Source organism: Vigna umbellata, chromosome 1 (assembly GCF_029865625.1).
Source record: "Vigna umbellata cultivar VRB3 chromosome 1, Vumbellata_1.0, whole genome shotgun sequence".
Lineage (NCBI taxonomy): Eukaryota > Viridiplantae > Streptophyta > Magnoliopsida > Fabales > Fabaceae > Vigna > Vigna umbellata.
The window spans coordinates 67,143,854-67,215,942 of record NC_142165.1 but is presented as its reverse complement, the minus strand read 5'-3'; the positions used below and the strand labels follow the sequence as shown (position 1 = coordinate 67,215,942).

Sequence of the window (72,089 nt, the reverse complement as noted above, 5' to 3'; positions counted from 1 at the left end):
AATGAGAATGCTTCCAAGCTAAGATGCTCTCTTCCAACCCCAAACTTAGATGAAACACTAGTGAGAAAGTGAGTGAAAGAGATATTTTCTTAAGAGGGAAGAGGGAAAAGATGTGGAAAACCTTGGAAAAGGTATGTGGGAGTGTTTGTGCAGAGAAGAGCCAGCAAACAGAAGCTTATGCGCAGCTTAGGGTATAAAATACCCTAATGGGCTCGGGTCCCGCTAAGGGGAAACTAAAGCCCATTCTGCGAGAGTACCGCTCAGCGGTAAGTTGCCGCTCAGCGGCACTTTCGTGATGTGCTCTTCTCCTTCTTTTCTTAACCTACGTGCCTCCTAAACATGCCCCTCACTGGTTCCCTGCAATTCAATCCTCAGATTACTTATGCACAACCCTATTACTACTACAATGAAACAAACAAAAACAATCAATCAACTGGGTTGCCTCCCAGGTAGCGCTTGTTTAACGTCACGAGCCTGACCCAAAATCCACCAACACCCATCAGTAGGTGTTAAAAACTTACCAACACCCATCAGTAGGTGCAAAATTTTCTTACCAACACCCATCAGTAGGTGTTACAACTTAGTATTCTTCAGTAGATACTTAACCACCTAGCATCCTTCAGTAGATGCTATATCCAACAAAATATTTACAAAATAATGTCCACAAATTAAAAGTTACAAAACCAAAATAAAATCAAAAGTTTTTAAATCACTGGGTTGCCTCCCAGCAAGCGCTCTTTTAACGTCATTAGCTTGACCTAGTAAAGTTCAAATTCCTTCTTCATAGTTGATGTTCTTGTCCCACCAACTCCTCAGTTGTTTCCTGTGCACTGTTTTGATTCTTCCAAAATGTAGAGATTCTATCTCTATCATCTCCTTCTCTTTATAGCCTTTCACAACCCACAACTTATTTTTTATTCTCACTGGTGTACCAAGTTGGGGTCTTCCTTTCTTCCAGTCCTCAAGAACTTTTCCTCCTCTTCCAATCTTTTCTCCTTTATGCACCTGAAACAACAAACAATGGTTACCTGTAACCTTGGGCTCTTCATCTTGATGGCTAGTCATGTGTGCATCTTGAAATGCAGCTTTATAACTAGCTTCTTCCTCCTGTGTTTGCGTCTCATCTTTAAAGACATCTACAACAACTCTCTCCTCTCGGTCCTGGAGCACCACTATACCTTCGTTTACATCAATGATAGCTTTGGCCGTTTTCATAAACGTCTTCCAAGAATGATAGGTATCTTTTTTGTCTCCATCTTCATCACCACAAAGTCTGCCAAGAACTGGAGTTTGCCAACACAAACTATAATGTCCTCTGCAATCCCACATGGTTCCTTTGAAGATCCATCGGCCATTACTAAATTAACCTTTACAGGTTTCATGTTAACATCGCCGATTTGCTCCAGTAAAGAGTAAGGTATCAAGTTAACACTTGAACCTAAATCAAGAAGAGCTTTTTTAATCCTTTTCTTCCCTATGGTACAAGGGATAGAAAAGCCTCCTGGATCTGTTGCTTTTGGAGGGAATGACTCCTTTTTAACAGTTTTACACTTCTTTGCCTCATCATCTCTACGTCTTTTCTTTGTAGAGACGTCTTCATCAGATTTAGTGTAAACCGTAATTTGTTGTAGAATCTGCTCCCAAGGTGCATCATTATCCACCATCTTGAATAGTTCTGTGAAATCCAGTTGTTTCCCTTGATGTATTGGAAAAGGAAAAGTATTTTTGCTCTCTATTTCTCTTTTCTCTTCTGTTTCTCCTTTGTCTAACTCAACTATCTCATTTTTAGCACTCTCTATCACCTTGCATTCTTCTCTGGGTTAACCTCAATATTAGCCCCAAAATTTCTATTTGGCCTTTCTTCCACCTGCTTGGTGATCTGCCCCATCTGAATCTCCAAATTCTTGATAGCAGCTTCAGTGCTCTTTTGGGTAGACTCAGTTTTTTGTATGAAATTATTAAGAGTGTCTTCCATCCTCATGGACCTTTCATTAAGCATAGAAATCTGCTGCCATAAGGTGGGTTGCTGATGCTGCTTATTAAATTGACCAGCTTGCCCAGTTTGCCCTTGACCAATGCTTGGGTGTGGTTTCCACCCCTGATTGTAGTTCCCTTGACGGTATTGATTGGTCATGTAATTCACATCCTCCACGGCATCTACTGGAAAGGCACATTGACCATTGATATGGTCGCCTCCACATAATTCACACAACTGAGATTGTACCTGTGCAGCAGTTTTCAACTCTTTAGGCAATTGTGCAAGTGTATTAGTAAGAGTCTCCAGCTGTTGAGTTAGAATTTTAATTTGTGCTAGCAAGGCATCCTGTGTCTGTAATTGTAGAACTCCTTTCTGTTGCATAGGAGCTCCTCTTTCACTGTTGAGCTCATTATCACTAGTAGCCATATTTTCAATAATTTCTGTTGCTTCCTCTGGAGTTTTCCATTTAATGTTTCCTCCTGCTGAGGCATCAAGCATCATCTTGGTTTGTGAACTGATGACAAATTTATGAACACCAAAATATGATGTCACAAACTTGTTGAACAATCGGCAAGTATGACCGAATCGTTTCAAGTAATAAACTCGGTAAGACAAGGTATCGTTCTCCCAAAGGACTCACGGCCTAGTTTAGTTGTATGGTTCGTTGATTAGATAAGACTTAAGAACGAAATATTTGAAGTTTAATATGCAAAACAGAAAATAAACATGTATGCATGAGATTTTGATCAATGGCAAAAGCAAAAGACAACACTTTCAATGAAATATATATATGAATATGTTGTTGGGGGTCAGTTTCATCTTATCCACTCTCATATATTTTAGGAATTCAACATTCAAATCATCATTGTTAATGCCACTCTCTAAATTACCTTGTCAAGAAGGCCTATCCCTAATTACGAGTTCATACGATTCCTAGCATTCCTAATAATTAGTTCTCTTAGCACAGGAGCTTAACGACAACCAATATAATATTGGGAGTAATTCCCCGGATCTAGACTTCCCCGTACGTTCCCGTATCGACAAAATCAATAATCATGCATTGAATGAGTTAAACAAAGCAAGCATTAGGCAAAGAGGAAAAACTCTAACTAATGACGAAGGAAAGCATAAATCTTAGATTAAGATGCAAGCATAAATTCCATATATGAGAGCTTCAAAAGATTACATTGATTCCCCAACAAACATACAAGGTTTAGTTCACCATATTCATGGTGAACCTAGATGAACAATAATGAAAGAATGAAAGATAAAACCCTAGAAAGGTGAAGAGGTAGCCTGAGCATCCAAGATCCTCCTTCAAAGGGGTGGAAGAGAGAGTGTTTGCTTTGTTTCTGCCAAAGATACCAACCCTAAGACATCTAGGTCTTTAAATAGGACATAAAAATAATAGAAAACGGGTCCAGGCCCAAACAGATCATAAAATCGCATAAAACTGGCCCAAAACTCGTCTGGTTGACTTTTTTCGTATTTTGGTTGACTGGTTGACTTTTTGGTTGACTGGTTGACTTTTCTGGTTGACTGGTTGACTTTTCTGGTTTCTGGTTGACTTTTCTGATTCCATCTCTCTCCTTCTTCACTTCTTTCACTAAATTCACCTTAAAAACTGCACAAAAACACTGAAATCAAGCATAAACCTGTCCAGCTCTGTTATTTATGAAAATATGGATAAAAGCATGATTTCAAGCTAGTTTCTAAGTGTAAAGGTTGCTTTTTGTGTCAATTTTAAGCATGAAAATAACAGTTTTTCAACTGTTATCATGAACCAAGACCTCCAAGGAAGGTAAGGACTACTTCCACTTCATCGAATCCATGTGTGGGTGTTTTTCGTAGCAAGCTTTTGTATCTATCCCATGCATGACCCAGTGATTCTTCCATGCCCTGCCTGAATGAAGAAATTTCTTGCTTGCCTTTGTTCACCTTTGATTGTGGGAAGTATTTATTTAGAAACTTGGTTACCACTGCTTCCCACTCTGTGAAACTTCCCTCTGGAAAAGAATTTAACCAAAGCTTAGCATTGCCTCCTAATGAGAAAGGAAACAAACTAAGTTTGATCGCTTCATCTGGCACCCCATTGATTTTCACTGTGTTGCAGATCTCATTAAATGTAGTGAGGTGCTCATATGGGCTTTCATGAGATAACCCATTGAATTGATTGCTCTTCACCAGTTGGATCAATGCTGGTTTGACCTCCATGTTAGTTGCATTGACTCTAGGTCTAGCTATACTGTTAAAGTGCTGAGGTCCAGCTGTATTGGTGTAATCAGCAAGAGTTCTTCTGATGTTATTGTTCTCCATATTTTCTGTGCTATGGTCAGAACCTTGTGGTGATGGTTGCAACAGAGTTTCCGGAGGAGGGAAAAGTTCTCTAGATGTTCGGATTCTTCTCCTCCGTCTACTCTCGTCTAAACCTTCAAGAAGAGGTTCTGCAGTTATCTTGCTCCTGGTTCGAATTGTCCCCTGCATACACAAGAATACAAAACCCTAGAATATTTGGTTAGCACAAAAAGATATAAGAAAAGATATAAGATTCAGAGAATAAAATAAAATAAAATAAAATAAAAACAAAAAAAAATAAAAACAGAAAAATAAAAACAGAAATTCAAAATTAAAGTCAAAGATAATCAATAATCACACAAATTAACCAGTTAAACCACGAGTCCTTGGCAACGGCGCCAAAAACTTGATGACAAATTTATGAACACCGAAAAACAGCGCCACAAACTTGTTTAACAATCGGCAAGTGTGACCGAATCGTTTCAAGTAATAAACTCGGTAAGACCAAGTATCGTTCTCCCAAAGGACTCACGGCCTAGTTTAGTTGTGTGATTTGTTGATTATTTAAGACTTAAGAACGAAATAAGTGGAGTTTAATATGCAAAACAGAAAATAAACATGTATGGATGAATTTGATCAATGGCTAAAACAAAATACAATCACTTCAATGGAATATATGGATGAGTATGTTGTTGGGGTTATCAATTTCATCTTATCCACTCTCATATACTTTACGAATTCAACATTCTTTTCATCATTGTTAATGCCACTCTCTAAATTACCTTGCAAGAAGGCCTATCCCTAATTACGAGTTCATACGATTCCTAGCATTCCTAATAATTAGTTCTTTTAGTGCAGGAGCTTAACGACAACCAATATACTATTGGGAGAAATTCCCCGGGTCTAGACTTCCCCGTACGTTCCCGTATCGAAAAAATCAATAATCATGCATTGAATGAGTTAAACAAAGCAAGCATTGAGCAAAGAGTAAAAACCCTAACTAATGATGAAAGAAAGCATAGGTCTTAAATATAAGATGTAAACACAAATTCCATATATGAGAGTTTCACAAGACTACATTGATTCCCCAACAACAATACAAGGTTTAGTTCACCATATTCATGGTGAAACTAGATGAATAATAATGAAAGAATGAAAGATAAAACCCTAGAAAGGTGAAGAGGTAGCCTGAGCATCCAAGATCCTCCTTCAAAGGGGTGGAAGAGAGAGTGTTTGCTTCGTTTCTGCCAAAGATACAAACCCTAGGACGTCCTAAAGCTTATATACTATTCTAAAATTACAGAAAATTTAGGCCCAAGCCCATAAGTGTGCCGCTCAGCGGTAAGTGCGTGAGTTGGTTTCTTCCCCTCAGCGGCCATTTTGCCCCTCAGCGGATCCCCCGTGAGCTCCTGAGTGCCGCTCAGCGGTAAACTGCCGCTGAGCGGCAGTTGTGGCTTCTTCTTTTGCACTTTTTGATTTCTTTTCTGATTTCATCTCTCTCCTTCTTCACTTCTTTCACCAAATTCACCTTAAAACCTGCACAAAAACATTGAAATCAAGTATAAACCTGTCCAGCTCTCTTATTTCTGAAAATATGAATAAAAGCATGATTTCAAGCTAGTTTCTAAGTGTTAAAGGTTGCTTTTAGTATCAATTTCAAGCATGAAAATAACAGTTTTTCAACTGTTATCAGCTAGCCCCATCAATGATGCTCTCTCCCAACCCCAAACTTAGATGGAAAACTAGTGAGAAAATGAGTGGAAGGGAGATTTTCTAAAGAGGAATGAAAGGAAAAATGTAGAGAACCTTTGGAAAAGTGTTTAGGAGTGTGTGTGCAGAGAAGAATCTGAAAATAAAGGCCAAAGCGTGACTTAGGGTATAAAAATACCCTAATGGGCTCGGGTTCCGCTAAGGGGCAACCTAAGCCCATTTTACGATACCACCGCTCAGCGGCACTTTCGTGTTATGCTTTTCTTCTTCCTAGCTTACCCTAGGTGCCTTCTACTCATGCCCCTCACTTGCTCCCTGCAATTAATTTCTTAGATCACTCAAACATTCAATCCCTATCATGCAACTAAAGCAGAATCAAAACAAACAATACAGATAAAATCAATCAACTGGGTTGCCTCCCAGGTAGCGCTTGTTTAACGTCACGAGCCTGACCCAAAATCCTCCTGCACCCTTCAGAAGATGCAAATCTTTCTTACCAACACCCATCAGTAGGTGTATACAAACATAGTATCCTTCAGTAGATACTCTTCAGCCTAACATCCTTCAGTAGATGTAAACCTTGTAACAAACTTATAACAAAAACAAAAATACCCAAAAGTTCAAAATTACATCACCAAACCAAAAATTTAAAGTTCTTAAATCACTGGGTTGCCTCCCAGCAAGCGCTCTTTTAACGTCACTAGCTTGACCCAATAAAGCTCATGTTCCATCTTCTTTTTCTTCTTTCTACTGAACTTCTTCAAAAACTTGATCAAACCAGGAACCTGTTGCAATGTCTCAATCATAGGAACTTTAATCTCCAATTTCTTGAAGATTTCCATTAAGCACTTAAATTTCTTTTCCTTCCTATGATACTTCTTTGAATGACGAAAGGGTTTTTCATATGATTCTCTCTCTCTCTCGTCCTCTTTCTCTTTTCTCTCACTTTCTTTTTTTCTTTTCTTTTTTTACTCACTTTCTCAATCTTCACACAAATTTTCTCTTCTTCTTTCTCTTCTCTCTCTTTTCTCTCTTCTTTTTCCAACTCAACTTTTTCAACATTTACATTCACTAGCACTTTACACTCTTCCCTGGGGTTTACCTCAGTATTAGCCCCAAAATTTTTGTCAGGCCTTTCTTCCAACTGCTTGGTAATTTGACCCATTTGAATCTCCAAATTCTTAATAGCAGCTTCAGTGCTCTTTTGAGTAGATTCAGTTTTCTGTATGAACTGATGAAGAGTTTCTTCCATCCTTATTGATCTTTCATTAAGTATAGACATTTGTTGCCATAAGGTTGGTTGTTGTTGTTGCTTGTTAAATTGCCCAGTTTGTCCAGCTTGCCCACTTTGTCCTTGACCAATACTTGGGTGTGGTTTCCACCCTTGATTGAAGTTCCCCTGATAGTATGGAAATTGATTGGCCATGAAGTTAACATCCTCTAAAGCTTCTGCTGGAAAGGCACATTGACCATTGATATGGTCACCCCCATATAATTCACACAACTGTGGTTGAACCTGTGCTACAATCTTTAACTCTTTTGGCAGTTGTGCAAGTATCTTTGTGAGATTCTCCAATTATTGAGTTAGTATCTTGCTCTGAGCTAGCAAGGCATCATTGGATTGCAATTGTAGAACTTCTTTTTGTTGAATAGGAGGTCCTCTTTCACTGTTCAGCTCATTATCATTAGTAGCCATGTTTTCAATTATTTCCGTGGCTTCCTCTGGAGTCTTCCATTTTATATTGCATCCAGCTGAGGCGTCAAGCATCATCTTGGTTTGTGAACCAAGACCTCCAAGGAAGATTAGGACTACTTCTACCTCGTCAAATCCATGCGTGGGAGTCTTTCTTAATAGGCTTTTGTACCTGTCCCATGCGTGACCTAGTGATTCCTCCATGCCTTGCCTGAAAGATGAGATATCTTGCTTTCCTTTGTTTACCTTGGATTGTGGGAAGTATTTGTTCAAGAACTTTGTCACCACAGCTTCCCACTCTATAAAGCTCCCTTCTGGAAAAGAGTTCAACCAAAGCTTAGCGTTGCCTCCTAATGAGAATGGAAACAGGATAAGTTTGATTGCTTCATCAAGCACCCCATTTATCTTCACTGTATTGCAAATTTCATTAAAGGTTGTGAGGTGCTCATATGGGCTTTCATGAGACAACCCATTAAATTGGTTACTCTTAACCAGTTGGATTAATGCTAGTTTCACCTCCATATTAGCTGCATTGACCCTCAGTCTTGTTATGCTGTTAAAATGTTGAGGGCTAACCACATTGGTATAATCTGCAAGAGTCTGTCTAACATTATTATTCTCCATCTCCTCAATGCTATGGTGAGAACCTTATGGTGAAGGTTGTAAAAGATCTTCCGGAGGAGGGAAAAGTTCTCTAGATGTACGGATTCTTCTCCTCCGTCTTTCTCGTCTAAGCCATCAAGAAGAGGTTTCGAGGTTTTCTTGCTTCTAGTTCGAATTGCTTCCTGCATACTAAAGAAAACAAGTCCCTAGAAAAATTTGTTAGCACAAAAAGATAGAGAAGATATAAAATAAGAGATAAGAAGATAAAAGATAGAAAGATAGAAGATAAAAATAAAAACAGAAAAAATAAAAACAGAAAAATAAAAACAGAAAACAGAAAAAATAAAAACAGAAAATAAAATAAAATAAAATAAAACAAAATAAAATAAAATAAAATAAAATAAAATAAAATAAAAACTGAAAAATAAAAACAGAAAATAAAAACAGAAATTCAAAATTCGAAATTTAAAATTCAAAATTCAAAAACAAGTCAAAGGTAATCAATAATCACACAAATAAACTAGTTAAACCACGAGTCCCCAGCAACGGCGCCAAAAACATGATGACAAATTTATGAACACCGAAAAACGGCGCCAAAAACTTGTTTAACAATCGGCAAGTGTGACCGAATCGTTTCAAGTAATAAAACTCGGTAAGACCAAGTATCGTTCTCCCAAAGGACTCACGGCCTAGTTAGTTATATGATTTGTTGATTATTTAAGACTTGTGAACAAGCAATTATAGGTTTTAAATGCAAAAGACGATAATTAAACATGTATGCATGAATTTGATCAATGGAAAAGAGGAATACAAACACTTTAATGAAATAGATGGATGAGTATGTTGTTGGGGTTATCAATTTCATCTTATCCACTCTCATATAATTTAGGAATTCATCATTCTTTTCATCAATTGCTAATGCCACTCTCTAAATCACCTTGCAAGAAGGCCTATCCTTAATTACGAGTTCATACAATTCCTAGCATTCCTAGTAATTAGTTCTGAAGTGCAGGAGCTTAAAGGCAACCAATATGCTATTGGGAGAAATTCCCCGGATCTAGATTTCCCCGTACGTTCCCATATCGACAAAATCAATAATCATGGCAATGAATGAGTTAAACAAAACAAGCATTAAGTAAAGAGGAAAAACCCTAACTAATGATGAAAGAAAGCATGTATCTTAAAGTAAGATGTTAAAACACAAATTCCATATATGAGAGTTTCACAAGACTACATTGATTCCCCAACAACAATACAAGGTTTAGTTCACCATATTCATGGTGAAACTAGATGAACAATAATGAAAGAATGAAAGATAGAACCCTAGAAAGAGGAAGAGGTAGCCTGAGCATCCAAGATCTTCCTTCAAGGGGCGGAGAAGTGAGTGTTTGCTTCGTCTCAGCCAAAGATACAAACCCTAGGACGTCCTAAAGCTTATATACTATTCTAAAAATACAGAAAATTAGGCCCAAGCCCATAAAAGCGAAAGAAAACCGGTCCAAGCCCACTTAGAATGGCGCTCAGCGGTATTTTACCGCTGAGCGGTAATAGCGCATCATCCATTTTGCCCCCAGCTGCTGTTTTTGCCCCTCAGCGGTGATTTTGGCACCTAAAAAGTGCCGCTCAGCGGAACTTTTTCTGTATTCTGGTTGACTTTTCAGCGTTCTGGTTGACTGGTTGACTTTTCTGGTTGACTGGTTGACGTTTTTGGTTTTTGGTTGACTTTTCAGCACTCCAATCATTCGGTACTTCAATTCTTCTTTCAAATCATTCAATTAGCCTACAAAATCAAGGGAATCTTGCACAAAACCATTAAATTCACTTTTAACTCTCTTATTCACAAAACTAAACCAAAAATATGAGTTCAAGCTAGTTTCTAAGTCTTAAAGGTTGCTTTTGGTATCAATTTTAAGCATAAAAATAACGGTTTTTCAACCGTTATCAGTAACCCTTTTGTTAGCCAAATGCATGAATTTAGCCCACTAAAAGAGAGCACTATGTGTTCTATCCTTTGAACCCTTAGCCTTGAACATGATTTGAAAACCCTTTTTGAAAAGTTGTACCTTGAGTTAAGATGAAAATATTCTGTGGTATTGATAAATGTTCAAGTTTAGGGTTGTTGGAAAATACAAAGGGAAAATAAAAAGCATTGAGCTAAAAGTTAAGCATGTGAAAAGAAAAAGAAAAGCTCAATGCAAAAGAAAGTTGGGAATAATCAAGAATGGTTGTGTTTAGATGATTCTCCTAACTCAAGGGTTTTGTGATCCAGAAAAACCAATTGTTATTGTTAGCCCAGCCACATTATAAGCCATTGAAAAGTCCTTGTGATGATGTGTGCTTGTAAGTGTTTTTGATTATGGAAATGAAAGGCAAAGTTGATTCATGTGACATTGTAATAGTAGAATGAATGAGTGAATATCTCCTATACACTTGTGTGTTTGAGTGAAACACTTTATCTAGTGAGGATAGATTCCATGAACACATAAGAACATCTTTGCTTAGTTGATTCATCATTCATGATAATAGCATTTGTTGGATATGATGTGATTGCGTGAACACTAAAAGCATGTGCACATCTTGATTGAAGTCTTGGTGATGAGCTAAATTGAGTATTTACTTATCTTGAAAGAAGGAGTTTTGAATGTGGTGAACCATTAAATGGATTGGTAGAAGATTGAGTTACATCTTACTTGCTTGAGGACAAGCAAAGTTCTAAGTTTGGGGTTGTGATAACAGTTGAAAAACTGTTATTTTTATACTTAAAATTGACTTCAATTCCAACCTTTATGACTTAGAAATTAGCTTGAACAAATGATTTTGTTGAATTGTTGGAAATAAGAGAGTTGGACATGTTTTATGCTTGATTTCCTTGTTTTTGCAGGTTTAAAGATGAAATTGATGAAAGAAGTGAAGTAGGAAAGAGATGGAGACAGAAAAGAACACAAAAAGTGCAAAAGAAAAGAATCAGCAAGTATCGCTCAGCGCCAACTACCACTGAGCGGCACTTTTCAGTGTTACCAATGAGGAGCATTGGTATCTTGAAAGCTACTATAAAGTTTTGATGATGATAAAAGATGAAGAATTGAAGACTCTAAATGCATCTTTGTTAAACGCATTTTGTAGAAACAAATGTATAGGATAAAATGTAATGATGTAAAAACTCTTAGAAGTTTTCGTATGTAGTGAGTCATTGCACAAATAATCGATTATCAAGAGGAATAATCGATTATCACGAGCCAGTTTAGAAGAGAGTTGCTTGCGCAAATAATCGATTATTACACAGAATAATCGATTATCACTGTTTTATTTAATTATGTCCAAGTCTCTGGAATAATCGATTATTGCTCAGGATAATCGATTATCACCATTTTGAAAACCCCATAACGGACACAAATAATCGATTATCACTTATGATAATCGATTATCAGTGGTAGTTGGAAGATGTCTTTTCAGTTTTTGACCCTACATGAAACTAGGCTTATAAATAGAGGTCTTCACAGCTCTTAGAAAGAAACTTTTCAATTGAGAGTATTAGAGCTTTGTGCCTAAGGGAAGCTCTCTGTGAGTGAAAAGGATATATGCCATTTTGAGAATACAGTTTGTCTGAGGAAGTTCTCAAAGTGATAGAGTGCTCTTGCCTGGTCTTGTGAATAGGAGAAGCTCGCGTTTTGTGTGTCAAAGGTCGGAGCGGTTCTCTTCAAGTTGGCTGAGCAGGTTCTTCCGTTCGTTTGTCGAAGGAAGGTGTTTTCTATTCTTTGCTTATTTTGATTATCTGATTGTAATCTGCAAACTATATTTTTAGTGAAAAAGGTTAATCATTATTTATAGTGATTAACGTCTGGACGTAGAATCTTTTGATTCGAACCAGGATAAAAATTCTGTCTTGATTTTCTTGATCCCTAAACTCTTAGCACATATTTTAACTTGTGTTGTGATCGTTACACGCTTTCCGCTATCTATATTTTATTCCGCTGCGCGACTCTATAACGGTACCGATTGTTCCGACAATTGGTATTAGAGCTTGCTTTGATAGTTTTTCAAATTTTTCGAAAATGGGCGGTCATAACCAAGTTTATGTTGAGGGTGCTTCTATTGATAGACCTCCTTTGTTTACGGGGGAAAATTATGCGTTTTGGAAAATAAGAATGCAAATATTTTTAGAGTCAATTGACAGAGGCATCTGGGAAGCCGTACAAAATGGTCCATATATTCCTAAAAATACTGTTGATGGTGTGGAAGTAGAAAAATCATATTTTGACTGGACTGTTGAGGAAAATAGAATAGCCCAATTTGATATTAAGGCTCGGAATATAATTTTATCTGCACTAACCCTTGATGATTTTTTCAAAGTTTCTGTTTATGAAACTGCTCAGGAAATGTGGGAATTTTTAAGAGTTACTCATGATAAAGTCACAGATGTTGTTAAGTTGACATGGTCTGATTCAAGCTCCTCGAGCTCAAACAATTCAAATAAGCAAGAAAATCTATGCTTAATGGCCAGCAATGAATCATCTAAAAGCCAACTCTTGAAGAAAAAGAAGGACAATCAAGGCTCCTCATCAAGCTTTAAATGTTATGGATGTGGTGAAAGAGGCCATATAAAAGCCGTTTGTCCAATTATCAAGAAATTTCACAAAAAGAAGAAGGTCCACATTGCTTGGGTTGATAATGACTCAAGTAGTTCAAGTGATTCTGTTGAAGAAACAAACTTATGTTTGACAGCTAATGTTGATGACACTGCAAGCCAAGTAAGTTGTTCTAATTCTGAATCTAGTGAATTTGATTTGCAAAAAGCTTTTCTTGAATTGCTTGATGAATCTGAAAAATTGAATGTTGCTCATAAAAATTTGAAAAAGGAATTTAAAGAATTGCGAATTAAATATGAGAAGGCATTAGATGAGGAAGTAAGTTTGAGAAATAAAATTTGCAACTTGGAAATGAAAGAGTCTTCAAATGTTGAACATCCTGTTGAATGTGTTTCATGTAAGAGTTATATGCTTGATATTGATATTCTTGAAAATCTTCTTGAAGTTGCAACTGGAAATAATAATATTGAAATGCCTATAACTCTTAGAAAGGTTTACGAAAACAAAAGTGTTTTTAAAAGTAAGAACAAAATTAAAAGAACCCGTAGGGTATGGGTTGAAAAAGGAACTGTGTCTTATAGAAACCCAAATGTTGTCACATGCTTTTATTGTATGAAAAAGGGGCACACTTCTAACAAATGTAGAATTAAACATTTTGATGTTCCAAATGGAAAATATGTTTGGATTCCTGTTATAAAGTAAATTGTCTCTAACCTCAAATGACCCAAATGAGATTATGGGGACCAAAACTCTATTGTTTTGTTTTGCAGGTTAATTTTTCAAAAGGAAAAGAAGACTCTATGGTATCTGGTATTTTTTAAGAGCTTTGAAATAATTTATGAATGTTAGATGTGTCTTAGGTTGAAAATTTGGCCCAAATTTGTGTTTTTCGGAAATTAACGTAAATAATTGATTACCAAGGGTAATAATCGATTATCTCGTCCTCAAAATTTGGATTTTGACAATTTGGCTCGCAAATAATCGATTATTTAAAGTAATAATCGATTATCTTAAGTCACAGCGTAAAAAAAAAAAAAAAAAAAAAAAAAAAAAAAAAAAAAAAAAAAAAAAAAAACTTTTTTTTAAATTTTTTTTTATGGAATCTGTCTTTGATTTTTAAAGGGAATATTATTACTTTTAGGGGAGTAATTTTTAATGAATTAAAAGGATCCAAATTCTTTTTAAGTTAACAAATTTAGGGGGAGCATAAAGATTAGATGTTTTTCTGATTATGATAAGAAATTGAGAAATCTATTTTTGATTGACATATTATGGGATAACTGGTACCTATATAAGGGGAAGATATATGAGTTTGTTAGATATCTTGTTTTTATCTCTATTATGGATTAATTAATATTGTTTGTACTTCTTAGTTAGAGTTGAATTTCTGTTGTTCTTATATTCCAAGAGGTATTCTGTTCTTTCATGTTATGAAATTTCAATTTTATTTCTGTTTTGAAATGCATCAATCCTTTTGTTAAGGGGGAGAAAAATTTGAGGGGGAGTTTTTCCACTTTTTTACTTTTTGCTTATGATCAAAAAGGGGGAGAAAACTTCTAATTTAAGTATGCAGTTATTACTAACATGTTTGTAAGTATGAAATTTGTGCAGGAAATTAGAAATGCTTTTAACAAGAAGATATTTTTTATCATCATCAAAAAGGGGGAGATTGTTACCAATGAGGAGCATTGGTATCTTGAAAGCTACTATAAAGTTTTGATGATGATAAAAGATGAAAAATTGAAGACTTTAAATGCATCTTTGTTAAACGCATTTTGTAGAAACAAATGTATAGGATAAAATGTAATGATGTAAAAACTCTTAGAAGTTTTCGTATGTAGTGAGTCATTGCACAAATAATCGATTATCAAGAGGAATAATCGATTATCACGAGCCAGTTTAGAAGAGAGTTGCTTGTGCAAATAATCGATTATTACACAGAATAATCGATTATCACTGTTTTATTTAATTCTGTCCAAGTCTCTGGAATAATCGATTATTGCTCAGGATAATCGATTATCACCATTTTGAAAACCCCATAACGGACACAAATAATCGATTATCACTTATGATAATCGATTATCAGTGGCAGTTGGAAGATGTCTTTTCAGTTTTTGACCCTGCATGAAACTAGGCTTATAAATAGAGGTCTTCACAGCTCTTAGAAAGAAACTTTTCAATTGAGAGTATTAGAGCTTTGTGCCTAAGGGAAGCTCTCTGTGAGTGAAAAGGATCTATGCCATTTTGAGAATACAGTTTGTCTGAGGAAGTTCTCAAAGTGATAGAGTGCTCTTGCCTGGTCTTGTGAATAGGAGAAGCTCGCGTTTTGTGTGTCAAAGGTCGGAGCGGTTCTCTTCAAGTTGGCTGAGCAGGTTCTTCCGTTCGTTTGTCGAAGGAAGGTGTTTTCTATTCTTTGCTTATTTTGATTATCTGATTGTAATCTGCAAACTATATTTTTAGTGAAAAAGGTTAATCATTATTTATAGTGATTAACGTCTGGACGTAGAATCTTTTGATTCGAACCAGGATAAAAATTTTGTCTTGATTTTCTTGATCCCTAAACTCTTAGCACATATTTTAACTTGTGTTGTGATCGTTACACGCTTTCCGCTATCTATATTTTATTCCGCTGCGCGACTCTATAACGGTACCGATTGTTCCTACATTCAGTACCCGTTGGCACCACTGAGGGGAAAACTGGCGCTGAGGGGAAGAGGTGAAACGCGCTACCACCGTTGAGCGGTATTTACCATTGAGCGACACTTTTCTAGGCTTGGGCCTACTTTTCTGTATTTTTTAGAATAATATATAAGCTTTAGGACATCCTACGGTTTGTATCTTTGGCTGGAACGAAGCAGAAACACACTCTTTCACCACTTGGAGGAGGATTTTGGATGCTAAGGCTCCTTTCTCAACTTTCTAGGGTTCTATCTTTCACTCTTTCATTGTATTTCATCTAGTTTCACCATGAATATGGTGAACTAAACTTATTTTGTTGTTGGGGAATAATTGTACATCTTTAGAAACTCTGTTGTATGGAATTTGTTCTTCAAAATCATCTTTATGATACATGCTTTCTTTCATTAATAGTTAGGAATTTTCCTCTTTGCTCAAAGCATGCATTGTTTAACTCATTCGATGTCATGATTATTGGTTTTGTCGATATGGACACATACGGAGAAATCTAGATCTGGGGAATCTCTCCCAAAAGTATATTACCAACCTAGACATAGGAGTATGATAGTTGGTTGCCTTTAAGCTTCTGTGCTTCATAATTAATTATTAGGGATGCTAGGAATTGTATGAACTTATAATTAAGGATAGGCTTTCTTCGTCGAGACATCAGGTTTTAAGTAATTTAGAAAGTGGCATTAATATTAATGAAAACAATGTTGAATTCCTAAATACAAGAGTGTGGATAGGATGAAATTGATAAACCCCAACAACATATTCATTCATATAATTCAAATCACGTGTTTTGTTTCTTCTTGCCCATTGATCAATACATGCATACATATTTACTTTTGAGTATTTGCATTTAAATCTTAATCAATCGGTTTTGCAAGTCTTAGCTAATCAATAAACCACACAACTGTCTAGTCCTTGAGTCTCTTGGGAAAACGATACTTGGTCTTACCATGTTTTATTACTTGATACGACTCGGTTACACTTGCCAAGGGTTAACAAGTTCTTGCCTCCATTTTTGGGGATCTAAGATTTGTTCATCAAGGTCGCTATAAAAGCTTTATTTTAAAAACCTTGATCATTATAGTGCATTAGCTTTCTATGGTTGGAAGGACACTTGATGTAGGCTTGGCCGAACCAGTATAGAAGCTCAACGTTTCATCTTTCTATCCCTACATTATTTTATTCAGTCGACTTCTTATTGTACTCAATCGATTTAATTTCTGCTGCATAAACAAATATTTTTCCTTCTGTTTCAAGAAAGCTTTTAAGGGCATCCACTTTGCGAAAAAGATTTACAGAAAACATTGTTTTTACATTTCACCAATTCACCCCCCCCGTCTTGGTGTGAGAAATTAAGCCATTCTATTTTCATCAAGTTGATTGAAAATATGGTTGTTAACACTTCGGCAAGTGTACCGAATCGTATCAAGTAATAATAAATGGTAAGACCAAGTATCGTTTCCCAAGAGACTCAAGACCTAAATAGTTATGTGATTTCTTGATTAAATAAGACTTGTAAATGAAATCATTGTGTTTATATTGCGGAAAATAAACATGAATGCAAGTGTTGATCAATTGGATTGAAAGATGCAAAGGTGATTGATGTAAAATATGGAATGGTTATGTTGTTGGGGTTTCCAACTTATCCTATCCAGTCTCATGTATTTATGAATTCATCTTTCTTAATTAATGTTAATGCCCTTTCTAATTTACCTTAAACCCGATGTCTGGGTGAAGAAAGCCTAATCTAATCACTAGTTCACAATGTCTTGTCTCCCTAGCAATTAATCATGCATTACATTCGCACAAAAGATTAAAGGCAATCGATCCTCCTATTCCTATGTGTAGGTAATATTGCTTCCGGGAGAATTTCTCCAGTTCTAGATTTTCTCATATGTGTCCATAGTGACAAAATCAATAATCATGCAATTGGATGAGTTAAACAAAGCATGCATAGAGTATAGAGGAAAAACCCTAACAATTAATGAAGTAAAGCATATATAATCAAGAATCAATTCAATACAAGAGAGTTTCAAAGGATTACATTGTTTCCCCAACAACAATGGAGATTTAGTTCACCATAGACATGGTGAAACTAGATGAAAATAATGAAAAGAATGAAAGATAGAACCCTAAAAGTTGAAAATCGGAGCTTCCGCATCTAAAAGGAGTGTAATTTCGCCTCTTTCTGTCCAAAGATACCAACCCTAGGTCGACTAAACCCTTATATAGTTTATTAAAAATATAGAAAAACGGCCCAAGCCCAATTAAACAACGCTCAGTGGTAAGTGCGACACTCAGAATGACGCTCAGCGATGACGCGCAAGCGTGAAACAGTGGTTTTTCACCTCTAAACTGGCGCTCATCGCAACTTTTTCTGCACTCTGGTTGACTTTTCTGCATTTTGGTTGTCTTTTCTGCATTCTGATTGACTTTTCTGCACTCTGGTTGACTTTTCTGCATTCTGGTTGACTTTTCTGCATTCCAACCATTCGATACTTTATCTCTTCTTTCAAATTATTCCAATAGCCTACAAAATCAAGGGAATCTAGCAAAAAACCATTAAATTCACTTTCAACTCTCTTATTCACAAAACTAAAGAAAAAACATGAGTTAAAGCAACTTTCTAAGTCAAAAATGGTTTATTTATTATCAAAATTAAGTATAAATATAACGGTTTTTCAACCGTTATCAATGGCTACAAATGATAATGAGATGCATAGTCAAAGAATTCAACTTTAACAAAAAGGAGTTCTACAACTACAATCTCAAGATGCTCTGCCGGCACAAAATTAGATTATGACTCAACAACTTGAGACTCTAATGAAGAAAATCTCTCAATTGCCAAAGGAATTGCAGAATGTTTCTCAAGCTCAACATCAACTTTGTGAGTTATGTGGTGGAGATCATATCAATGGACAATGCGCCATGCAAGATATTACCCAAGAAGAAGTCCCTTTTATGGGTAATCAGGGCCGCCAAGGTAACTACAACCAAAGGTGGAAACCTCACCCAAGCATGGGTTAAGGGCAAGCTGGACAATTCAATAGACCACCACAGCAGTAATGGCAACCACAGCCCTGCTTATATGACAGGACTACAAAGCTAGAAGATACACGCCAACAGTTCATGCAAGTGCCAATCTCCAATCACAAAAGCACTAAAGTGGCCATTAGAAGTTTGGAGATACAGGTTGGTCGACTAGCTAAGAAGTTGGAGGAGATCCAGACAAGAGTTTTGGGGCTAATCCTGAAGTTAACCCTAAGGAGGAGTGCAATGCCATTAAGAATAAAGGTGGCACAATGTTAGATAAGAGAAAAGTTGAGAGACAAGAAAAAGCTCAGTTGAGTTAAAAAGAAGAGATGAATAAAGAGAGAAAAGAAGGTGAGAAAGATGAGAGGAAAAAGAAAGGAGAAGAGGATGAGAGGAAAAAGAAAAAAATAATTTAGAAGTACCTTCCTTATCCAAAAAGCTTTTCAAAGACTAAAAAAGAGAAACAATTTGGGCGTTTCATGGAGATCTTCACGCAATTGGAGATTACTATGCCCTTGACCGAAGCACTAGAGCAAATTCCTTCTTATGCGAAGCACATGAAGCAACTCCTCAATAAGAAGAATAAATATCTAGATGAGGAAACAATTGAAGTGTAGGGCAATTATAGTGCTATTATGCAGAAGACTCTCCCTCCAAAATTTAAAGATCCGGGAAGTTTCACCATTGCTTGTACCATTGGAAACCATGATATAGGGAAGGTGTTACCAATGAGGAAACATTGGTAAAATTGAAGATAAATGATTTTGATGATGTTGCAAGAAGATAAACTTGAAGAAGTTGTTATAATTGTTGTAAAAGCACTTTGTAGAATATAAACGTATTAGGAAAGTCTTTGAATATGTAAAACTTAGAAAATCTCGTACCTTTAGTTAAGTTACACATTTAATCGATTATGAGAAGCTATAATCGATTATCCTGAGCACTCTTGAAAAAGCATTTCGCTCTGGAATAATCGATTATTCCTGCAAATAATCGATTATCAATTGGTCCTCTTGAGAACTGTCAATAGTTCTGACAATTGGTATCAGAGCTTGCTTTGATATTCTTTCAAACTTGTGAGAAAATGGGCGGTCAGCAAACTCAAATGTACGCCAAAGGTGCTTCCATCAACAGACCACCACTTTTTACTGGTGATAACTATGCATTCTGGAAAATCAGAATGGAAATTTTTATGGGGTCTGTCGACAGAGGCATCTGGGAAGCCGTACAAAATAGACGAGCTCAGTTTGACATTAAGGCTCGTAATATAATTTTATCTACACTAACTCTTGATGAATTCTGCAAAGTTTCTGTTTATAAAAGTGCACAGGAAATGTGGAAATTTTTAAGACTCACTTATAATGAAGTCATATATGTGGATAAGTTGACACTGTCTTATTCAAGCTCTACATCAAACTCCTCAAGCTTAAGCAATTCTAATAAGCAAGAAAATCTATGCTTGATGGCCAAAGATACATCATCTGAAAGCGAAATCTTGAAGGAAGAGAAGGACTATCAAGGCTCCTATTCAAGCTTCAAATGTTATGGGTGTGGTGAAAGAGGCCATGTGAAAGCTGATTCTTCAAGCAACAAAAGAAGTAAAGAAAGAAAAGAAAAGAAAATTCACAAGAAGAAGAAGGTTCACATTGCTTGGGAGGAAAATGCATCAACCACCTCTAGTTCAAGTGATTCTGATGAAGAAGCAAACCTATGTTTGACGGTTATTACTGATGACACTGCAAGCCAAGTAAGTTCCTCTAGCTTTGAAACTAATGAGTTTGATTTGCAAAAATCTTTTCTTGAATTGCTAAATGAATATGAAAATGCATTAGATGAAGAAGTCATATTAAGAAATAAAGTTAACAATCTTGAAACTAAGTTGATTGAATCCAATGCAAATGAAAAATCTGTTGAGTGTTTATCTTGTAAAAGTCACATGTTTAACATTGACATACTTGAAAATTTACTTTCTAAAGCAACCAAGTCTGTCTCACATGTTCAAAATGGTTTTAGAAAGAGCAATGTTAGAAATAAAGACATGCATCATCATAAAAAGTCTAAAGTTAAAAGAACTCGTAGAGTTTGGGTTGAAAAAGAAACAACTGTAAAAACCAAACTGCATGGTGTTTGTTGCTTCTATTGTATGAAAAAGGGACATACTTCAAACAAATGTAGAATCAAACATTTTGATGTTCCAAATGGAAAATGTGCTTGGATTCCTATTATAAAGTAATTTGTCTCTAACCCCAAGGACCCAAATGAGATTTTGGGGAACAAACCTCTCTTGGATGGTTTTGCAGGTCAAGTTCTCAAAAGGAGAGAAGAGCTCCATATTATTATGCCTTCGAAAATAATGATCTAAGACCGGGAAGTGAATCCATCAAATGGCATTCAAAGCCTTGGTTCGAACTCCATGTGATTGAGCTAAGTGTTGTTTGAACTGTGTTGTTGCACTTTGTTCTGCTTATCTTTCTGATTTTCCATTATTTGATTACTGTTATATTCATTTAAATGAGTTGGTTGATAGATTTTCATTGGCATGTTTAGATGATTAAGTTATTTGATGATTGAATTGGCTTTTGTATTTCAAAGATGTTTTCTATGGAGATCTATTTATATGCATGCCATATGAGCTATGATTTGCTTCGCATAAAGCTTGATTGCCATTGTGAAAATCACTGTAGAATAGTCTTTAAAAGTAGTTGCCGAAACTACATTTCCTTGTTTAAGGCAATTTTCCAGTTTTAAATTCTGGTTTACCAATATTTCATGGATAAAATCCATTGAACCAAGATAAACAATTTTATTGAATTAAATCTGATTACTGCATATTGTTGTTTTAATTTTTATATATGTTTTCTTATATGTAAAGCTGAATTCATTGGGTTGAACAGATTGGGGTATGAGAGTGCATGAATCATAGTTGTTGTTTTGGAAGTTGTAAATTATGCTGTCAAAGTTAGTTTTTGAATTGATTGTGCTAGCTGAAATGCTTTCATGTCAAACCTGTAGCAGCTGTGATCATTTCCATTTAAGCTATTGTTGCACTCATTTTAGTTTATAAATTGATTGCTGAATCATTGATATCTTAATTGTTCGAAAAGTGATTGTTGTTTTCGTGGGTTAATTGAGTATGCTGAAAACTGAATTTGAATTTCATATTTAAGGGGATATCTTTACTTTATGAACTTATAAGAGAGTTAGGAGTGTTAGATATGTCTTAGACTCAAGATTTCTGAAATTTTCACAATTCTCGTAAGCTTAGCGTTTTTAATCGATTATCACACGAGAATAATCGATTACTTTTGGATTTGACAAAAGCCTCTAATCGCAGATAATCGATTATCCCATAGAACAATCGATTATTCTCACTTAAACCCAAATCTGGACACTTATGAGCAAATAATCGATTATCTTCCTCAATAATCGATTATCATACAATTTCTAGAAAGTGACTCTTTGAGCAGATAATCGATTATCACTTACAATAATCAATTATCACGCGACCAATTTCTAAAATAGAGTCGTTGTAGTGAATCCTAACGGCTATAAACGGATAAAAATGGCTAGTTTCTTGATTTTTCTTATAAATAGCCCACTATAATCGATTAATCGTCACTCCTTTGCACCCAGAACTTCGCTCAATTCTAATCTGAACCAGTTTTCTTCATTTCTCTCCATTCTTTCCAAGTTTACCTTTGTGCACTTCTTTCATGGCCGAATAAGAAACCGTAGGAGAACCGCGGGTGCATCTTCTTCTTCCAGACCTCGTCCTGCAACCATTGATGGGTGGATTTCGGATCAAGACAAACATGTGAATTATGTTCATTTCTGGCAAGAACGACAAATCATGGTGGTAAAGTTCATACGCCTTAATTTTTATCGATTTTATGGTTTTCAATTTCCAGATTTGTTTCGAGCACAAGGACTCACTCATCTCGTGGAGCAAAAGGGATGCATCTACCCTGATCTCATCCGTGTCTTCTACTTCAATCTGCGTTATCGTGACGGCATCATAACAACAAAAGTAAAAGGTGTCCCCATAATTCTGGATGATGACGTATGGACGAATGTCGCACAACTAACACTATGGGATGATGCTGTCAAAGTCCACCTTGGCATCCCGGACTTCAATCGTCTCCTCGCCTTTCAATCTTTTTTGCGTCATCCTGAACACCAAATCAACCGTCAACAGCTGCTTGTTGGTGGATTCAAGGTTGAAGAAAGGATAATCCACTACTTAATTGTGTGGATTCTATGTCCTCATGCCACTAACCATGCTCAATGTTCGGAGCAAGATCTTCTACTCTTATATGGGCTTTTAAATCACATCCACATTGATTGGTCAGCACTCATCTCCTACACCATGGTAAAGGCCAAGAAATATAATTCTTATCATTTTCCATATGCACTTCTCATCTCTCGAATTTTAGAATACAAAGGTGTAACTGTGGAAGGTGAACTCACTCACGCCATTCAAGCAATTGACACTGAAACTGGTGAGACAACATTTCACCAAATAGGTTTTGTAGCTCGTGATCGCGTGATCATTCACAAGGATGATGATCACCACGAAGATGATAATGACGATATGGACGCCCATATGGCTGACAAGTCCAAGCTGCTGCCTCTGCCAATGCTGGACCTTCTTAAATGCCTTCCTCTTCATCACTAACTATGGAGGAGCATTTTGCAAACCTGTCTAAACAATTGGAGGATATGCGTCTCTTTCAACAGACTCACTTCGAACAGATATATGAGTGGCAACAAAATCATGAAGAATTTGTGTCGACCAGTTCAATGACCTTGATACTCGTCTTGGAAACATTGAACATCACTTTAATCTCCAACCTCCAGAAAGACCACCCAATCCTGAATTTTAGATTTAGGATTTTATGTTAGTTTCCTTTAATGTTTGTTTGTTTTGAATTCCTAGGATCCTTTATCATGATCATGTCTTGCTTTATGTGCACTTGTAATAATTGTTACTTTCTTGAATAACATGATCTCTTGTTTTAGTGCATACATTGTTTAATTGAGGGGGAGATCATATTCAGGGGGAGCCTTTTCGTTGATTTTTTTGCTTATGATAAAAAAGGGGAGAAGTAGTACAGTTACTGCTAATTCTCTTGTTGTCTATTAGCTTGTATTTTTTGCAGACTAACCAAAGTTGCTTTTAAACAAGTATTTTTTATCATCATAAAAAAAGGGGAGATTGTTACCAATGAGGAAACATTGGTAAAATTGAAGATAAATGATTTTGATGATGTTGCAAGAAGATAAACTTGAAGAAGCTGTTATAATTGTTGTAAAAGCACTTTGTAGAATACAAATGTATTAGGAAAGTCTTTGAATATGTAAAACTTAGAAAATCTCGTACCTTTAGTTAAGTTACGCCTTTAATCAATTATGAGAAGCTATAATCGATTATCCTGAGCACTCTTGAAAAAGCATTTCGCTCTGGAATAATCGATTATTCCTGCAAATAATCGATTATCAACTAGCCCTCTTGAGAACTGCCAAAGTCTTTGGAATAATCGATTCTTCCTCAGGATAATCGATTATCACTTTTTGAAAAACCCTGTAACGGACTCAAATAATCGATTGTCACTAACAATAATCGATTATCTGTGGCAGTTATAATCTATCTCTCCGAACTCAGACCAGTTGGCTATATAAGGTTGTTCCAAAACTCTTAAAAAGGATGCTGAGTTTTTTGAGAATACAGTTTGTCTGAGGAAGTTCCAAAAAGCTAGCTCATTGCATTGCCTAGTCTCATGAATAGGAGAAGCTCACGCTTTGTGGGTCAAAGGTCGGAGCGGTTCTCTTCGAGTTGGTAACGCTGCTGTTCTTCTAGTTCGAAGACTGTTTCTACACTGTTCCGGTTCGTTGGTTGAAGGAAAGTGCAGATTGATTGCTTCCGGTTCGTTGGTCGAAGGAAGCATCCTTCCGGTTCGTTCGTCGAAGGAAGGTTTTATCTTACTGTTCATTTACTATATTGTAAATCTGTGAAACTATTTTTAATGAAAACGTTAATCACTTTTCATAGTGATTAACAACTAGACGTAGATTCTTTTGAATTGAACCAGGATAAAAATTTTGTGTTGAATTTTCTTGCTCTCTATATTCTTTACATTTTGCGCATATCAATTGTTTGATAACTTTTCTCTAAGAAAATTGATTTTCTAAAACTGACCATCTTAAAACAAGTTTGACCGAACACGCTTTCCGCTTTCGTAATTTATTCCGTTGCGCGACTCTATAATGATACCAATAGTTCCGACAGAAGGCTCTTATTGATTTAGGGGCACGCATCAATCTGATGCCCTTATCTATGCTTAAAAAGATTGGTGGTCTTGAAGTCAAGCCAACAAGAATGATACTTTAGTTGGCAGATAGGTCCGTCAAATACCCTTATGGTGTGGTAAAAGACGTGGTGGTGAAGATTGATAAACTCCAATTCCCGGTGGACTTTGTAGTGATGGAGATGGAGGAAAATGTAGAGGTACTACTGTTAAGGCCTCGGCAAGTATATCGAATCGTATCAAGTAATAAATATGGTAAGACCAAGTATCGTTTCCCAAGAGACTCACGGCCTAAACAGTTATGTGATTTCTTGATTAAATATGACTTGAGAACAAAATATGTTGGTTTAAAATGCAAAAAATAAACATGAATGCAAGTGTTGATCAAATGACAATAAGAATGCACATGTGATTGCTTTGTAAAATATGGAATGATTATGTTGTTGGGGGTTCGACTTATCCTATCCACTCCTATGTATTTATGAATTCATCTTCTTCATTAATGTTAATGTCACTTTCTAATTTACTTTAGACCCGATGTCTCGGCGAAGAAAGCCTATCCTTAATTACTAGTTTACAATGTCTTGTCTCCCTAGCAAAAAATTCTGCATTATAAACACACAAAAGCTTAAAGGAAACCAACCCCCTCATATCCCTATGTCTAAACAATACTGCTTTTGGGAGAGATTCCCCAGATCTACATTTCCCAGTATGTGTCCATATCGACAAAATCAATTATCAGATGTTTCAATAATCTTGGTTGTTTGCTTATATAAAAAAATTACGCAACAACATAAGATGTTGAAATCATTGATGGACTAAATATATTTAATTTTTAACATAGATTTAATTTAATCCTAGGTCGTCTTCCAACAAACACAAAATTGATTGCTAACAAATTAGGTTTTATAAAAATTATACAAAAGGGCAAGTCAAATAAAATTAATACATGAAGATAAAAATAAACAAAATAAGTAAAAGATTCATTAACAAAATAGTAAATGAAAGCAAGAAATAAAATTAAAAAAAAGATAAAAAGAGATAAAACTAATAATAAAGAATAGGTTGATTTCACTACTTCTTCAAAATAGTAATCATCATTGGTTATCTAAGGATTATCTTTCAATTAATTATTGTCTTAGATGATTAAATTAATCAATCTAAATTCTCATTTAATTTTTGGTGTTTGCATTATTAATCAAAATACATTATCAATTAAAAGCAAGAACTTTGACAATTAAATAATCCAATATCTTCAAGATAAAATGTAGATTAATTATAATAAATTTAATCAAAATACATTCTCAATTAAAAATTACTCTGTCGAATGTCAATTCTTTTGTCTTTTAGATAAAGTAAAAAACTAATTAAGTAAAATACATTCTTAATTAATTTTTTTAAGTTTTCATCTTTAATCCAAGTACATTATCAACTATTGACAAAACACATTCAATCACATGAAAGTTTATAAATTTAGTCAAAGTAAATTCTTAATTAAAATTAAAAAGTCTTTAGACTCATATGATTCATATGTTATGTAGATTTAACATTATCTTAACTTGCTACATCCTAAAAATCATTACTTTTACTTGAGTAAGAAACAAAAGACAAAAAAAAAATATAAATCACGACAATAATCAAAAGAACAAACTAATTATTGCATTCTAACCTTAAAATCAATTAAGAAATTACAACAAAATCATAATTAAATTTAATTAATTTTAATTTTCAAGAATTTAATTTTCAATAATTTTCATAATTATGTTTATTTTTCAATTTAAACTACTGTTATTTTTATAATTGTTATTATTTATAATTTTCACAAACAAAATGAAATATCAATTATTTTAGTTTTAATAATTTTTTAATTTGTAAAGTAATTAGAAAGGGTAAGATTTGATAAAATAAGATAATTATATAATTTGATATAGTTTTTTAACACTTTTTAGTACTTTGATTTATGTTTTAAAATTTTTATATTTGTTATTTAACTAGTTAATATAATAATAATTAATTAAATTTTATTTTTACTTTGATATTGTACAATTATTTATTCCACCAACGCATATTCATATTCTTCACTGTTTGTAACCTTTGGCTGATTGATTGTCTCGGGAGTGAGCAAAGGAGGGAGCCAGAGTCACAAACTCAAAAGCATATTTCTTTTAAACTTTTCTCTCTCTTTCGCTCATTTCCATCCCCTTATATTATCAGTTTCCTCACCTCCATTTTTTCACCAGACAGTGTGACGAAGCTGATCTCTTTGTTTATTCAGCTAAAAACTATTAATATCTTAAATTTTTTCCTTTTATTGCGATTACCGCGGAAACTGAGGTAACCACAGTTCCTTCCTGCAAAAATTACCTTTCAATTGATCCACAACACTTATTTGCTGTTCCTCTTGCTGTCCCATTTTTTCATTCAATTCACGTTTTGGGTTTTCGATCTTTTACTGAATATTGACTTTGGTCGGTTCTGCTTCGATACTTGCTCGAACTGCTTTTCATCGAAATTGGGGTTTATTTGCATGGTTAATTTGTTTTTAATTTTGGAGGTTTTGGGTTTATTTCTTGCTATGATGGATTTTAATAATTTGATTGTTTGAATCTATGTTTGGGTATGTTTATTTTTCATCAGTTTATGTGCCCACATGTTTTATTGGAGGGGGGCGGTGGGTTAATTTGTCGAAAATGGAGAGAATTTTTTAATGCAATTTGAAGTTGACCTAATCCTCCGGTGGGGTTGTTATATTCTTTGTGTTACAATATATGGTCTTTAGGTTGTGAGCCTGGAATATGCTTCTGATCATGATAACTTGCCTGCAAGTTGTGTTCATTTTTTTGGGATTTTCCCTCTCTCTCTCTCTCTCTCTCTCTCTCTCTATATATATATATATATATATATATATATATATATATATATATATGTTTTGGTAGGTTTCATTTTTGTGATGGACTGTAACTCAGTTTGTGATATTGGTGAGTGTAGGGTTTTGCTGGCAGAACTTCAGGTTTGGCAATGAAGAAGGTTCCCAAGAACAGCTGCAAGTCCGCATCGCACAGGCTCTTTAAGGACAAGGCGAAGAACCGTGTGGATGACCTGCAGGTGATGTTCCTCGATCTGCAGTTTGCTAGGAAGGAGAGTCGCACGGTTGATGCTGCAGTGCTTGAGGAGCAAGTTCATCAAATGCTTCGCGAGTGGAAGGCCGAGCTCAATGAGCCCTCGCCTGCATCTTCGTTGCAGCAAGTAAGATAATTTTCATGGCTGTAACGTGGTAGTTGTAACTAGTGAACTTTGTTTTAGATTTAAAATTGAGATATCTATCATGGTTGTTTGTTTCTAACCTGTACTTTTCCAATTGTGATGGACATGTGCGAACTTGAATGGCAGTTTTTGTGGTAAAGCTGTGATTGTGAACTGTTGTGTTTATGGGTTAATATAGGGTGGCAGTCTTGGGTCATTCTCCACCGATATCTGTCGGCTATTGCAGCTTTGTGATGAGGAAGATGATGCCTCTAGTCCGTTAGCTGCTCCTAAGCCTGAACCAAATGATCAGACACTACAGGCTAGGGGTAAGGTTGGCTTCCAAGAGGTGAGTGACTTTTATTTTTTGAGGATTTTTTTTTTTGGCATTTTGCAGGTTTGTTTGGCAGTGACATTAGTTGTTTATGTATTGATTGGATTTTTCTATTTTTGTTACTCTAACTTCATATATAAATCGCATATGCTTCAGAAATGGTTGACAATGTTTAGTGGAATTTGAAAATATTATCCATGCGACTTTTGCCTATAGATCTTTCCTACTGAACGTGAAGTGGGTTGCTTTAGGCCTGACTTTTAGAGTTTACCAAACGAAGTCTATCTTTCTAACTTATATTTGGATTGGATGATTATATATGTTTGTTTTCCTTTTTTAACTTCGTAACTTGTTTCTCCTTTCATTGATAATTGAATCCATGTGTTATTTATATCGAAGTCATGTAACTGTTACATTCAAACAGAAAGGAAGAATGCCAAACATGACAATGTATCTTTCCTTTTGGGATTGAACGGGAGAGCTTAAAGAAGATAAGGGAATTAAATTAAGAAGGAGATGAGGATTAAAGTAGACAATAGTGTCTGATCGGGAGTAACAGGTTCTACTATGTTGTCATATAGTCTGTTGGTGTTTGCACAACTTTTTCTTGGCTACCCTTAACATTGGAATTGTATGAGTTGCAAATTGATTCATTGATTTGCTTCTAATCTTCACTCAATTGATATGAATTATATGGAGTATCTTGTGGGAATCACATGTTAAATTGATGTAATAATGACAAAATTGCTTGAATCTCAATTCTTCCCTCATTTTGGTCATACAAATATTGGTTAGTGGGTCAACAGTCTCTTTGTGGGGATAAACCAAGGTGATGCTTGAATGTGGGCAAAATCTTGTCAGTGGAGGGTTCTGGGGCCTTAGATCTCAAATGTGTCTTCACTTGTTGTCCAGATGGACCAACTTAACACAGCAAATCTACAATCAGGGCTTGGGGGTCCGGAGGGATATTACAGTGACAGAGACCCTCTGGTGGTAGGATTTGATCTGTCAACGGTGGCAAGAATGATGGGGCTGGGGAGGTAGGTGAAGCACACCTTGGATTTTTGAATGGTAGAAGAGAAGATAACAAAAGAGAGGCTGAAAGAAAATAGGGAACTTTCTTGCTAGGTTGTCTTTTAGAGGTTAGTGAAATGAGCATGGAGAATTCTAATAATTAATGGGTAGAAAATGAGGGTACTTAATTTATTATTATACTATATAAAAATATATATTTATATTTTTTTAATGGCTGATCATCAATATTGTAATTGATGATTTATTTTGATTTACTATTCAGAAAATAGATCTAATTTGTGAACTGATCATCACTCTCGGAATTTGTACTCAAGGTTTAAACCAACCCCTCAAAACTTACTTGTTAGGTGAAGACCGTTCTAGCTTTATAATATTTAAACCATATATGTTAGGTTTCTATGTCTGAAACCTAACCAAACACACTCTCACACAACAAAATACAAAGATGAATGAAAGAATTCTCTTATTTCAGAACGAATAGGCACTGTATAATGAATGGGTTGGGAGCATAACCTCCCTAGTTGGGAGCATAACGAGGCTAATGACCTGACTTTACAATGAATTCACTCCATGCCCTCTACAGAGTTACAAGAGCTCTATTTAAAGCAGCTCTGACACGCTCCCTTATTCAACAAAAACCTCTACGCCTTAACCGCTCGGCCTGTTATCGCTACCGCTTGGCCTCTCTTGTTGATACCGTTCGGTTGTCTCCCGTTACCGTTCGGCTTCTATCCTAAACCTATCATCCTATATCCTAACAATATATGTTGACAATGTAGGAATAAAACATCATCAATGACACTGCAATTAGGACAAACCTATGCCACAACTAATTCCTGGTTGGAGTGACCACAATTAAGTGGTTTTTCAAACAATCATGAATTCTTAATGCACCTTGCACCTGATAATCCCAACCTTTCATATATTTCTGGTGGAAACTAAGTTGTTAATTTCATTTAATTTATATCTACTATGCACATAATTAAACCGACAAAGATTGACTGTACCCTTAGTGCAGTATTTTAATTCAAATATGTTCTTTGTTTTACCTGTGAACCAACACTAGGGCTTTGAACTATATTTGTTTCAGTTTATAGACTTGGAAATAAATAAATAAGGCTTTGTCTGAAGTTGTTATTTTTTTATCGTGTTCTATGGGTTGCTAAAATTTTTAATGTTGAATTTGATAAGCTGCGTGGAACAACCACTGATCACCAACCTTGATGTAAGGGGAACTGTTAGGTTCCTAAGTATTGAACCTAACTGAACTCACTCACAAACACTCAACAGCCTGAAGATGAATGAAAGAACAATATTATTACTCAAAGAATGGGTTTGTACAAAGAATAGACTGGGAGCATAACCTCCCTCACAAGGTTCTCTGAACCTATTCTTTACATCAACAGTCAACAACCCCGCCCTCTATTAAACAGAGGTTATTTATACAACCTTTTCCCGCCCCCTCTCATAACTGTTAAGACAATTATGTTATTACACTCTTTCCCTCCTTTTGTAAACTAACCAGGGCCTATCATTACCCACCGCCCCATGTTTAACCTTGTCCTCAAGGTTGAATTCCGGGTATTGATTACGTATGGTAACAGAGTCTTCCCATGTTGCTCCATCACGGCCCCCTTCTTGCCATTCAATCAATACTTGTGGTACTTCCTCGTCTCCTTTTCTGCTTTGCCTCCTTTCCAACACTTTAATAGGCCAATAAGACGGCCCTTCCCCTTGTAAATCATCAGGCAACTCCTTTTCCACACTCTTATCCCCCACCGCTTTCTTCAATTGTGAGGCATGAAAAACGGGATGAATGCAAGATGTTTCGGGTAGCTGAAGCCTGTAAGCTACTTCGCCCACCCTCTGCTCTACTAGGAAAGGCCCATAGTATCTCGCCACCAACTTTGGGTGCAGTCTTAACGGCATGGATGTCTGCCTATGCGGCCTAATTTTGAGATACACCCAATCTCCCACCTTAATACCTGCTATCTTCCGTTTTTTATTAGCCTGCTGCACCATCAATTCTTGGGCTCGCACCAAGTGGAATTTCAACTGTTTTAAGGCCTCATCTCGTGTCTGTAATTCCTGGGCTACTGCCTCCATTGCTGTTTCACCAGGAATAAACCTGTGCAATGATGGCAGCAATCTCCCATAAACGACCTCGAAGGGTGTACATTTCGCAGCCCCTTGAAAACTGGTATTGTACCAGTATTCCGCCCAAGGTAAAACATAACTCCATCCCTTGGGTTGCTCTGAACAAAAACACCGTAAATAACCCTCTAATACCCGATTCAGCACCTCCGTCTGGCCATCGGACTCTGGATGGTAAGCTGTACTCATCTGCAGCTGAGTTCCTTGCTTTTTAAACAGTTCTTTCCAAAAAGTACTCAAAAAGAGAGTATCCCGGTCACTCACAATCGAGGCAGGTATACCATGTAACCTTACTACTTCTTTAACGAACACTTTCGCAATCGTGCGGGCAGAATACAGATGTTTCAAGGGCACGAAATGGCCATACTTGCTGAGGCGATCCACCACCACCAGCACTGCATCAAACCCATTCGACTTTGGTAGCTTTACTATGAAATCCATACTGACTTCTTCCCACATAGTGTTTGGAATGGGTAGGGGTTGTAGTAGTCCTTGGGGAGACGACGCAAGGTACTTATGTTGTTGACATATTAAACAACCCGCCACATAATCAGTCGCAGTTTTTTTCATTCCCACCCAGTAAAGAGACTGAGCCACCCTCCTTTAAGTCCTGTACACCCCGAAATGTCCCCCGGTGTCAGATGAAACTCAGCTAACAGTTTGGGAATCCAGGCTGATTGAGCCGATAGCACCAACCTCCCCTTGTAATGCAGCCTTTCATTTTCCATAGTAAAGGGTGGGTGTGAGTCTGAGTTCTCCTTAATATCCTCCATTATCTTCCTCAAGTAGACATCCTCCTCTACCTCCTTTATCACCTCTTCAAAATTCTGCCAATAGGGTCTAGAAACTACCCTCAATTCCTTTTCCCCTTCCCCCGGTTCCTCCATTCTCCTGGACAGGGCATCAGCCACTCTGTTTGTGTTCCCTGCCTTGTAGACTATTTCGAAGTCATACCCAAGCAGTTTGGCAAGCCAATTCTGCTGATTTTGGGTTGTAATTCGTTGCTCCAACAAGTACCGCAAGCTCTTTTTGGTCTGTGTGAACTACAAACCGCTGCCTCAGTAAGTAAGGTCGCCAATGTTCTATGGCCATCACCAAAGCCATTAGCTCTTTCTCATAGATCGATTTATTTAATGACCCCTCAGATAGGGCTTTACTGAAGTATGCAATAGGCCTCCTGTCTTGCGTCAACACGGCCCCGACGCCCCCTCCCGAAGCATCACATTCTATGTGGAATTGCTTCTCAAAATCTGGTAGCACTAACACAGGAGCTGAAGTCACTGCTTTCTTCAATCGATCCATAGCTTCTTCCGCCTTTTCATTCCATCTATACTCCCCCTTCTTTAGCAAGTCGGTCAAGCGCCTAGCAATTTTTCCATAGTCCTTGACGAAACGTCGATAATACCCCGTCAACCTAAGGAAGCCCCTCAACGCTTTCACACTCCTTGGTCGTTCCCAATCCACTACTGCTTTTACTTTTCCCAGATCCATCTCGACCCCCTTTTTCGATATCAAGTGGCCTATATATGCTATCTGGATACATCCAAATTCGCTTTTCTTTTGGTTAGCGACCCACTGATTCTCCTCCAATCTTCTCAACATCATCCCCACGTGTTTCATATGATCAACCCACGTCTGGCTGTAGACTAGAATGTCGTCAAAGAAAACTAGCACGAACCACCTTATGTAAGGTCGTAGCAGGTCATTCATCGCACTTTGAAAGGTTGTTGGGGCATTGGTCAAGCCAAATGGCATTACCATGAATTCATAATGCCCCAAATGTGTTCGGAAAGTTGTCTTTTGTATGTCCTTCTCCCCCATACGTATCTGATGATATCCAGCCTTAAGGTCAACCTTGGAGAAGTACTTCGCTTCCCTTACTCATCCAGCAACTCCTCTATGACTGGGATTGGAAACTTGTCAGGGACTGTGGCCCGATTCAAGGCTCTATAATCAACACAGAATCTCCAAGAGTCGTCCTTCTTTTTCACCAATATAACAGGGCTTGAGTACGGGCTGGTGCTTGGCCGTATCACCCTTGTTTGTAACATATCCGCTACCTGCTTCTCTATTTCATTCTTCAGCACATGCGGGTACCTATAAGGCCTTACATTTATGGGGTCTACTCCCTCCTTCAAGGGTATTTGATGTGCCATAAGTCTTTCGGGAAGTAACCCAGTGGGTTCTTGAAACACCCCTGCATACTGGTTCAACATCTCTTCCATTTCCTTTCTCTGATCCCCGGTTATTCCGGTCTCATGTGCTCTGTCTCCACCTTTCTCCATCTCCCAATTCCCAGACTAACGTCCAAGCCTCCGCTTCTTTTATTTTTAGTAACGCCTCTGGAGTCACCAAGCTTCTGGCGAGTTTAGGATCCCCCTGATTGTCACCTCCTTACCCTCCTGGATGAAAGTCATCATCAGGTTGCTCGAATCCAAAGTCACCTTCCCCAGGGTAGCCAACCATTCTACCCCCATAATCACATCCACCCCTCCTAATTCAAACAAGTGTAATCTAGTTGTGACCTCCACGTCCCCTATGCAAATCTGCACCCCTTCACAACACCCTCGGGTCTCCTTTTTCCACCCATCACCTAGGCTAACCTGATAAGGCTTAGTGTCTGTCATGGACAACCCTAGTTCCCCCACCAGTTCTCTATTAATGAAGTTGTGGCTCGCCCCACTGTCAACCAGTACTATCACTCTTCTTCCCCCAATCTCTCCCTGCATCTTCATCGTCTTGGCCTGCGTTAGGCCCCCAGTAGAACATGACGAGAGCTCCATCTGCAACTGGGTCATCTCCGACTCAGTTACGGCCTCGTTCTCCTCTTCATCCTCTGCCAAGATCAACATCCTCAGACTCCTTTCTGGGCATTGATGTCCAGGTCCGAAAGGCCCTTCACACCTGAAACACTTGCTCTCTTCCTTACGTTTCACGTATTTAGCGTAAGGTAAGTTGCGGAAGTTTCGCCCTCTGTTGTCGACACTATTCGACGCCGCTCCGCTCGCCTGGGTCAATTCTCTGCGCATTGACCCACTACTCTCCGTTGGACCTGTTCAGCCAGGGTTTTGACGTATGGGTTCAGCTCATGACACCGTCCCTATCGGCCTAATCCAGTTTGAGATACTTTTTCCCATTCCTCCTGTTTTCGCACCCACTTGCAAGGCTTCCCCGTCGTGCGCGATACGTATCGCGACCATAAACTCCTGAGGGTCAAGTAATCGCACCTAGCTGCGTATCGGTTCCTGCAATCCACCCATGAAATACCCCAACAAAATTTCCTCTGGTAGCTTCGACGTTTGTCCTACCAAGATTTCGAATTCTTTGATAAATTCGTCCATTGTTCCGGTCTGCTTGATAGTGGCCAACCGTTCAAAGATGGTTCCCCTACTTCTTTCCCCAATTCGCGCTACCAATGCTTCCTTCAATCCCGCCCAAGACCGGTTCTTGGCCTTGTCCTTCCCGAAGCGGAACCAATACCCGACACTGCCCTCCATACTTATGTATGCCAGCTGCAACTTCTCGTCATCTTCCTCTACCCCTTGTAGGTCGAAGAAGCGATTGGCTCGGTTGATCCAATTGAGTGGATTCGGACCTTCAAACGTGGGCAATTCGACCCTCTTCCTCCAATTCGGTGGGTGTTCGTGTTTTCCAATTCCTCCTCCCCCCTCGTTCTTGTCTTTCTGTACATTTGCATTGACCGAAGACTGACTATCCTCCGTCTGGTGACGTCGTCCTCCCAAAATCCTCATAATTTCCTTCAGTTCTTGACGAATCGTAACCGTATCTTGGCGTAGCACCCTCGTCTCCGCCTTAATCCCGTCAACTGCCAGTTCTACCGTCTCCAACCGTCCCTCTATCACGTTGAATCTTCCGTCAACCCTTCCCTCCATGTTAATTCTCTCACACCTCGTCGTGGATTCGGCAGGTCGGACCAAAATGTTAGGTTCCTAAGTATTGAACCTAACTGAACTCACTCGCAAACATTCAAAACAGCCAGAAGATGAATGAAAGAACAGTATTATTACTCAAAGAATGGGTCTGTACAAAGAATAGACTGGGAGCATAACCTCCCTCACAAGGTTCTCTGAACCTGTTCTTTACATCAACAGTCAACAACCCCTCCCTCTGTTAAACAGAGGTTATTTATACAACCTTTTCCCGCCCCCCTCTCATAACTGTTAAGACAATTATGTTATTACACTCTTTCCCTCCTTTTGTAAACTAACCAGGGCCTATCAGGAACTTTCATTGCAAGAAGGCATAATGAGAGCTTTCTTTGCAATTTTGTGATAACAAGACTTGCCAAACAGTCAATGGTACTTGTAGCGCTGAGTGGTTTGACATGTTTGGTCTGGATTGAGGGAGTATGAGTTTGGATACTTCGGTGTGTTTGGGGTTTGACATGAACCTTGGTCAAGGGACGGATCTTCAACAAATGTTTTAGGAGTGTCAATCTTTATATAGATTTATGGCAAATTTTGGGGATGCCAAAGATATAAAATATATTAAAATTTTAAAAAATAGTTTAAAGTATATATTAATATATATATATATATATATATATATATATATATATATATATATATAAATATAAAAAAATTTGGGGGACCAAGGCCCCCCTCTGTCACAATGAAGGTCTGCCACTTGTCAAGGGAAACACTCAAATAGCTAGATGGCTGTTGATGGTTGTTGTGATGCATTGTATCTATCCAATCATTATGAATGCAGTTATATATCGGACAAGTCCTTGGTTTTCTGGTTTAACTGTCTAGTGAGTCAATTTTGGGACATAAATTTTTGTGTATAATATACATCCTTGCTAATATATATGCCTTTTTACCCATCTTTGTCAGAGAAATTGTGTGACCGAGTCATGTGAAAGTATATACTGTTTTGGATCACAGTTGAGATTGCCTAACCTATTTGAGTGGTTATTTTCTTTTTAATGTGCTAGTTTTTCTCAATGTCTTCTTAAATATTTTCTAAATAATGGAAACTAATAGGCTCTGATGGTTATTCTGGTTTTACACGTTTTCTGTGCAGTATTTCACTAGCAGTCTATTTTCAATATTAGATTCATTTGTGGTCGTAATTAGTTTCCTGGTTTAAATGTAAATCAGGGCCAACAGCAACATGATTTTCCGTTGATTGATGAGTGCAAAAACTCCACCTCAAGTGTTCAAAACGCTGCAGCTAACAACCCAGATGGACATGCTTTAGAATATCATCAGTTTGATTTGCATCAGGACTATGATCATGGCTTTTACACTGGTTTTAATGGTACAGGTTATTGTGAGGAGGATGCTATTCCTCATATATCTAGCTACCTACCAAGTATCTGCCCTCCTCCTTCTGCTTTCTTAGGCCCAAAATGTGCACTTTGGGACTGTCCAAGGCCTGCACAAGGGTTGGACTGGTGTCAAGACTACTGCAGTAGCTTTCATGCTGCCTTAGCTTTGAATGAAGGGCCACCAGGCATGGCCCCAGTTCTACGACCTGGTGGAATTGGTTTGAAGGATAATTTACTTTTTGCTGCCCTTAGTGCAAAGGCACAAGGAAAAGATGTTGGCATCCCAGAATGTGAGGGAGCAGCAACTGCAAAGTCTCCATGGAATGCGCCTGGTACTTTTGATCTTTTAGTCCCTTTTATTTGGTTGACCGGTTAGGTTATTTTTTAGAGATGCATGTGGTATGATGGTTTACGAGATTGTTCTTTCTTTTGAATCAATTCATTTATTTGATTGCAGAGCTCTTCGATCTGTCTGTTCTTGAGGGTGAGACTATTAGGGAGTGGCTCTTCTTTGATAAGCCACGTAGAGCATTTGAGAGTGGAAACAGAAAACAAAGGTCATTGCCAGATTATAGTGGACGTGGTTGGCATGAATCTAGAAAGCAAGTCATGAATGAGTTTGGAGGGCTGAAGAGATCCTATTATATGGATCCACAACCACTGAACCATTTTGAGTGGCACCTTTATGAATACGAGATTAGCAAGTGTGATGCATGTGCCTTGTACCGATTGGAACTGAAGCTTGTTGATGGTAAGAAGAACTCCAAGACAAAGTTAGCTAGTGATTCAGTCGCTGATCTGCAGAAGCAGATGGGAAGGCTCTCTGCTGAGTTTCCACATGACAACAAAAGGGCTGCCAAAGGCAGAACCAAAGTTAATTCAAAAGTTGGCATAGGTGGTGTCTATTCAGCTTCACACAGAGTGACTACACTGAATGGAGCGTATGAGTATGGGTTGGCTGCACCATATGACTATCTTGTTGAGAACATGGGCGACTACTATGGGACATGATCTATTTGGAATGATCGGCAATATGCTGCACTCGACTTGGTTATACATTATTTTGTGCTGGATTTTTATTTTGCCTGCCCCGATGTTTGGGTATTTTATCATTTTTCCAAGTTACCAGAAATCAAGGTCATTTTTTGCCTTGAGATATTTTGTGAATAGCGCATTCTCACTGGAGTGCAGCATTAGAAGCTGCTGGATGCTGAATTCTAACTGCAAAATTTGCTGTATAGTATATATGATGAGCAATTTGGTGAATGCTAGAATCTCATTAGCATCACACCCGAATTGAGCTATCGTTTAGGCTAAAAGTTGCTGTGATTCAGCTGAGTCTATTTTCCAAATCATGCTAATGTAAGTTGATTATTACAGTATTTTCTAGTATTAGGTGCTGGGCAAACCTTGGAAGGATACATTATACTGGCTCAGTAATAAAATTGTTTTAGTTCCATTCTGTGTAATTTTTCTATAACCGAAGAGAACGGAGCTTTGAATGGTTCATCTTATTGAATGGAAATATTCGGTAAACTATTTGAGGATTGAGTTGTGATCATTAGTGAAATTATGCAGTTGCAAACTATCAGATCATAACGAGTTTCTTGTTTCTTGTTATATGGGTAATGCTACACAGCTTTGGCTTTATTTTTACCTCAACTGCGGTTGTGAAAATGCTAGTTAACTTATTAGACTAGTAAAGTCGTTCAAGTTTACGAGTCTAGATTCTAGTCTTAGGGAGACAACGTGCAAATATATAAAAATGTCATCGTCTTACAAGGATTTTCTCACTATTGTTCCATTCAGCCTAAGATGATAACTGCATACATATTTGGCAGCCTAGTCTGACATCTGATTTTTGTGGCCAAGCATAATTTTAGTTTTTGAATGGTTGTTTCCTTTTATTTCTTTTTTCCTAAACCTATGTGTTGTTGGAACAATTTTCTAAGAATTTAGGAAAGCAAGATGAACAACAATGTAGACTTGATATAATCTTCTAGGCGTGAATATACATTTTCCTAAAAGTAATATTTTGTTCCTTATAAGAGTGAAGGGACCACGAAATCCGCTTTTGAGATATAAAGAAGAAATACAACGATAATACTCACTTTTAGTAGTAACGTCAAACAAGAATAAAATTCTCACGAATTGATTTGTGTGTTAAGTGAATGACAAAATGTAGAAAAAAAGTCTTTATATGTGTACATCAATAGAGCACAAGATCCCTTTATATAGAAATCAGACAACTTTCAAATCCAAGAGATACGAGATTCTAATTAGTTACATTTCTTCATAAATGATTATAACTTTTCATGAATGGTTATAACTCTTCATGAATAATTGTAACCAAGGTTATCAAACTCGAGAGTATACACAAACTCGTGAGAGTTCAGTAAACTCGACTTGTAAACTCGTAAAAGTTTACTTTGCATGAAAAAAATATATAAATAACATCTTAATTCAAATAAAATAACAAAATTATATAAATTCAAATACATAAGTTCATAGAAATATTGTAAAACATAAATTGAAATGTCAAAGTATTTATGTCTAATCCTCTAATCCTCTAATAATGGCATCATCATCTCCATCATCATCCTCATCTAACTCTTCCTCTGATGAATGTTGTGTATCCTCATTGTTCCCAAATGTTATGTTATCAAGATCAAGAGCATATAGAGCAAGATCTGTTGTTGCTCCATCTAACTGAACATTTTCACCATCATTTTCACCTTCAACTTGCTCAATCTCAACAACATTATTTGCCTCTTCAGTTATCCATTCATCATCTGATTCAATGTCATCAAATGGAAGAGCTACAATTTTTCAAATTTGTCTACTTTTCAACTTGGAGTTATACATCACATAAACTAAATCATTCATCCTTTTTTGATACAAACGATTCCTTCTCTTTGTATGAACCTAAAATGAAATATAATATTTTTAGTGAAGATATAAACATAAGAAAGAAATTTATAAATTAAAAATAATTTAAATTACCATTTCAAATGAGCTCCAATTACGCTCACATCCAGAAGAACTACAAGTCAAACTTAGAATTCGAATAGCAAATCTCTTCAACTCCGGAGTTCCATCACCAAACATTTCCCACCATTCCCCAGGATTTAACTCTTTCCTACACTCCTTTGCATCTTCCATTCCCAAAAGTCCTAGCATAATGAAATTCAACAATTTGTAAATTAATTTTTTTTCTTTCTGCCATATCTAGTATCAATCTTCTCATGCAAATATGCAATCCTTCTTTCACCTCTCCACCATCTTCACATCTAAAGTTAGGTTCATAGTGGAAATGAGGGTTCAGATAATAGGCAGCTGCATGCAAAGGCCTATGAAGTTGATTATCCATCGAGCATCAATTATTCTCCAAACCTCTTCATAACTACATCAATTATGCTATATCAGAAATAATTTCACACATAAGTAATTAAACATTGAATGAATAAAAGTTTGAAAATTTACCTCCTTTTGATATTGTTAAAGTTAGATATAATTTTCTCCTTTGCACAATCCATTTCTTCATAAATGAAACCCATTGCAGGTTTTACATTTGAGTCCACTAATCTTAAGACAACCATAAGAAGGGCAACAACTTTCAAGCATGTGGAGACATTCTTCCAAAATCGGCTATCTAATACCACATGTTTTACTTTTTTTCCTTCTTGTGAAGTTCCAAACTTACTTGTCTTCCATTCCTTAGAGCTAAACATGGTCAACAATGATGCCTTCAATTCATGAAGACAAGCAAGAGTTAAATAAGCTGTGGCAAATCTAGTCACACCCCGTCTTATCAAATTTGTACCTTTAGTGAACTTTTTCAACAAGGAAATTGATAACAGTTGAAAAACTGTTATTTTCATGCTTAAAATTGATACTAAAAGTAACCTTTAACACTTAGAAACTAGATTGGAATCATGTTTTTGCTTATATTTTTGGAAATAAGAGAGTTGGATAGGTTTATGCTTGATTTCAGTGTTTTATGCAGGTTTTAAGGTGAATTTGATGAAAGAAGTGAAGAAGAATAGAGATGGAATCAGAAAAGAACTCAAAAAGTGCAAAAGAAGAGAAGCCGCAAGTACCGCTCAACGCCATTTTATCATTGAGCGGCACTACTTAACACTCATTGGCACTGCTGAGGGGTGAAAGTGCAGCTGAGGGGAAGAATTCAACACACGTACTTACCACTGAGCGGTATTTTACCGCTGAGCGCCATTATTTTGGGGTTGTGCTTACTTTTCTGTAATTTTTAGAATAGTATATAAGCTTTAGGACGTCTTAGGGTTTGTATCTTTGGCAGAGTACGAAGCAAACACATACCTTTCCACCCCTCGGAGGAAGATCTTGGATGCTAAGGCTACCTACTCAACTTTCTAGGGTTCTATCTTTCACTCTTTCATTGTATTTAATCTAGTTTCATCATGAATATGGTGAACTAAACTCTTCTTGTTGTTGGGGAATCAATGTAATCTTTTGAATCTCTCATATATGGAATTTTGTGTTTAAACATCATATTTATGATACATGCTTTCTTTCATCATTAGATAGGGTTTTTCCTCTTTGCTCAAAGCATGCATTGTTTAACTCATTTGATGTCATGATTATTGGTTTTATTGATATGGACACATACGGTAAAATCTAGATCCGGGGAAACTCTCCCAACAGTAGTATAAACCTAGACATAGGAGTATGATGGTTGGGTGCCTTTAAGCTTCCGTTCACTATAATGCATGATTAATTGCTAGGGAGACAAGACATTGTAAACTAGTGATTATGATTAGGCTTTCTTCGCCGAGACATCGGGTTTAAGGTAATTTAGAGAGTGGCATTAACATTGATGAAAATAATGATGAATTCCTAAAATATATGAGAGTGGATAAGATGAAAATGATTGCCCCAACAACATACTCATCCACATATTTCAATTCACGTGATTTGTTTCTTCTTTCCCATTGATCATCACATGCATACATGTTTACTTTTTGTCTTTCGCATTTGAAACTTATAACAATTTGTTCTCAAGTCTTAAATAATCAAGAGATCATATAACTAACTAGGTCGTGAGTCCTTTGGGAGAACGATATTTGGTCTTACCGAGTTTATTACTTGATACGATTCGATCACACTTGCCGAGGGTTAAACAAGTTTTTGGGGCCGTTTTTCGGTATTCATAAATTTGTCATCAAGTTTTTGGCGTCATTGCCGGGGACTCGTAGTTTAACTAGTTTATTTGTGTGATTATTGATTATCTTTGACTTGTTTTTGAATTTTGAATTTTAAATTTCAAATTTTGAATTTTTGTTTTTATTTTTCTGTTATTATTTTTCTGTTTTTATTTTTCTATTTTTATTTTTCTGTTTATTTTTCTGTTTTTATTTTTCTGTTTTTATTTTATCTTCTATCTTTCTATCTTTTATCTTCTTATCTCTTATTTTATATCTTCTCTATCTTTTTGTGCTAACAAATTTTTCTAGGGACTTGTTTTCTTGTGTATGCAGGAAGCAATTCGAACTAGAAGCAAGAAAATCTCGGAACCTCTTCTTGAAGGCTTAGACGAGAGTAGACGGAGGAGAAGAATTCGTACATCTAGAGAACTTTTCCCTCCTCCGGAAGATCTTTTACAACCTTCACCACAAGGTTCTCACCATAACACTGAGGAGATGGAGAATAATAATGTTAGACAAACTCTTGCAGATTACACCAATGTGGTTGGCCCTCAACATTTCAATAGCATAGCAAGACCAAGGGTCAATGCAGCTAACATGGAGGTGAAACCGGCGTTAATCCAACTAGTTAAGAGTAATCAATTTAATGGGTTGTCTCATGAAAGCCCATATGAGCACCTTTTTAAGATTATATGGGTCCCATATAGATTTGGAGAGTTCTCATCTTTTAGTTGCCCTAGTTTCTATAGTGTTAACTTTCTTTGTAATTACAAAGAGACTCCTCTCTTTGCCTACTTAAGATAGCCTCTCCATTATTTGTAGAGGGTTGAATATTTTTTAGAGTAAAGTTATTATATTCAACCATTTTAAGAGAGAGTTGAAGGAGTCTTTTCTTTAGTGCTCTTGAGCTCTCAAGTCTTATCTTGAACCAAGGTTCAAGTGGTGACACCACCATTTATCTAGGATGGCTTAGTATCCGAAGTGGTGTGACCACCTTTCTTCCCTTTCCCCTTCTTGTTTTTACATCTTTTATTCCATTTACCTTTATGTTCTTTTGTCCTTTTTATGCTTCCACAATTTATGTTGTCTTTGTTATCTTGTATTTTTTTCTTTTGGTTATATTGAATTCATCTTCTTATTTATTTTCCTTGAGTCTTTTGAAGTGAAATTTTACATCTAGATAACTTAGTTATCTTAATGTCCAGTAAAGATCTTCATTAGACTTTCTTAATCAAACACTAACTTAAACACTTTGTCCTCCTCTTAAAATACAGGATGAACTCTTATCAAAGTGGATCTTTCATATTCTTCTACATCAAACTTGATGGTCAATCTTCGAACAATTGAGCTTGCATGTCACATTTTCCACCTCTAGATATCAATGCACTTTTATAGTAAAACTCATTTCATTTTCAATAAAAAAAAAGTTAACTTTACATTTATACTATGCATGTCTTCTCTTTAAAAGTTAAAAATATTATAAACCATTGTATATGCATACATGACTTCTACATGTACACTTAAAATAAGACAAAGTTGTGTGGCACGATCTCTTAATAATAATAATTAAAGTCGTATTTGGAGGTTCGATCAGTTGGTGGAGTCGTGCATCCGAGTAGGAATGTTCACAGTTGAATCGATGCAATAGTTCAAAGAGGATGAGTTAAAAAAAAATGATTTATGATTATATTCCACTAATGAACAATAGTGTGCAAAGGCTTTATGCTTGGGACATTAGTTAATGCTGATAGGCACAAATTAATACGAGTTGGAGTAATGTTACATATACACACACGTAACATGTAAATGACATCTCTGAAATTTCTACAATTAAACTGGTGAAGAGAAAATAATAAAAACTTGAACAAGTGCAAGGTGTATGCAAGTAACACAACTCTAACTCATACAGTTTTTCTCTTCTAATCCTAGACGTTCACGTAGTTGTTGTGGATGCTTATTCAAATTCACCCTGCTGTTGCGTTAAACATAGCCTATTTGCTGGTTGTTTCTTTATAAAAAAAAAAAAGCATTGCTTCCTAGAACTGAGGAAGAGAAAACAAATAGAGGTGATAAGATTAGAAAAGAACGACGACACTGATAAATTGGACATTAAATAACTAAATATCTTAAAATGCACAAAAATGGGAAAGCTGCCAAAACGAATGTGCATGTTTCCTAAAAAATATCTGCCTAATATTGAACATTGTTTCGGATGTGTAGGGCTGTGCGGTTCCAAGTCTTCCAAGTCCTCCCGCGATCTTGTCTTCGTGGCGGATCTTCTCCTCCCGCTTTGGCTCTCCTCTTAATCCGGAGGGGTGGAGACCTACAAAAGAATCTCCGATGCCAAAGTCAGTTTCAGAGCAGTGGCTATTTTCAGTAGTAGCAATAAATGTGCATTCAATGTAACCTATCTACCACTCACCGTGGACCTGTATTTATAGTTTTCGCTATGGGCTTGGGATTAGTGAAAAGTTAATCACGGCCCAAAACAGCCCGATAGCTTCTAATTTCTATTTACCTTTAAGCCAGGCTACTTTTTCTTAAGTCATGTTGATTAGTGTTTTGGCGGGCGTGGGCGTCCGCCCATGTGAAATGGGCATCTGTCTCGCGCGCACGGAGATCCGCCCATGTGGGATCCGCCCATGTGGGCTCTTTGGTACGGCGTCCGGTTTTGCTGGCCGTGTCCGCGGAGATCCGCCCATGTGGGCTCTTCCGTACGGCGTCCGATTTTGCTGGTCGTGTCCGCCCATGTGATATGGGCGTCCGCCTCGTCCGCATGGAGATCCGCCCAATTAGCTTGGGCGTCCGCTCATATGGATCCTTCCGTACGGCGTCCGGCCCTTGCGGATACACAAGCCCCCCAAGTCCTAGTGCCCGTAGTGAACGTAGGACTTTGGGTCACCTAACAAACAAGATTTGCCTAACAAACAAGATTTGATGCAGTGGCCGTCGTGCCGGGCTGCTCTGTGATGGTAGAATTCCTTGTGAGTTCTTCAAAGTTTTTCTTATAAAGAGGTTCGGCCCGGTTGGTAGGCCTTTTTCCCTGCTACAAAAGGGTTAGGAGAGTTTATACCGGGTCTAGGTTCAATCCTTGGCCGGCTCTTCAACGCATGAGCCTCCGGCGTGCCTTCTACGATTGCGTATAGGTATTGTCGTAAGTCGCCGTGGACTCCGGAGTGGACTCCGGTATATCTTTGGGTAGGCGGTCGTTGGACAACCGGACGGTCCTTCCGTACGGCGCCCGGTATTTCGGGCGTCTTTCGTACGGCGCCTGGCACTTCGGCGCCCTTCGTACGGCGCCTGGCCCTTCGGCGCCCTTCGTACGGCGCCTGGCCCTTCGGCGCCCTTCGTACGGCGCCTGGCCCTTCGGCGCCCTTCGTACGGCGCCCGGTATTTCGGGCGTCTCGGTATTTCGGGCGTCCTTTGTACGGCGCCCGACACTCTCTGGTACACAAGCCCCCCAAGTCCTAGTGCACGTAGTGAACGTAGGATTTTGGATACGGCGCGTGGGGGTCGGGAACCCGTAATTGGGCTTTATCCAGTGGGCTTTTTGAATTCGGATTTTAGGCGGGAAAACACGTGGCGCGTCCCCATCGGATAGAGCTGAAGCGTCGCCAAATCTGAAGCGTTGGTTGTACCGAATCTAGACGGCCAGGATACATCCAGCGGTTACTAATTTTTCCCTATAAATAGTGTTTAAACCGGGTCATCTTCAATTATCTTCATTACTCAAGAGTTCAAGATTCTTTTTCCCTCAGGTAATAAATGGCATCTATGTCCATTGAGTCAGGTTGTGGGTCGTCGGGCGGAGTCCGGGAGGGGTCGGCGCGGGGCGACAGCGGCGATTCTCTAAGCTCGGCTTCTTCTCATTTTTTGGAGGAGGCGGTTGGGTCTTCCGGAGGGGACCCTGGGTCACCGGTCTCGATGAACGACCGGATATTTCACGGTGTGCCTCTGTTCTTGCTCAAAGGCGGTATTCGTGTAGTCGGGTCGCCCTTCGAGCCGGATGGTCAAGGGACGGTGATATCGGAGTTGGCTCCCGTCGTTCCCAGCCGGTATGCTTCCTGCTATGCTTACCGCAAGGATTTGGAATGGCGGATCCGCCATACCCATATCGTACGGGATATGGAGGATTCGAGGTTAATTCGTGCTGGGGTGACTTTGTTGAACGAAAGGGTCTTTCATGATGGGCGGTCTAGTCCTTATGATTTCTTCTTCATGTACGTGACCTTCTTCACCCATCTTTTCGTCCGGGTGCCCTTTACTAAATTTCAAACGGCCGTTCTTCGGGAAGCTAATGTGGCTCCGACGCAGCTGCATCCCAATTCGTGGGCGGCTGTGCAGGCGTTTATGGCGATGTGTTCAGCAGTGGGTGTCACTCCCACCATCCCAGTTTTCTTTTACTATTTCGAAGTCCGCCCTTCTTCTTCTGGCGGTTGGGTATCTTTTAATTCGGTGCGGGACAGGACCCTTTTCCGCCCCTTCTCCGATTCCTTTAAAAATTTCAAGCAACATTATTTTAAAATAATCGTTGACAAGGCCGGCCTCCACGAATTTTCCGATGGTGAAGGGAGGCCGCTGTTCCCATTCTATTGGACGAAAGACCCTCGACGAATACGGGCGACTTCCATCGGGGATTTGACAGCACCCGACCGAGAGGCCGTGCGCACCATTAACACCCTCCCTCGCCGGATCTCCGCCCGCCACTTGGTTGAATGCCTTAGTCTTGAGGATTGTGGACCAAAGGCGTTCGGTATGGTCTTGTCACATTAGGTGTGCTCGTTTTTCGCATACTGACGTTAATTTTTCTGAATTTCTTTGTTTTTTGCAGAACTAATGACGACTCCGGGCCCCCGCAAATCCAACTTCCTCACCGTCAGGAAGAAGTCCGGTGCCAACTCGTCGACGGCCCGGCCAACCGGTGCTCCAGCAGTGTCGCGCCCTCCTCCTGCCGGCGCTCCAACTGGACGGGTCCCCCCCGCTGGTAAGGCCGGGGGTTCAGGCGTGAAGGTTAGAATCCGGGAGCATCAACCTGAGCAGGCGGCCGTCCAAATAGGTCCAACGTCTGGGGCGGCCATGACCTCCGCGGATCCTACTCGAAAGAGAAAAGATCCTACTGCTGAGGGACGCCAAGACAAAGAGGGCTCTTCGTCTCGGTCAGCTTCCAAGAAAGCCCGGAAGGACAAGGGCAAAGAGAAAGAGCGGGAGAGGGTATTGGCCGTCCCCCTACCTGGCGGCGTTTTCAGCCCGGAGTTCAGCATGAGCGACCGGGAAAAATTCCACATGAGCTCCTCTCAGCGGGCGCTCATTGAACCCTTGTCCGAGCTGGAGTTAACCAACGCCATGCTAGAGATGTCTACCCGGACATCCGCTCTGGCCTGGTACCTAAGAAAGTTTGCTGACCGCCCTGGCGTGGCGGAGGTCCGGGCCGAGCTCGACAAGGAGAAGAAAAATGCAGCCTCCCTTCAGTTGACCTTGGAGCAGATGGTCCTTAACCAGGATGAATATGATAAGAAGATCGAGCAGTTAGAAGCCGATCTTGAGGAGGCCAAGAGGGAGGCCGCCGAAAGTTTGGCAACCGCCCAGGCCGAACAGGAGCGCTTGGCGGAGGAAGGTCGCCAGCTGAAGGCGGAGGTAGCCCGCCTAAAGGAGGTCGAAACGGATCGTGCTAAGACCAACGAGGAGCTCACTCTTGAAGTTACTAAGGCCAAGGAGCAGATTGCCGAGTTGGAGTCGACCATTATGTTTGAACATGAGGAAGGGTTCAACAAAGCCCTTCGTCAGGTAACTCTGCTGGCGGGCATCCAGGATCCGTTTTCTTTGGGCGTGGATATAGAGAAGGACGTTTTCGACGGCGTCCTTATGGATCTGAATGCTGTTGAAGAAGACGGGCCGACTGTAGAGGCTGCAGCCGGGAAGAACATTTAGAATTCTTTCTTTTAATTTTTTTTTGGTGTATCTTGTGACCATCCGCCCAACATCTCGGATTGTCCAGAAGTTGGCCGGGCGGTCCTTTTGTAAATCGGCGCGTTTTAGCGTCAGTGATTAATACACAGTTGCTTTTTCCTGTTTCGTATATTTTGTGCGCCTTTTATTCCTACAAAGAACTTGCTTTAGTACCGGTCCGGCCTGGGGGAATGACGCCTCCTTTTCCCGGGCGGATGTCGACGTTTAGCTTTTAGATGTTTAACTTTCGCTTCATGGCCCGCCCAACCAGGCTGAGTCGTTCTCTTTGGAACGTTCTTGCGTCAACTTGGGTTTGATAGGGCGGACGTCCCTTCGCTTCGTCGCCCAACCAAGCTGAGAGTCGTTCTCTTTGGAACGCTCGTTCGCCAGCTTGGGTTTGATAGGGCGGACGTCCCTTCGCTTCGTCGCCCAACCAAGCTGAGAGTCGTTCTCTTTGGAACGCTTCGTTCGCCAGCTTGGGTTTGGTAGGGCGTATGTCTCTTCGCTTTGTCGCCCAACCAAGCTGAGAGTCGTTCTCTTTGGAACGCTCGTTCGCCAGCTTGGGTTTGGTAGGGCGGACGTCTCTTCACTTCGTCGCCCAATCAAGCTGAGAGTCGTTCTCTTTGGAACGCTCGTTCGCCAGCTTGGGTTTGGTAGGGCGTATGTCTCTTCGCTTTGTCGCCCAACCAAGCTGAGAGTCGTTCTCTTTGGAACGCTCGTTCGCCAGCTTGGGTTTGGTAGGGCGGACGTCTCTTCACTTCGTCGCCCAACCAAGCTGAGAGTCGTTCTCTTTGGAACGCTCGTTCGCCAGCTTGGGTTTGGTAGGGCGGACGTCTCTTCGCTTAGTCGCCCAACCAAGCTGAGAGTCGTTCTCTTTGGAACGCTCGTTCACCAGCTTGGGTTTGGTAGGGCGGACGTCTCTTCACTTCGTCGCCCAACCAAGCTGAGAGTCGTTCTCTTTGGAACGCTCGTTCGCCAGCTTGGGTTTGGTAGGGCGGACGTCTCTTCGCTTAGTCGCCCAACCAATCTGAGAGTCGTTCTCTTTGGAACGCTCGTTCTGAATTAGATGTCTACAAAACAAAGTTAGTTTCATAGGAGAAAATAGAACTTGATTCATTAACCATGGGGGTACATTACATCAAGCCGTGGAAGTTAACTGAAATAAAACTTTAAATGCGTGGCGTTCCAAGTGTTAGGGATGGGACGTCCGTCCATGCGCTCCAGCCTATACGCTCCGTTTCCCAGGGCCTCCATTACTCGGAACGGCCCTTCCCACTTGGCGGCTAGCTTTCCATGAGCTGGGTTTCGGCGGGCGTCTCCCGCTTTTCTCCATACTAGATCCGCCTCCTGGAAGCTTCTTGGCCGGACCTTGGAGTTGTATTTTCTTTCCACCATGCGCTTGCATGCTTCGGCCCTCAGCGCCGCTCGGTCACGCCGTTCGTCCAGGGAGTCCAATTCGATTCTCAACTCTTGATCGTTGAGGTTCAGGTCCTCGACCTCTCGCCTTAAGGACGGTTCGCCCAGCTCAACCGGCAACATGGCATCAGTACCATAAGTTAAGTTGAAAGGGGTTTCGCCTGTGGTTCCATGAGGTGTGCATCTATAGGCCCATAGGACCTCGGGCAGTTCGTCCACCCATGCTCCCTTCCTTTCTCCCAAACGCCGCTTAAGTTCCGAAACTATGGTTTTGTTCATTGCTTCGGCTTGACCGTTCGTCTGGGGATGCTCCACGGAGCTGGTAATGTGCTTGATCCCCAATCCTTTGAAGAATTCGGCGAGTTTTTCATCTATAAACTGCCGGCCGTTGTCTGTGATGATGGATCGGGGGAGGCCGAAGCGACATATCAACTTCCAACAGAATTTCTGGACCTGGGCGGCCGTGATGGTTGCCAGGGGCTCGGCCTCTACCCACTTGGTGAAATAATCCACCGCCACCAAAAGAAACTTCTTCTGCGCCCGCCCTAACGGAAACGGTCCCACAATGTCCATTCCCCATTGGGCGAACGGCCAAGGGGATGATATTGGATTCAGAGCGTGTGGCGGTCGGTGAGAGTGGTTGGCGTGCGCTTGGCAACTGAGGCACTTCTGGACGAACGCTTTCGTATCCGCCTCCATGGTAGGCCAATAGTATCCGGCTCTTAGTAACCGGGCTTTCAACGTCCTCCAACCCGTGTGGAGGCCACAGACGCCATTGTGAAGTTCGTCCATGACATAGCGCGCCTCTTCGTACCCCAGGCATTTAAGGAGGGGGGAGGAGAAGCCTCTTCGGTACAAGTCATCCCCTATGACCAGATAACGGGCCACTTTCTTGGCTTCGCCCGGACCTACCGTCCGCCCCTCATCCTGGCGGGTCATGATCTCCCTGATTTCGGCGCGCCAGTCTTGTCCTCCCCGGGATACCGCCGAGCATTCTACTGAGGGCTGGAGTAGGACCTGCCGTACGACCGTAGTCAACTGTCCCTTCTCCCTTCCCGAACTGAGTTTAGACAGTATGTCTGCCCTCGTGTTTTGTTCTCTGGGAATGTGCTGTATGTCGACTTTATCGAACGCTCTTGCGAGTTCCGTTGCTCGCTGGTAGTACCGCAAGAGGCGCTCCTCTCTGACTTGGAAGTTGCCATTCATTTGGCCCACTACCAGCTTAGAGTCAGTCCGGCAGGTTATCCTTCTCGCCCCCATGTCCTTTGCCAATTCTAGGCCGGCCACCAGAGCCTCGTACTCAGCTTGATTGTTGGATACCTTGAATTTGAATATTAAGGAATGTTCCAGTAAGAATCCATTGGGGCCTTCAAGTACGATGCCGGCCCCGCTGATCGTACGTCCGGATGCTCCATCTACATACAAATCCCAGTTATCTTGGCCGGACGGGGGTAACTCGGCCGCGAAGTCTGCCAAATGTTGGCCTTTAACTGATCCCCTCGGTTCGTAGCGCAAACCGAACTCTGAGAGTTCTACCGCCCATCCCACCATCCGTCCCGCTAGGTCCGGCTTTCTGAGGATTTTGGAGATTGGGAAGTCTGTCCGGACTATCACCTGATAGCTTTGAAAATAAGGACGAAGCCTTCGGGACGCGTGCAATAAAGCCAAAGCTACCTTCTCCACCCGCTGGTACCGGGTTTCTGCATCTAAAAGCGTCCGGCTCACGAAGTAGATTAGCCTCGCCTGAGGCCGTTCTTGCATCAATACGGCGCTGACGGCCGTTTCGGACACTCCCAAGAAAATGTGTAAATCTCCCCCTGGGACCGGGCGGTTCATGACCGGTGGGTTGCTAAGGATGACCTTGACGTCCTTGAATGCTCGCTCACACTCGTCGTCCCATGACGGACCGGCCCCTTTCTTCAACTTACGTAGGACCGGCCTCATCCGTTCCGCCAACTTGGGGATGAACCGGGACAAAGCAGTAAGGCGTCCGACTAATCTCTGCACTTCCTTAATGGTGGCCGGACTCTGCATTTGTAGTACCGCGTCACACTTGTCCGGGTTGGCCTCGATTCCCCTGGATGTCAGCATGAAGCCCAAGAACTTTCCGGCTGCCACCCCGAATGTACACTTTGCGGGGTTTAGGCGCATGCCGAATTTCCTAACTTGGCGGAAAACCTCCTCGAGATCTTGGATGTGTCCTCCTCCGTCCGCCGACCGGACCACCATGTCATCAACATAAACATCCATGCACCGGCCTATCTGGTCCCGGAATATTCTATCCATTAAGCGCTGATAGGTTGCCCCCGCATTCTTCAGGCCGAACGGCATGACCTCGTAACAGAAGTTAGCCTTCTCCGTGATAAATGCTGTCTTTTCAATGTCTGGCCCGTACATGGGTATTTGGTTATACCCAGAATATGCATCCAGGAAACTTAGGACTCGGTACCCAGAGGCACCGTCCACAAGGGCGTCTATGCTGGGTAAGGGGTGAGAATCCTTCGGGCAGGCTTTGTTCAGATCCGTGTAATCCGTACACATGCGCCATTTCCCGTTGGTCTTCTTCACCATGACCACGTTAGCTAGCCACGTGGTGTAGGTGACTGCCCGGATGAAACCAGCTCTCTTCAACTTCTCCACCTCCTCTGCCACGGCTTTACGCTTCTCTTCACCCATTCTTCGCTTTTTCTGGGCCACGGGGCGAGCGTTCTGGAACAGCGAGAGTTTATGGCACATCACTGCAGGATGAATGCCCGGCATGTCTGCTGCCGTCCACGCAAAAAGATCACGGTTCTTCCAAAGGAGTGCCCTCAGCTCATTTTCCGTTTCAGGGTCCAGCTCCCTGGCGATGAGTGTGGTCTGGGCGGGCTCCCTCCCTATCAGGATAGGTTGGGTTTCTCCCATGGGTTCCAGGCGGTCCTCGGTATTGGTCCTCGGGTCGAGGTCCGCCATGGCTACCTCAGAACCTGCCGTCCGCCTCTTTACCGGTCGAACATGCAGCCTTAGCCCTGCTGCATAGCATTCCCGGGCCGTCTTCTGGTCCGCCCTGACGGTGCAGATAGTCCCCTTCTCGGAGGGGTATTTCATCGTGAGGTGGGGGGTGGAGACGATTGCTCCAAAAGCGTTTAAGCACGGCCTTCCGAGCAATACGTTGTATGACGTATTGGCCTGTACCAGCAGATACCGGACCCTCTTCTCCTCGCTAGACCGTCCGGTCCCCAACCTCGTCCTCAACTCCACATATCCCCTTGTGTCAACTCTTTCTCCTGCAAACCCTACTATCTGCCCATCGTAGGGAACGATCAGATCTTCTGAGATATCCATTTGTAGGAAAGTCTTCCAGTAAAGGATGTTGACCGAACTTCCTTGGTCAACCAGGACTTTGCTTATCCCGTACCGTGCTATTTCTGCCGTTATGACCATTGGGTCGTCCTGGTCGGGATCAGGGGCGTGAAAGTCCTCGTCCGAGAAGGTGATGGGCGGCATGGAGCGACGCGGCTTGTCAACCAGATGGACGGATTGGAGGGCCCGAACGTGGCGTTTACGGGCGGAAGAAGATGACCCTCCTCCCGCGAATCCTCCGGAAATGGTATTAATGTGTCCTCTCAGGGGGCGTTCCCGACTGCGGCTTCGACTTCGGCTCGGGCGCCTTTCGGAGCGGGGTCGTTCCGCTCGGGGATTCCGCGGCTTATCCTTTCGGTAGGCCGGTCTCTGGGCAGACCGTTCGGTTGACTGCGACGGGCGCTCGTCTCGGACGTACTTCTTAAGCTTTCCCGCCCGGATGAGTTCTTCTATTTTGTCCTTGAGGGTCCAGCATTCTTCGGTGCTGTGACCCATGTTTTTGTGGTAGGAGCAATGTTTGCTCCGGTCAGCGCTCTTCGAAGTTGGGAGTCCCTCATGCTCCACTATCAGTTCTGCACTTAGGGCCTCTCGGAGAATTTTCTCCCTTGAGGCGTTCAAGGGCGTATATTGTTGGAAGCGAGGTCCTTTCTTCTGCTCCCGGGGCCTAGGGCCGAACGTTTTTCCCGTAGAATTGGCGGGTTTATTACTGTCCGTCCTCTCTCCCCTGGCTTCTTGAGTTTCTTTTTTATAGGAGAGCTTCATCTCTTCCACCCTTATTTCATCAGCTGCTCTTTCTCTCAGCTCCTCCATTGTTTTGGGTGCTCGCCTGCAGACACTATCCTTGAACGGCCCTGGCTTTAAGGCCGGCAGGATGTAATGAAGGGCGAGCTCTGGGGTTAGGCTTTTTACCCGACGGACGGTCTTCTGGTACCTGTCCATAAACGTCCGTAGTGTTTCGTCTTTTCCCTGTTTGAGGGTCATTAATTCGAATACGGTCAAGTCTTGGGTGCTGCTCGCCGCAAATTGTTTAATGAACAGTTGTTTTAATCCGGCGAAATTTTCTATCGAATTAGGGGGGAGGGTGTTGAACCATTCCAATGCCTCGTCCTCCAATGAGAGCGAGAACGCTCGGCACCAGATGGCGTCATTGCCTGTTCGGAACGCCATTGCGTTCGAGAACGTCTGGATATGGGAGGCAGGGTCCGTTGTTCCGTTATACATTTTGAATTGTGGAGCCATAAATTGCTCCGAAATTTGGACATTCATGATGTTCTGAGTGAACGGGAGTAACAAGGTGGACGACGGTTCCGACTTCACTATCATTCGTCCGTCCTCGGCAGCGCTCTCCGCATGCACCGATTTAGCCTTGCTTCCTTCCGCCTCGGACCCGGTAGGCCTCCAGGTTCTATCATACTCGGTATCTGCGGGTGGGCTTTCTTCCGCTACCGTCTTTTCCTTATCCTTCCTTTGCTTTCCTTCATCTATCCGCCCGACCTCCTGGGCTATCCGGGCTTCGTAGTCGGCCTTTACGGCGGCCAATTCGTCCTCGTGACGCTGCTGCATCTCTTCCATTTTTTGCTGCAACGCGCGGATCATCTCCACCGGGTCGTCCGTGCCCTGGTTTCTTGTGGTCACCATTGAGTTTTTGAAATCACACGGCCCCACGGTGGGCGCCAAATGTTTCGGATGTGTAGGGCTGTGCGGTTCCAAGTCTTCCAAGTCCTCCCGCGATCTTGTCTTCGTGGCGGATCTTCTCCTCCCGCTTTGGCTCTCCTCTTGATCCGGAGGGGTGGAGACCTACAAAAGAATCTCCGATGCCAAAGTCAGTTTCAGAGCAGTGGCTATTTTCAGTAGTAGCAATAAATGTGCATTCAATGTAACCTATCTACCACTCACCGTGGACCTGTATTTATAGTTTTCGCTATGGGCTTGGGATTAGTGAAAAGTTAATCACGGCCCAAAACAGCCCGATAGCTTCTAATTTCTATTTACCTTTAAGCCAGGCTACTTTTTCTTAAGTCATGTTGATTAGTGTTTTGGCGGGCGTGGGCGTCCGCCCATGTGAAATGGGCATCTGTCTCGCGCGCACGGAGATCCGCCCATGTGGGATCCGCCCATGTGGGCTCTTTGGTACGGCGTCCGGTTTTGCTGGCCGTGTCCGCGGAGATCCGCCCATGTGGGATCCGCCCATGTGGGCTCTTCCGTACGGCGTCCGGTTTTGCTGGTCGTGTCCGCCCATGTGATATGGGCGTCCGCCTCGTCCGCATGGAGATCCGCCCAATTAGCTTGGGCGTCCGCTCATATGGATCCTTCCGTACGGCGTCCGGCCCTTGCGGATACAAACATAATTCTCTACAAACCGAAGCAGAAACTAAAGTTTGATGCTCTTTAAACAATCATATTCATGTTGTGAGGTGAATCTCTACATGGTATAAACAAGGCATGTGTTTAAAAGTAAAAATACAGAGACTGACTTGTACTACACACTCAAGCAGAACAACATCCACCTTGTTTCACAGCTGATACATCATCACGGGAACCAACACTAATTGTCTGCCCTTTCGGTAAAGCTGCTGGATCGTCTCCAATCTCAAGGGCCTTCTTGCTTACAACATGATAGATCTGAGTCAGCACTTCTGTGAAGGCATTTCCAACGTTCAACGATTCGAGGGCAGATGTTTCCATAAAAAATGTTCTCTCTCGCTGGGCGAAAGTTGTAGCATCTTCGGTGGAAACTGCTCGCAGATGACGCAGGTCTGCTTTGTTCCCTACAAGCATCACCACAATATTGGCATCTGTATGATCTCTCAGCTCTTTTAGCCATCTCTCCACATTTTCAAAAGTAACATGACGCGTAACATCATAGACTAGTAAAGCACCAACAGCTCCACGATAATATGCACTTGTAATAGCTCGGTACCTTCAGTATACAGAAAAAGAACTAAATTGGTTAATAAAATACAAAATAAACGACAGATCATTATTTACATGGGATCTAGAATTAGGTTATGCTACTACAGACGATTCTTGTTAGGATTTCCCAATCGACATGAGTATAAACACTACTAGCTTGCTTACACATAAATATGTTTTCATAAAGAAAAACGCACAGTATTCTGGCAATTGATTGTAGTGCAGCCTAATTAGGAAGATAAATGATGATGAATAATCGAAATAGTTCACCCAGAAAGGAAGACTAGCCTTAGATCTTTCAATTTCATCATATCTAAAACTTTGTGAGAAACTCCTTTTAAGTTATCCTTTTTCAAGCATGATGTTTATCTCTCTGCTTATATTTTGTCTTCAGGACTAGACAACTAGGATCAGTGTCCTTAGAAACATACCAGTTTGTTAGAAACAAAACTGTAATGGCTCAGAGTGTCATGTGATTTTCAACTCAATTGTGCTGAAGCAGTATAGAAAAGAGCTCACCCAAACAAAATAGCATCTTTCTAGTTTCTCCATCAGCTCTCACTTCCACTAACCGAAAGAAAAAAAAAATAGCTTCTTTATCCCACAGCCACCACACCTCTTCACTCAACCATTTTGCCTCAGGTTGAAGAGCTGGTCCAGCTATGACACAAACAAAGGAGTAGCTGCAAAGCCCACATATTCGCCAGCAACATCATTGTGTGTGGTTGACTACTATATGATTTGAATTTTGTACTCCAAAACTGCTTACAGTTTAAACAAGATTTGCTAAGACAGGTGACGAAGGGGGCACAAGCTATAACAGAGTGTGGATTTGATGGAGGGGTTAAGCAAAATTAAAATAGAAGAGACATCACGAGAACATTCCTCTGCGGTTTCTGTTTTTAAAACACTTAATTTTGAACACAACTTTCAAACCTAATAGATTTTGGATGACAAATTGATTGTTGAGTAATGTAAAATTATTTCAAACAACTTATAAAACCAAAAAGTGAGAAGAAAATCAAACAGGCATCAAGTTCCGCCTACAATTTCCACCAAATTACTGTTTCATTAGAACGGAACCAATTTGAGGAGCTGCTCAATGGCTACTTCTGTTGCAACTATAACTGTCCCGCTAACTAGTTTGCTAACAAAATTACTGCATTGACTTTCTTTTCAGCCATCATATTACCAAATAATTCAAGCTTTCATCATGATAGTACTGGTCCAGTTGGTTTAATTTCTTTCGTCGTTCATTGGTTAATACAACTCCCCACCCTATTACCAGTATCTAACCAACAGCTACAACCATAACATTAGCATGTTAACATATTAATCTTAAATGGTAGGGAAGAAAATCTTCACATCTTAGCAGTGACATGTCACACGTTTTAATTTTCTTTCCCACACTTTCTCATGCCTTCAACCTATAAATACATTTATTATATATATATAATTTCCTTTAGGCGCAAACAAAGAATAGCAAGTTCCACAAATAGCCGGTAGCTAAGATATACTGAGATCATGAAGTTACAAAAGAAGCCTGAGTTCCAACTTTGTTTCGCAAAGAACAGAAGGGAACATATTCTCTTCTGTCCATTTTGAAACAAAAAAAAAATCAAACACAACAATTTGGAAATTATGCATGGTTTCTGGATGCACAACATAGTTTAGAAAAATAGACACATTCAGATGAACTAAAATCGATTCATGTTGACATTTGGCACCAACTGATGTGCTAGCTAAACATAACATAATATACAACAGTTATATATAAATCGGAAACAGATTGAACCTGACTTTAATTACCAACCTGATATACCGAGTTATACCACTTTCCACCAAATTCATGTTTCATTAGTAGAAACCAATTCAAGTTCATCAAAAGCTGCCCACCATCCAATTCCTCACATAACCCTAATCAATTAGTCAGAAACATATCATATCAACTTTCTTTCTCACTATCTTGTCATTAACAACTCCAGACATTGGTAACCATCGTGGGATACAATACACTATTATCTTCATAATTCTTTCATTACTCAGAAAATATGTCTCTTACAAAGTAACCAGCAACTCCATCTTCTTTTTAAAGAAGCTACGAGAATGAAAACCATAACATCGTAATGTTGGCACATCAAACTCAACCTTAAAGCTCACCGAAAGTAACAACTGACAAATAAAACAATCCAGCTCATTTCACCAAGAAGCTCAGAGCAAAATGCCACGATTTTACGTTTCATTGGAAAGAAAAAGCCGCACGCACAATAATAACATAAGACATCCATTACAACGACTTCCGTTACAAAAGCCACCTAAGCATGATAAAAGCTTCAAATTTCACTACATCCTCAATCTAATTACGTCGCCAACACAAAAAGGGTGCATGAAAAAAACAATAACGTAAAACCTCAAAAGACCACATAAAGCATACATTCCTACTTTCATACCTCCTGCCCAAAATGCAAAAAATCAAATCACAAGCATCGACTCACACACCCACATATAAATAAAGAGGATAGTGATAAAAGTAATTAAGAGAGGGAGAAAGAGAATGAAATAGCGTTTGTGTAATACCTTTCTTGGCCAGCAGTGTCCCAAATCTGAGCCTTGACAACCTTGTCATCGACGCGAATGCTTCTGGTGGCGAACTCAACGCCAATGGTAGACTTGGATTCGAGGCTGAATTCGTTTCGCGTGAATCGAGAAAGAAGGTTCGATTTGCCGACGCCGGAGTCGCCGATCAGAACCACCTTGAACAAGTAATCGTAATCGTCGTCGGCTCTGTACGCCCCCATTTGTTGTTCCTCCTTTTATTGTGTATGTATGGATTTGGAGAGAGTGAAAGGAGAAAAGTGAAACGGAGGAAAAAAATGTTGGAATTTGAATTAAAAAGAAAAAACCCAGATTTGGAAGAAAGATGATACAAAAGCGGACTTCACTTTTGTAATGTTAACAAATTTACAACTAGTTCCATAAAAAAAAATACAATGGGTTACACCCATGCCTCCAAAATTAAGTAAATAGCAACGAAAATACATTTAGTAGTTTGCCTTAACCAAACCATATTTGATCGGTGTTGATTCCCAAACAATATTGAGAACTGAAGAGGAAGCTCATTCATCATCTTTGGTTGGTTTTTTCATATATTATTTCATGAAAATTTTAGAGGAATTAAAATTCCTTCTAGTTTATTTTGTTAAATTTTAATAACTGTTTCTACGTGGGTCCACTGCATACTCTCATTTTTTTAATAATTGGATTTTCAAGCACATGTTGTTTTAAGTTAGTAGGCATCCGAGTACAAGGATATTAAATACAATAATCAACTTTGTAAACAACTTTATGTGGATATCCTATTTATATAAATTATAATAAATTTTATTTATTATTAACATAATTACAGCCTAATTATACCTTAATATAATTATTTAGTTGATTTGTGTTAAAGTGTTTTTAAAGTAGTTAATCACACCAAATGTCTATCATTCGGACATGTTCGATATTATCGATTTATATGACCAATGGATTAACATGCTACTCTATTATTTTTGGCCATCTAACTGGTAGACCCATACTACTCTGCATTTGTTGTAAGTTGGAAAGCGATTTTATCCGGTTGGTATGTTTTGGTTTCTTTCCTTTTAATTTTAGTTATAAAAGAAAGAGAAAGGAAGATAAGAAAAGAGAGAAGAAGGACCATGAGAAAAGAGAGAAAGAGAAACAAGAAAAAAACAGAGAAGGAAATGAGAGAAAAAGAAAAGATTGAAAGAAGAGAAAAAGAGAAAATGTTACTGAAGGCACTTGTCACTTCCTAAAAATAATTGAATCTGACATGATAAACGGAGTTTTAAAATCTTTGAACTTTTCTCAATTTAGCATTAATTCATCTCTCTTAATTCCCACTTTTAATCATAAGAATGTTTCAAATTTACTCTTTCTTCCAATGTTTTAAACTTCTCTTTGGATACTTCAAAATCATACTTTGAGTTGATGTTACCTTCTAGATTGCAATTAACTCAAAGGAGACAAAAACACTTTTGTGAAGGGGACCTTAAAAGTTTTCAAGGAAATTCTTTCAAAATTAAAATAAGGCTTTCTCATAATTTTCCATTGATATATATTTTGTGTGTGATAAAAAGATTTAATGAAATATTGATTGATGATTATTGCATATGGATCTTTGATTCTGAAGGAATGATACACAAGTTGACCAGAAATAAGAAAAGGGCTTTTGTCATGAAGAAACATGAAGATTTAAGGACAAATCTTTTTCAAGAGGGAATGAATGATGATATACCCCCAGCCATGGTCAAACACTTTCAATAAGAGTTGAAGTCATATGTGAAAGATGGGCATAGACTCTAAATCTTGGGCCATCTTAGGCCATCACGAACCTTTTAAAGTAACAATGATTTTGGGTCTTGTATTTTAGGTCAAGTAGTCTAGGATTTATTTGGGTTTTTGTATTATGAGCCTAATAGTGTAGGATTTAATTTGGGCCTTGTATTTTCGTCACTTGTCTCCTTTCGATTGGAGAGGATTTCTCCTTGCTCTCCAAGCTAGCCAAGGTGGCTCTTTTTGGTTAAAGTTTTTGTCCATTTTGAGACACTTAAGCCTATATATAGAGGTGTCTCTCCTTCATGTAATTACCTTTGGTTTAGAGTAAAGTTATGCTGTCATTTTTGTGTCATACTACTCTTTTAAGGTCACCCTAGGCTAGAGTAACCCAAGTGGCCTCCTCTAGTCACTTTCCTCCAAGAGTTGGCCCAACCTCTCTTAGAGCATCGCTAAACACCACCTCCATCATCCATAAACATCACAAAATTGTGAGCTTAGTTCCCTTGTCCATCAAAGCTTCGACACCATATCATCCTTCACCCACCTTGATGAGTTACGTTCCAGCTAATGGATGATATGAACCAGCGGAATGGTGGTTTGGCCCGTGCGCAGAGATAATGTTGCGTACTGGATTTTCTTTGGCAATGGAAGTAATGAATTAAGTGAAGGTTGTTGGTGGGGGAAGGAGCTATCGGTGGAGCCAAAGCTAGCTCAGACGACCTTTCATCCCTGGAAAGAAGCTAGAGGAGAGAAAGGGGAAGCTCAAGGAAGGTGACTTTTGGACAGAGTAAGGGGGTTGGCTTCAAGGCAGCAAAGGCTTACTCATATTCATTCAAAAGTATTTTACAATGTGAAGAGGTGATGATTTATAGCATTCCTAAGCTATGCACGGTGCCTATGATGAGCAGCTGATGATCGTCCTTCAACCACGGATCAAAGGCCACATAGGCAGCACATGGGTCACGTTAAAGACTCCTGTAGAAGGCCATCTGTTTGCTTGTGTGCACTGTTGGCAGAAGTAGCTCTTTGGGTGCAGGCCGATGAAGGGATTGGGTTGAGCATGGCCCAATCCGGAAGTCAGTGTCAACCTTGCTCCAAATGATGCATTTCTTCAAAGTTGCTTGCTGGAAAATGTTCTCTAGGTCTTCTTGAAGCCTTCTAAGCATTCCTCTAGTCATGGGTCCTTGAGTGTATGACTTGATGGGTGCCAACTCTTCTTATTTATGCTTGATTTTATTGATGATGGGTTCATGGTTGTCTATTGGGATTGAGCCCAAGTCATCATCCCCTCCCCCTTGGAAAGGATTTGTCCTCAAATCTGATGGTATGTTTTTTAGAGGACTTATTTTTGTAGGCTTCATAAGAGTTCCTCCTGGGTCAAATATGAATCTGCAATAAGCATCAAACATATCTCGAATTAGATTTAATTGACCCAATAAAATACATGAAAAAATATGTTTAGAAGAAGACTTCCTAATGTTGAAATTTTCAATTTTTATAAATCTAGGAAGTTTTTCTTCATTTGAAAATTTATTTTTGTCTTGAGTTAGTGGTAACCATAGAGGTAACCATAATTCAAGTTTTGAATTGCCACATGTTGAAAATTGTAACATTTTGAAAGATGGCATGGCAATTTCTTTAAAAGAATTAGAAGATTTAATTATAAATTGAGAAAAGTAAAAGGATAGAAAACCTTCCCTTAAGAGTCTAGATTCTATTGGAAGTGTACGAGATGTTGCCCTCAATTGCTCTTTCTTCTTTTCTTCCATTTCTTTCCTTTCAATTTCTTCCTTTTCTTCCTCTTCTTCCTCTTCTTTTCTCTCTTCTTTTCTCTTCTTTTCTTCTCTCTATTTCTTCCTCTTCTCTTCTCTCTCGTTCTTTCTCTTCTCTTCTTTCTTTTCTCTTTCTTGTTTCTTGCTCTTGTTTTTTTTCCTTTTTAATCTCTCAATTTTGTATTTGCTTGTCTCTTCCCATAGCCTCTTAAGTTTTTCTTGAAACTCACTTTCCCTACGAGAGAATCCTCTTAAGTTTTTAATGAATGACTTGCCTTGTCTAATAAGCTCTCTCATAAGTTCTAACATTCTTTGAGTTTCTGGAGGCGCAAACTTTCTTCTCAAACAAGTTTTCAATTCATTCCAATCATGGATGGGGGATTTTCTACATTGTTTAAAACTAGTTTTCCTGTTATTCCACCACTCTTTTGTATACCCTTCAAACTTAGAAATGTATATCCTAGGAACACTATTTTTATTTGTTCGAGAAAAACATGATAGGTTTCACAAGAATCACTAATTTTAATCATGAGTGGATGTATTTCATCAATTTTCTTTTCCCAAGCTAAGTAGGTTAAAACACTTGTGTCTCCACCAAAAAAAGGAATTTCCCTATTAGCTTGATCATATATATCACACTCAATCATATCCATTTCCCAAAAGGTACAAGTTTTCCTAGATTTTTCAAGTGTGTCAATCATATTTTTGAAAGTGTTTAGATGGTCAGAACTGATATGACTACTCCTAGAAGACCTATAACTTGACATCCTTTGTTCTTAAAAGCTTTTCTAATCTAAAGGATTATAAGCTTTACTTAGACAAATCTCAAGTAAGAGAGGTGAACCACAAGGGTTTCTTAAGTAACAGGTCTTACCTTGCTAGAGATGTCTTAGACTAACTTAATCACCCTTTAAACTAAAATCACCTTAAAAATCAATGGACATGACTTACACAAAAAGAGATAAACAAAAGACTAGACTCCTAATTTCGGACACCTAATGTGACAAGGTTTAGAGTTTAAGCTCTTGTAACCTAAGTCACTGATAACAGTTGAAAAACTGTTATTTTCATGCTTAAAAGTGATACTAAAAGCAACCTTTAGACTTAGAAACTAGCTTGAAATCATGCATTTTGTTTATATTTTCAGAAATAAGAGAGCTGGACAGGTTTATGCTTGATTTGAGTGTTTTTGTGCAGGTTTTGAGGTGAATTTGGTGAAAGAAGTGAAGAATGAGAGAGAGGACATTAGAAAAGACAAGAAAGAGTGCAAAAAGGAGAAGTCGAAGGCACCGCTCAGCGGCAAACTACCGCTGAGCGGCACTCAAGAGGTGACGTTGGAACCGCTGAGGGGCAAAATGGCCGCTGAGGGGAAGAAAGAAGACGCGTAACCACCGCTGAGCGGTAAATGGCGCTGAGCGGCACTTTTTGGGCTTGGACTTTTATAATCTTTTGTAACTCTAGATTAGTATTTAAGGGCTTGCACGTCCTTTAGTTAGTATCTTTGGCAGAAACGAGGCAAACACTCTCTCTTCCACCCCTTTGAAGGAGGATCTTGGATGCTCAGGCTACCTCTTCACCTTTATTGGGTTTATTCTTTCATACTTTCATTGTTATTCATCTAGGTTCACCATGAATATGGTGAACTAAACCTTGTATGTTTGTTGGGGAATCAATGTAATCTCTTGAAGCTCTCATATATGGATTTGTTGAATACATCTTTGAATTAAGACATATGCTTTCTTTTCATCATTAGTTAGGGTTTTTCCTCTTTGCTCAATGCTTGCATTGTTTAACTCATTCTAATGCATGATTATTGGTTTTGTTGATACGGACACGTACGGGGAAATCTAGATCCGGGGAATTTCTCCCAATATTTTACTGACAACATTATATTGGTTGCCTTAAGCTCCTGCACTCATGAACTAATCATTAGGAATGCTAGGAATTGTATGAACTATTTGATTAGGGAGAAGCCATCTAGAATGGTACATTAGAGAGTGGCATTAACAATGATGATTTGAAAGAGGAATTCCTAAAATATATGAGAGTGGATGAGATGAAATTGACCCCCAACAACATATTCATTCATTTAATCCATTGAAAGTGTTTATCTTATGTCTTTGCCATTGATCAATTCATGCATACATGTTTATTTTCGTCTTGCATATTAAAATTTCAATCATTGTTTTCTTAAGTCTTAGCTAATCAAGAAATCACATAACTAAACTAGGCCGTGAGTCCTTTGGGAAGAACGATACTTGGTCTTACCAAGTTTTATTACTTGAACGATTCGGTCATACTTGCCGATTGTGAAACAAGTTTGTGACATCATATTTTGGTGCTTACAAATTTGTCCATCAAGTTTTTGGCGCCGCTGCCGGGGACTCGTGGTTTAACTGGTTAATTTGTGTGATTATTGATTACCTTTGACTTTGATTTTGAATTTCTGTTTTTATTTTTTCTGTTTTTATTAGATTTTATTTTTTTAGATTTGATTTTTATCTTTTAGGTTAGATTTTATTTTTATCTTTTTAGATTAGATTTTATTTTCGAATTTTGATTTTATTTTTCTGTTTTCTGTTTTTCTGTTTTCTGTTTTTTATTTTTTAGGTTAGATTTTATTAGATTTTATTTTTATCTTTTAGGTTAGGTTAGATTTTATTTTATTAGATTTTATTCTATCTTTTAGGTTAGGTTAGATTTTATTTTATTTTATTTTTTAGATTAGATTTTATTTTTTTTAGATTAGGTTTTATTATATTTTATTTGATTCTATCTTCTAAATCTTTTATCTTCTTATATCTTTTCAATTTTTATTTTCTTCTATATCTTTTTGTGCTAACAAATCTTTTCTAGGGTTTTGTTTTCTTGTGCATGCAGAAGGCAATTCGAACTAGAAGTAAGAAAACAACAGAACCACTACTTGAAGGACTAGACGAGAGTAGAAGGAGGAGAAGAATCAGAACGTCCAGAGAACTTTTCCCTTCTCCTGAAACTCTCCTACAATCATCACCACAAGGTTCTGTTCACAGCACAGGGAGTATGGAGAACAATAATAATGCTAGAAGAACTCTTGCAGATTACACTAATCTTGCTGGACCTCAGCACTTCAATAGCATAGCTCGACCTAGAGTCAATGCAGCCAACATGGAGGTCAAACCAGCATTAATTCAACTGGTAAAGAGTAATCAATTTACTGGGTTATCACATGAAAGCCCATATGAGCACCTTACAACATTTAATGAGATCTGCAACACGGTCAAGATCAATGGGGTGCCAGACGAAGCTATCAAACTTAGCTTGTTTCCTTTCTCATTGGGAGGCAATGCTAAGCTTTGGTTGAACTCTTTTCCAGAAGAAAGTTTCACAGAATGGGAAGCAGTGGTTGCAAAGTTTTTGAATAAATACTTCCCACAATCTAAAGTGACTAAGGGAAAGCAAGAGATATCTTCATTCAAGCAGGGCATGGAAGAATCACTTGGACATGCATGGGATAGGTATAAAAGCTTGTTACGTAAAACTCCCACGCATGGTTTTGAAGATCAAGAAGTAGTCCTAACTTTCCTTGGAGGGCTTGGTTCACAAACCAAGATGATGCTGGATGCCTCAGCTGGAGGCAATATCAAATGGAAAACTCCAGAGGAAGCAACTGAAATTATTGAAAATATGGCTACAAGTGATAATGAGCTTCACAATGAAAGAGGCGCCCCTATGCAACAGAAAGGGGTTCTTCAATTACAAACCCATGATGCTCTGCTAGCACAGAATAAGATTCTAACTCAACAGCTGGAAACTCTGACCAAAACTCTTGCTTCACTACCTAAAGAGTTAAAATCTGCTGCACAGGTACAAACCCAGTTGTGCGAACTGTGTGGAGGTGATCACATCAATGGCCAGTGTGCTTTTCCAGTAGAGGCCTTGGAGGATGTTAACTTCATGGCTAATCAGTTTCCATACCGTCAAGGAAATTATAATCAGGGTTGGAAACCACATCCAAGCATTGGCCAAGGACAAACTGGGCAGGCTAATCAGTTTAATAAGCAGCAGCAGCAACCAACTTTGTGGCAACAATTATCTATGCTTAATGACAGATCAACAAAGTTGGAAGAAACTCTTCAGCAATTCATTCAAAAAACTGAATCTTCTCAAAAGAGCACTGAAGCTGCTATAAAGAATCTGGAGATTCAGATGGGTCAGATCACCAAGCAATTGGAAGAAAGACCCAACAGAAACTTTGGGGCTAATACTGAGGTTAACCCCAGAGAAGAGTGCAAAGTGGTCAAGAGTGTAAATGAAGAGATCATTGAGTTGGAAGAAGATGAAACAGAAGAGAGAAGAGAAGAAGAAAGAAAGGACACTTTTCCTTTTCTAACAAATCAGGAGAAACCAATGAATTTCACAGATTTATTCAAAATGGTTGATAATGAAGCTCCTTGGGAACAAATTCTACAGAAAATAGCAGTTTACACCAAATCAGATGAAGGAACCTCTACAAAAAGAAGACGTAAAGAGGATGAGGAAGAAAAGTGTATAACTGTTAAAAAAGAATCATTCCCACCAAAAGCAGCAGATCCAGGCAGTTTTTCTATTCCTTGCATTATAGGGAAGAAAAAGGTAAAGAAAGCTCTCCTTGATTTAGGCTCAAGTGTTAACTTGATGCCTTATTCTCTATTGGAGCAAATTGGCCATGTTGAAATAAAACCTGTAAAGGTTAATCTTGTAATGGCTGATGGTTCTTCAAAGGAGCCATGTGGGATTGCAGAAGACATTGTAGTTTGTGTTGGCAAACTTCAGTTCTTGGCAGACTTTGTGGTGATGAAGATGGAAACTGAGAGAATACCTTTCATACTTGGAAGGCCGTTTATGAAAACGGCTAGGGCTATCATTGATGTGAATGAAGGTATAGTGGTTCTCCAAGACAGAGAGGAGAAAGTGGTGGTGGATGTGTTCAAAGATGAGATACAAGCAAAGGAGGAAGAAGCCAGTTATAAAGCTGCATTTCGAGATGCACCCATAACTAGAGGTAAAAATAAAAATCTTAAGATTTCTGATAACCATTGTTTGTATTTTCAGGCACCCAAGGTAGAAGAGATTGGAAAAGGAGAAGAAGTTCCTAGAGACTGGAAAAAATTAAGACTCCAACTTGGCACACCTGTAAGACTCAAGAACAAGTTGTGGGTTATTAAAGGCTTTAAAGAGAAGGAGATGATAGAGATAGAGTCTCCATATTCTAGAGAATCTAAGACAGTCCAAAGGAAGCAGTTGAAAGGTTGGTGGAAGGACTACGTCAACTATAAAGAAGATGGAACGTGAGCTTTAACAGGGTCAAGCTAGTGACGTTAAAGAAGCGCTTGCTGGGAGGCAACCCAGTGATTGACAAACTTTTGATTTTGATTTTGGTTTTGTAATTTTTTGTGGACTTTATTTTGTAATTATTTTGGAGATAGCATCTACTGAAGGATGCTAGGTGGTTAAGTATCTACTGAAGGATACTATATTTGTAACACCTACTGTTGGGTGTTGGTGAGAAGATTCTGCACCTACTGATGGGTGCTGGTAAGTTTGAAACACCTACTGATGGGTGTTGGTGGATTTTGGGTCAGGCTCGTGACGTTAAACAAGCGCTACCTGGGAGGCAACCCAGTTGATTTATTGTTTTTGTTTGTTTATTTTTAGTTAGGATTTGCATAAGCATTTTTAACATTGAATTGCAGGGAACCTATGAGAGACATGTAGGGAAGGCACGTAGGTCAAGAAAAGAAGGAGGGGAGCACTTCACGAAAGTGCCGCTGAGCGGCAATTACCGCTGAGCGGTACTATCGCAGAGGGGCTTAAGTTCCCCTTAGCGGGACCCGAGCCCATTAGGGTATTTTTATACCCCAAGCTGCGTTTTAGGGTTTATTTCCAGACTTCTCTCTGCACAAACACTTCCACACACCTTCTCCTAGGTTTTCCACATCTTTTCACTCTTCCCTCTTAAGAAAATCTCTCTTCTATTCACTTTTTCACTAGTGTGCCATCAAAGTTTGGGGTTGGAAGAGAGCATTCTAGTTTGAAGGCATTCCCATTGCATCTAGTATCTCCACCCAAGTAAGTAAAATGCATTTTGTTCATTCTAGGGTTCTTGAATTTGAATGTGATTGTCAAAGCATGAATATTTAGGGGTTTTGATTTCTATGCATGATTTGATGATATATTTGATGTTTGAACTGATTAAACTGCATGATTATGAACTGGAAAACTGAAAATTGCATTTGGGTGGAGTTAGGGAAGCTTTAAAACTGATTTTTCAAAAATCTGCAGAGTTACCGCTGAGGGGTAAATTACCGCTGAGCGGCACTCTGCCAGATTTGCTTTTTCTGGTTTGTTGCGTGTTTGAATGTGGCACTGGTGGCGCTGAGGGGAAATTCTGGCCCTCAGCGGTGGTTTAGCTTCAAAAGGAGTTTTGTTTTGTGTTTACTAATGATTAACATCATGTTCTGTGGTTTTGGATTTATGTTTGAATGCAGGAATGGCATCCTCTTCAGGAAAGAGATTGAAAACCATGGCAACCAAGAGAAAGGAAAAGGAACCAGAGCAGCCCCATAATGGCAGGTTCCTCTCTAGGAAACATGAGAAGCACTTTAGGGTGGTTCAGGACAGGAGACTTCTAATGGAGAGAAAGGTTGGAATGATACCTAACTTTGCTCCTCAATTTGGAGAGCAAGTGTTAGGGAATGATTGGGGGAAGCTAGCCACTTATCCATCACCTGCCAACATAGCTGTGGTGAAAGAATTTTACACCAATGCAAAGAAGATTGGTGATTATCCAGCTGAGAATTATTTGGGCTATGTTAGAGGCCATGCTATCAGGTATGATCCTGACTCCATAAATAACTTTCTGGATACTGTGTGGGCTGGTGAACAATGCCAGTTTGCTCTTAGCATGGAGGAAGGTGCTGATTATGAGGATGTGGAGAGAGTATTGTGTATACCTGGAGGACACTTCCAAAGGAATAGATCTGGCTCTGTGGTTAACATTAGGAGGACAGATTTGACTCCTCTTGCAAAGTATTGGATGGCGTTTTCTCATGCCAACATTCAGCCATGTTCACATGTGTCAGATATTACTCTCAGCAGGGCATTATTCATCTACTGTGTTATCAGAAACTTGAATGTTAATATTGGGCAGGTGATAGCTGATGAGATTAGTGTGTGTGCTAACACCTCAAACAACAAAGCACCACTGGGACATCCTTCTTTGATCACTCACCTTTGCAAGCTAGCTGGGGTGGACACTTCTGTTCCACCATTTGAGAGGCCAAGAAAAGCTATAGATGAGGCCTATTACAGACAGTATTGTGGAGGAGAGGAGGCAGCCCAGCCAGTGCCACCACGCCAGGCTCGTAGAGAGAGAAGGCCAGCACAGAGCAGGACTTCTGCTGATACTCATGAGGCAGAACCATTCCAGATGAGGGACATGTATATGTCTCTTATAGGTGCTCAGTTGCAGTCCATCCACAGAGGGCAGGTGGCCACGGCTGAGATGATAGTGGGGATGTATGATACCCCTCCAGCACACAGGTGGACTATGGATGAATTCCATAATGTGGTAGCTTGGCCAGAAGAACCAGTATATGGAGGAGCTGGAGCAGCTGAAGCTTCAGCCAGAGATATGGAGGAAGATGAAGCAGAGGAGGAGGATGCATTTGATGAAGATGATGATGAAGAGGAAGAGGAAGATACAGAGAGCTCGGACTGATGAGGAGCTGAGATAGCATTTACTGATGAATGCTATCATATGATTATGCTTTTATGGTTTAAGTTTTCTGAACTTATTTGTTATTGTTTTTAGATTAGGGTTTGATGTACTCTATTGAACACCTGGTTTGTTATGATGGTTTGCTATTAACTGTGATTGTGTGATAAGTAATGCTTGATGATGCTTATTGATTGATTGATGTTGAGATGATGTGCACATTAAAATGCTTATATAGGTGATTCACAAGCTTTGTGAACAAATGCATAATATCATGATTGTGAATGTGAAATTAAGCAGGATGTGCATGTCAAATGTGAATGAGCTTTTATGTGAGGTTTTGAGCTTCAGAGTTATTATTGTTGAATGCTATTACTTTGAAAGCATGAATGATTTTGCCCAGGTTTTCTATGATTGAATCAATTGCTTGTTTTGCATCATATGATCAAGGCCGTGTTTTTGAAACCCTTTTTATTGGCCAAATTCATAAAGTTAGCCTTCTAAAAGAGAACACGTTGTGTTCTATCCTTTGAACCCTTAGCCTTAAATATACACTGAACACCCTTGATTGAAAATCTTTACCTTGAGTTAAGTAGAAGATCTTGTGTGGTATTGTTAAATGTTCAAGTTTGGGGTTATTGGGGAAACATGAAAAAGGAAAAAGCATTGAGCTAACAGCTAAAAAGTAAGAATATGCAAAGAAAAGAAAAGAAAAAGAAGCAAAGCTCAATGCAAATGCAAAAGCAAAGGCAAAAGAAAGTTGGGAATGAATAAGAAGATTGTGTTGTTATGATTCTCTTAACTCAAGGATTTTGTGATCCAGAAAAACCAATTTTCTTGTTAGCCCAGCCACATTATAAGCCATTGAAAAGTCCTTGTGATGATGCATGCTTGTGAATGTATTTGATTGTGGTTAAATGAAAGGCAAAGTTGATTCATGTGACATTGTGATAGTGGAGTGAATGAGTGAAACACTTTACCTCTTATACACTTGTGTGTTGAGTGAAACACTTTACCTAGTGAGGAAATATTCCATAAGCACATGAACATCCATGCTTAATTGATTGATCATTCATGAAATATAGCATTTGTTGGAATTTAAATGACTTTGTGAACACTAAAGCATGTGCACATCTTGAATTAACTCTCGGTCATAAGTTTGAGTGAAGTTATTACTTATCTTGAAAAGAGGATTTTGAATGAGTGAACCATCATATGAATTGGTTGGAGATGGAGTTACATTTTGTTTGCTTGAGGACAAGCAAAGTTCTAAGTTTGGGGTTGTGATAACAGTTGAAAAACTGTTATTTTCATGCTTAAAAGTGATACTAAAAGCAACCTTTAGACTTAGAAACTAGCTTGAAATCATGCATTTTGTTTATATTTTCAGAAATAAGAGAGCTGGACAGGTTTATGCTTGATTTGAGTGTTTTTGTGCAGGTTTTGAGGTGAATTTGGTGAAAGAAGTGAAGAATGAGAGAGAGGACATTAGAAAAGACAAGAAAGAGTGCAAAAAGGAGAAGTCGAAGGCACCGCTCAGCGGCAAACTACCGCTGAGCGGCACTCAAGAGGTGACGTTGGAACCGCTGAGGGGCAAAATGGCCGCTGAGGGGAAGAAAGAAGACGCGTAACCACCGCTGAGCGGTAAATGGCGCTGAGCGGCACTTTTTGGGCTTGGACTTTTATAATCTTTTGTAACTCTAGATTAGTATTTAAGGGCTTGCACGTCCTTTAGTTAGTATCTTTGGCAGAAACGAGGCAAACACTCTCTCTTCCACCCCTTTGAAGGAGGATCTTGGATGCTCAGGCTACCTCTTCACCTTTATTGGGTTTATTCTTTCATACTTTCATTGTTATTCATCTAGGTTCACCATGAATATGGTGAACTAAACCTTGTATGTTTGTTGGGGAATCAATGTAATCTCTTGAAGCTCTCATATATGGATTTGTTGAATACATCTTTGAATTAAGACATATGCTTTCTTTTCATCATTAGTTAGGGTTTTTCCTCTTTGCTCAATGCTTGCATTGTTTAACTCATTCTAATGCATGATTATTGGTTTTGTTGATACGGACACGTACGGGGAAATCTAGATCCGGGGAATTTCTCCCAATATTTTACTGACAACATTATATTGGTTGCCTTAAGCTCCTGCACTCATGAACTAATCATTAGGAATGCTAGGAATTGTATGAACTATTTGATTAGGGAGAAGCCATCTAGAATGGTACATTAGAGAGTGGCATTAACAATGATGATTTGAAAGAGGAATTCCTAAAATATATGAGAGTGGATGAGATGAAATTGACCCCCAACAACATATTCATTCATTTAATCCATTGAAAGTGTTTATCTTATGTCTTTGCCATTGATCAATTCATGCATACATGTTTATTTTCGTCTTGCATATTAAAATTTCAATCATTGTTTTCTTAAGTCTTAGCTAATCAAGAAATCACATAACTAAACTAGGCCGTGAGTCCTTTG

General features: G+C 39.5%; 3 protein-coding genes and 1 pseudogene across 3 annotated transcripts; 1 reads left to right on the top strand and 3 right to left on the bottom strand.

Moving 5' to 3' along the window:
• The first annotated feature begins 26,983 nt into the window (after positions 1-26,983).
• Positions 26,984-38,501, top strand: LOC124847349 (transcription factor VOZ1-like). The gene is made up of 5 exons (XM_047324823.2): positions 26,984-27,225; positions 27,880-28,137; positions 28,334-28,483; positions 36,781-37,282; positions 37,408-38,501. The coding sequence occupies exons 2-5, from the start codon at positions 27,910-27,912 to the stop codon at positions 37,959-37,961; spliced, it is 1,434 nt and encodes a 477-aa protein (XP_047180779.1). The 5' UTR covers positions 26,984-27,225; positions 27,880-27,909; the 3' UTR covers positions 37,962-38,501.
• Positions 38,502-39,503: 1,002 nt separating this feature from the next.
• On the bottom strand, positions 39,504-40,681 carry LOC148206123 (uncharacterized; annotated as a pseudogene).
• Positions 40,682-49,231: 8,550 nt separating this feature from the next.
• LOC148206122 (uncharacterized) lies at positions 49,232-55,013 on the bottom strand. The gene is made up of 2 exons (XM_088106652.1): positions 54,927-55,013; positions 49,232-54,634 (listed from the first exon to the last, which is right to left on the bottom strand). The coding sequence occupies exons 1-2, from the start codon at positions 55,011-55,013 to the stop codon at positions 49,232-49,234; spliced, it is 5,490 nt and encodes a 1,829-aa protein (XP_087962778.1).
• Positions 55,014-55,204: 191 nt separating this feature from the next.
• On the bottom strand, positions 55,205-58,865 carry LOC124821772 (ras-related protein RABA1f-like). Its single transcript, XM_047293702.2, has 2 exons — positions 58,328-58,865; positions 55,205-55,757 (listed from the first exon to the last, which is right to left on the bottom strand). The coding sequence occupies exons 1-2, from the start codon at positions 58,546-58,548 to the stop codon at positions 55,325-55,327; spliced, it is 654 nt and encodes a 217-aa protein (XP_047149658.1). The 5' UTR covers positions 58,549-58,865; the 3' UTR covers positions 55,205-55,324.
• Between the last annotated feature and the right edge of the window lie 13,224 nt (positions 58,866-72,089).

Coding starts and splice junctions, on each gene's coding strand:
- LOC124847349 (XM_047324823.2), top strand. CDS start 27,910: ATGAAGAAGGTTCCCAAGAACAGCTGCAAGTCCGCATCGCACAGGCTC. Junction 28,138..28,333: donor CTGCATCTTCGTTGCAGCAA/GTAAGATAATTT, acceptor GGGTTAATATAG/GGTGGCAGTCTTGGGTCATT. Junction 28,484..36,780: donor GTAAGGTTGGCTTCCAAGAG/GTGAGTGACTTT, acceptor AATGTAAATCAG/GGCCAACAGCAACATGATTT.
- LOC148206122 (XM_088106652.1), bottom strand. CDS start 55,013: ATGGGCGGATCTCCGCGGACACGGCCAGCAAAACCGGACGCCGTACCA. Junction 54,635..54,926: donor TCCCACATGGGCGGATCTCC/GTGCGCGCGAGA, acceptor ATTCTTTTGTAG/GTCTCCACCCCTCCGGATCA.
- LOC124821772 (XM_047293702.2), bottom strand. CDS start 58,548: ATGGGGGCGTACAGAGCCGACGACGATTACGATTACTTGTTCAAGGTG. Junction 55,758..58,327: donor GACACTGCTGGCCAAGAAAG/GTATTACACAAA, acceptor TGTATACTGAAG/GTACCGAGCTATTACAAGTG.